We start from the raw sequence: 72,089 nt of genomic DNA, 5'->3' as shown, positions 1-72,089 counted from the left end.
ATTTTGGGGTGAGGCTTTGAATACTGTTGTACATGTTCTCAATATTACACCATGTGTTCCTTTAGAATTTGATGTTCTGGATAGAATTTGGTCAGATAATGAAATCTCTTATGATCACTTGCGTGTCTTTGGATGCAAGGCTTTTGTGCACATTTTGAAAGATGAGAGGTTTAAGCTTGATGCTAAGACAAGACCTTGTGTATTCATTGGCTATGGTCAAGATTAGCTTGGTTATAGGTTTTATGATCTAGTGCAGAAAAAGCTTGTAAGAAGCTGAGATGCTATGTTTATGGAAGATCATACCATGCAGGACATTGAGAAGACTGATGCAATAGAGTTTTAGTATAGTGATAATCTGATTGACTTAGATCCAGTTCCTTTGACACACCTTCCTACACAGGTTGAAGATGAAGCACATGATGACCAACATGACATTGGTGATGTTGAAACTCCCACACAGGTTGAGATGGATGATGATGTTCATGAGCAGTCACTAGTAGCAAAGGCTCCACCAGATATTCCACTCAGGAGGTCTACCAAAGACCGACATCCTTCCACACTTTGTTGATGATTATGTATTACTAACTGATGGGGGAGAACCTGAAAGTTAATGAGGAAGTCATGGGAGATGAAAATAAGATGAAGTGGGTTGATGTTATGCAAGATGAGATGAAGTCATTGCATGAGAATCATTCTTTTGAGCTTGTCAAGTTGCCAAAGGGAAAAAGAGCATTGAAGAACAGGTGGGTTTATAGAGTGAAGCAAGAAGAACACACTTCACAGCCACGTTACAAAGATAGATTGGTTGTCAAAGGGTTCAGTCAAAAGAAAGGTATTGATTTTGATGAGATTTTTTCTCTTGCTGTTAAGATGTCGTCTATTTGTGTAGTTTTGTGCTTGACAGCTAGTCTTGATTTGGAGATTGAGCAAATGGATGTTAAGACTGCATTTCTCCATGGTTATTTAGACAAAGAAATTTATTTGGAACAGCTAGAGGGTTTCACAATAAAAAGAAAAAAGAATTATGTGTGTAAGTTGAAGAAAAGTCTTTATGGCTTGAAGCAGACACCGAGTCAGTGGGAGAAGAAGTTTGAATCAGTTATGGGGGAGCAAGGCTACCAAAAAACTACTTCTGACCATTGTGTATTTGTGCAGAAATTTTCTGATGATGATTTTGTTATATTTTTGCTCTATGTTGATGATATCTTGATTGTTGGCAGAAATGTTTCAAGAATTGATAAGCTGAAGAAGCAGTTAAGCAAATCCTTTTCCATTAAGGATTTGGGGTTAGCAAAGAAAATTCTTGGTATTAGAATTAAGCGAGATAAAGCATCTAAGAAGCTGTATATGTCATAAGAGCAATATATTAAAAAGGTTCTTGAAAGATTTAACATAAGTAAAGCTAAAATGGTCAGTTCTCCTCTAGCTAGTCACTTTACGCTAAGCAGCAAACATAGCCCTTCTATAGATAAGGAGAAGGAAGACATGAGAAGAGCTTAGTATGCCTCGTCAATAGGAAGTTTGATGTATGCCATGGTATGTACTAGACCAGACATAGCTTATGCAGTTGGTGTTGTTAGTCGCTTTCTATCTAATCCAGGAAGACTACATTGGGAGGCAATCAAGTGGATTATGAAATATTTACGAGGTACTTCCAAGTTGAAACTCACTTTTGGAAGTGAGAAACTAGTACTTGTTAGCTACACTGATTTAGACATGGCAGGGGATGTAAATAATAAAAGGTCTATTTCGGGCTATTTGATGACATTCTCAGAAGGTGTCGTGTCTTGGCAATCAAGACTACAGAAATGTGTTGCACTTTCTATAACAGAGACAGAGTACATTGCAGCAACAGAAGCATGTAAAGAGTTTTTGTGGATGAAGCATTTCATACATGAGCTCGGGTTTAAGTAGCAACGCTATGTGGTATACTGTGATAACCAGAGTACCATTCACCTTAGTAAGAATTCTACCTTTCATGCAATATCGAAACACATTTATGTGAGGTATCATTGGATGAGAGACGCTCTCAATAACAGCTTGTTTGAACTTAAGAAGGTACATACCGATTGTTAATGAAATCCTTACCAAGGGAGAAGCTTGAAGTTTGTTGTTCAATCGTCGGGATGGTGAGTCCCTCCACATAATCGGAAAATGGAAGATTTGTTGGGTTTTTCCTCATGTGACAAACCCAAATTAAGAGCCTAAAATTTAAGGCCTCTTAGGCCTTTATATAAAAGGGTTAGAAGAAGACTCCCTCTTCTTCTTCTTCTTCTTCCAATTTTTGCAGCCATCGAAGATAGAATAAAAAAGATAGTAGAAAGAGAAAAGAGAGAGAAGAGAAGAACTACCATTTTTGAAGTTAGAGAGAAAAACTTAGTTTTTCTTCACTGTCCAGATTTCATCAAAGGCCCGATTCCACTTCGTCTATGAGCCGATAAACCTGAAATTTGGAAGAGAAGTTCGTGACTCATTGATCTTCAATCTAAACGATGAAGATTGGATTTGGAGTTTCGGACGGTTGTCTTTCAATATGAGAATAGAGCCTCTATTTTGGTGAGCTTTCTATCCGGACAGTTTTGATTATGAGCTCCGATCAATGTTAATCTATGGTTCGATTAAGCTGATTTTTGGTGAGCACGTTCAGAACTCATTGATCTTCATTCTAACAGTGCAGATTGGATTTGGAGTTCGGAATAGTTATATTTCAGTCCAAGAACAATGGATGTGTTTGGTGATATTTCTCCATTGTCTTTATGCAAAGTTGTTGAAATTGCCAAGATTAATTTGTCTTGAGATATGGTTGATGTATGCCTCTAGTTTTATCTAGAGAGAATTGTGTAACCCATTGATTATATTAGTGGAGTTTTTAGGAGGCCTAAGGGTCCTGTGGTTTTTATTTCTCACATTGGAGAAGGTTTTTCATGCTAAAAATTATTGGTGTTCATATACTTGTTGATTGGGTGAATTCTTGTTGCTCTATTTGATTGATTTTTATTAGGTTTTCACAAAAGGGGATAAAATCTGGTTGTGCATTGTTTGTGTTTATCCCATCAAGTGCAACTATCAATTTGAACCATAAATCAATAACTTTTCCTATTTAATGACTTGTTTGATTTTGAAACGTTGGTTATAAGGGGTTATTAAAAGAAGAAAAAAATGGTAATTTAATTAAGGCCATTTTTTTTCAATATCTCTAAATATATTCAAGATAAAAAGAAATGGTTTTACTATTATTATTATTATTATTATTATTATTATTATTATTATTATTATTTAAATAAGAGTGTTTGGGATGTTTTTGTAAAAATAATTTTTAAACAAGGAAATAAAATAATTTTCATTGTTTTTAAAAGTTAATTTTCTACTTTAATTTTGTAAAAAGTTTGTAATATTAAATTAAATTTAATACAAATCTTATGAAAAAATAAAAAATATTTTTTTGCAATTATAAATGAATTAGAGATCATTTTTTTTTATAATATTTAAACACTAATATTATAATAAAGAAAAAATTGTTGTAAAATTATAAAGTGGAAGGAGAAGAAAATAAGAAAGAGAAATTAGAATGTAGGAATAGAATAGAATGCACGGGAAAACTCTATTGAAATTCATAAGGGGTCTCTCCCTTTTATAGGGAGTTACCCAAGATATTTATGAATGATCATCCACAAGTTACCATAGTGGTACAAAATTTCATATTTTATAACACTCCCCCTTGGATGATCATAAGAATATGCCTCATTAAAACCTTACTAGGAACAACCCTATGGGAAAAACCCTAGTTAAGAAAAAATAGTACAATATTCTTTTGGATTACTATAACTGCCTCGTTAAAAACCTTGCCAATAAAACCCAATGGGACAAAACCTGGACGAAGGAAAAAAGAGTGCAGTATATCCATATTATCATTCTCCCTCTCATGTAAACATGATTATGATTTCTTCAACATTTCAAATGGTAGATCTCTCAATCTTCACATTCCAAAGTCATACCTTAACTTTTTCAATGCGGTCAAAGGTAATGCCTTTGTGAATAGATCTGCTAGATTATTGCATGACCGAATCTGTTGAACATCGATCTCACCTTTCTTTTGGAGCTCATGAGTATAAAAGAATTTAGGGGAGATATGCTTAGTTCTATTACCTTTTATGAATCCTCCTTTAATTTGTGCAATACAAGCAGCATTATCTTCATGTAACACGGTTGCATTGCCTCTGATGAAAGGTAGTCCACATGTTTCTTGAATATGTTGGATCATTGACCTTAGTCATACACATTCACGACTTGCTTCATGAATTGCAAGAATTTGTAAATGATTTGATGATGTGACCACCATTGTTTGTTTGATAGATCTCCATGAGATAGCAGTACCATTGTAATTCTACACATACCATGTTTGTGACTTACCTCTATATGGATATGAAAGATATTCTGCATCTGCATATCCAAGCAATTGTTGTTTTGATTCCCTTAAGTATTTTAAACCCATATCAGTAGTTCCGCGAAGATAACGCAATATATGTTTGATACCATTCCAATGTCTTCGAGTTGGAGCGGAACTATATGTTGCTAATAAATTGACAGAAAAATCAATGTTTGGACGTATACAATTGGCAAGATATATAAGTGCACCAATAGCACTAGGATATGGTACTTTAGGACCAAGTAATTCTTCATCATTTTTCACAATGACAAAATAAGTCATTTTTCACATTAAGTGATCGGACAACCATTAGAGAACTTAAAGGATGCGCTTTATCCATATAAAAACGCTTCAAAACTTTCTTAATATATGTTGATTGATGTACTAAAACTTCATTTGGAAAATGCTTGATCTGCAAGCCGAGACAAAACTTTGTTTTTCTAGGATCTTTCATCTCAAATTCCTTCTTAAAGTAATTTGTTGTTCTTGTGAGCTCTTTAGGAGTTCCAACAAGATTTAAGTCATCAACATATACTGCAATAATTGCAAATTCGGTTTCTGATTTCTTAATGAAGATGCATGGGCATATAATATTATTCATATACCCTTCTTTTAGCAAGTATTCGCTAAGACGATTATACCACATGTGTCCAGATTGCTTTAATCCATATAAGGGTTGTTGTAACTTGATTGAGTACATGCTACAAGGCTTTGTACAATTTGCTTCAGGCAATTTAAATTCTTCAGGGATTTTCATGTATATATCATTATCCATGGATCCATATAAATATGTTGCAATAACATTCATGAGACGCATATCTAGTCTTTTTGGGACTGCCAAACTAATTAAGAAATTGTATGTGATTACGTCCATGATGGGAGAGAATGTTTCCTCGTAATCAATACTAGGTTTCTATGAGAAACCTTGTGCTACTAATCGCACTTTATATCTTATGATCTCATTATTCTCATTGCGTTTTTTGTACAAATACCCATTTGTATCCAACAGGCTTTTCATCTTTAGGTGTTTGGACTATAGGTCCAAAAACTTCTCATTTTGTTAATGAGTTTAACTTTGCCTATATAACTTCTTTCCATTTTGGCAAATCATTTCTATGTTGGCATTCTCCCACATTTCGTGGTTCAGGATCTTCATCATTTCTTATGGAGGCCACTTGGAAAGTGAAAATAATATTATTTTGATCCCATTTTTCTCCTGCGTATACATAACTTACTGAGATCTCACAATTTTCAGGTACCTGTACCTCTGCAGTGGCTTCTTGTTCAATATGTGCCTCTTTAGTGGCTTTTTGTTCAATATGTGCCTCTTCAGGGGCTTCTTGTTCAACATGTGCCTCTTCAGGGGCTTCTTGTTTAATATTTGCCTCTTCAAGGGCTTTCTAAATTATTTGTGTCTTTTTTGGGGCTATAGATTTATCAATTTTGAATTGATCAGTCATTTTGATGGTCTCTTCTAGAGTGCCAAGTTTTTCTTGGGTTCTCATTTTTCGGGGAGTTACATCCTTTAAGCCGACAAGTCTACCACGCTTCAGGCGTATCTTAGATTAATTTGTTAACTATCCTACAGGGACATCAATCCGTGCTGGAGTATTTGCAGTCGGGATATATGACTTTGTCACTTTCTTTATATCAATGAATGCATCTTGTAATTGCAAATGAGTGATTCTGTAAACTTCTAGTTCACATTGATTTGTATGGGGATCAAGATGAGTCAAAGTCAATGCATTCCAAATAATTTCAAGCTGTTCTTCTAGAATTGGCTCTTTTCCCCCTAACGGTGGGAAAATTGTCTCATTAAAATGATAATCTGCACAACATGTCATTCTACCTTTTAAGTATATAGGTAGACTAGTCACTAAATAAAAACTTCTGGTTTTATAATGTACATCCATATGACCTTTTACCCCGGGGGACCAAGTTGGTCTTACAAGATTCTTCTAGATCTATCATCTAAAGTGTCATTCACATGGAATCAAATACTACAAGTGACATAGTATAAGCTTTTCTGGAGCCTTTAATTAGGTTTCTATCACCTTATATAGTATTAACATTGTTTGTCATCAATGTTGTGTAATTAATGAGACAAGAGTTTCATCAAAGTAACAAGTCATAAGACATTGTCATAAAGACTTCATCTTTATAGAGTTGAATAAATATTATCATAGGGAAAAAGTTAAGATCAATGGAAAAATATTAGTCATCAATGATAACTTAACTTAATAAGTTGTGTAAAAGCAATTAGAGCATATTAACACAATAAAACAAATATGAAAAGATAATTTAAAGTTACGTATTTTGTAAGTATCTCTCACATTTGATTTTGTAAGTGTGGAGCAATTTATACATGAAATAACTAGGAAGTATTTCAATAATCAGACTAATTGTAGTGATGGATCAAGGTATGAGAGAGATACATGTATCTTCAAGTATAAATAAAGAAAAGAATTTAAATGATAAATAATAAAATGTGAAATAAACTATAAAAGATGAACAATAAACATTGTGTTCAAATATGATAAAAAAATAAACCTATTTGCAAAGAATTAAATAAAAACATAATGTTTAATCATAACAAACATTTCCATCACCAATTAAATGGTCAATTTTTCCATTAAGATTCTCAAAGAAATTTGAAACATCTAATTGGGTTAGAACCGCTTGACCATCACTATCGATGAAGTTTATTTCAACTTCCTTTCCTTTTATTGATGTTTGGTAAAGGTCGACCAAATGTTTGGGCGTACAACAGGTACGCGACCAATACCCCTTCATACCATATATATAACAATTATTCTCATGGTTCTTAGGAGGTTTATCTTGCAAACACTTCCCATTTTCTTGTTTTACTTCAGTATTATTCCACTTCTGGTGGTACAATGAGGCTTTCCTTTTTTTGAGAATTTGGTGAATTATTACTATAAGAACCATGGTATAGGGGATTTCTTCCACGACCACGTCCTTGTCATCGTCCACGAGTTAGGGACAATATTGCATCCACTTCAGGGAATGATTCAAATCTAGTTTGATGAGACTAGTGATTTCTCATCAAAAGCTCATTTTTGTTAAACCTTCATGGAGATGATGACGAAGGAAAATTAGTATTTTTACGCGATCCTACAAGGATGCTTGATTTCCTTCTTTGATCATAGCTCCAAGATTCATTGACAATTTTATTTTGGATAACTTCTGGTTATACAAGAGAATTAGAAATTGTATGCATAACTTCTGGCTATGAAACAATCGTTAATAAAATTGTTTTCCATAATTCCTGCTGTGAAAAATAAATGAGTACAAAATAAAAATTAAATCCAATATTTTTCATAACTTTGAGTTATGATTATTTTGTCAAAACAAGAAAATATTCAAATTTGTACATAGCTTCAGGCTATGAACTATTTATGTATAACTTCTAATTACACAATATAATTAAAATAAATTAAAGAAATTAAAAATTAATATCTTTCATAACTTCAAGCCATAATTATTTTGTCAGAACAAGAAAATATATAAATTTGTACATAGCTTCAGGCAATGAACTATTTTTTATATAAATTTGTATATAGCTTCAGGTTATGAACTATTCATTGGGTAGATTTGTGCATAGCTTCGGACTATGAACTTTCATTATGTAGATTTGTACATAACTTCAGGTTATGAACATTTATTTATTTTATAGCTTTTAGCCATAATATTGTTTGGTATCACTTCTAGTTATACCGTAAAATTAAAAATAAATAATTGAGGATCATATACATAACTTCTGGTCATGTATTTGTAATTCTATAATTTTCCATATAACTTTTGGTTATAGGGATTGCACATATTTTTCATAACTTCTGATTATGAATTTACCCTATAATTTATAATTTATGATTATAGGGATTGTACATATTTTTCATAACTTCTAGTTATGAATGTACCCTATAATTTATAATTTACCCCATAACTTTTGGTTATAGGGATTATACATATTTATGTATTCAAATAAAATATATGAAAATAGATATCAAAAGGTAATAAAATAGAAAATCATGATATAAGTTTATCACATACCTTTTTGTGAGAAAGAAGAGATAAATTCTTTCCATTTCTTTGAAGAGAAAAACATCTTTCTATTTCTCTAAAGAGAAGAACGTCTTTCTTATTTCTTTTGTAGAGACTATTCGTGCTGATAACGTGTTGTAAAATTATAAAGTGGAAGGAGAAAAAAATAAGAAAGAGAAATTAGAATGTAGGAAGAGAATAGAATGCATGAGAAAACTTTATTGAAATTCATTAGGAGTCTCCCTTTTATAGGGAGTTACATAAGATATTTATGGATGATCATCCACAAGTTACCATAATGGTACAAAATCTCATATTTTATAACACAAATTATATTATTTTTTGTTAGAAAAAATGATAATATTTTAATAGATATAAAGAAAAATTAGGGTATTGAATTAGTACCTATGGAACACATAATCTAGATCAATGAAAGTGTATAGTAAAATCTAAACCATTGAATAAATGTACAAATAGTTAGATCCAAGTATAAAAGAATAGAACTATGTACGGAATAATGACATCAATGTATAAAATAATAAATCAATCAAAATAATGGGACCTATGCATATGTAGTGCAATTTGATTCATATTTTTTGATTTGTAGCAATTCAACATTGTAGTGAGACTCAAATATGAAATATGGATGTTAATATTTTAATAAAATAAATAAATTATATTTTTTTATTAAAAATAAATAATAAGTTTTTGTAAAAAATATGGACTAATAATATTTTATTTAGAATGAATAGTAAAAAGAAGTATATTAATTTTTTTAATAAATAAATAATCTTGGTTTTTAACTAAGGTACATGTTTACTATATTTAATTATCTTGAGTATTTTATACTGAATTTGGTCTTGGAATTTTTGGCATTAGATGAGTTGCAAATACAATTCTCTATGATGGGCTTAGGTCACATTCTTGTACTCTTTGTCCATCAAGACATTTTTGAAATGGTGCATGCACATCCTAATGTTTTGAAGCAAAATAAATGTTTTTGTCCTATTAAACAAAGCTAAAAAAATTCTTGACTATAATTCTCATTATCTATCCATATGAGACTAATAAGCAAGGATATAATTATAGGCTTCCCAAATCTCAGCATGCGTATAATTAGAGATAGTTTATGAAAACAAGGTGATGAAACTTACAACAATAAGATGAGGAGCAGCTTTGAAACTTTTTTTTTCTATTATAAAAATTAAAAAGTGAACAAAAAATTATGTAAAACTTCAAAAATTGAATTATATTTAAGAAACATTGAATGTTGTTTCATATATTTAAAACACAATATCTTAATAATTAAAAATAATATAAAAATACAATATCTAAGAAATTCAATATTTTTTCTGAATTTTTGGTCAAAATGGCCCCTTTTAAAACTTATATTCAATATTGATCTCTTTTCAATCACATGAGTCTCACATCGTTCTCCCACAAATGAAGTTGCAATTGGCGATTGAGACTTTGATTAAAAAATGAAGTTGCAATTACCAATTAAGGATTTTGATAAAAAATGAAATCTCAATTAGCAATTGAGATTGCATTTTTTTTATTGAAGTCTTAATTGGTAATTAAGGTTTCAGGTTAAAAAATGAAATCATAATTAACAAACATAGCATAACTTCTGATGAAAAGTTAGATGTCGTTGTCAAAATCTAACATCAAAACATTAAGAGCCGCCTTATTGGAATCAAACTCGGCCACTCCATATGTGCCTCTCCCATCCAAAATCTTATCCACATTTCAAAATCAACGTACAATGATTCTGCCTCCCTAATACCATCCTACGGTAATAATTAAGTGGTAAAAGAAAATAAATTTTGTCTTGTAAGTTAGTATTACTAATAGTAGAATATCACAAGATTTTTGGTAATATTATTTGTGTAAAATGTTTGAAAATGAAATTACCCCTTTGGATCAAAGAAAATATTAAAAAGATTAAAATTAATGTAAAAAAAATAATATTAATTATTTGATTTAATTTAAAATTGCAAAGAAAAATAACAATTCAAATTATTAAAATATTCATATTTTTTCAAAATTTTCGTTCTTTTAAAGATAAAAGAGAAGAAAAATAAATTTTCAAAAATATGTGAACAAACTTATTGATCATAAATTTATTTATTTATTTTATTTAAGATCATAATATTCTTAACACAAACACCCACCATAAATAAAATCGTGTGGGGACCTTCTTTTCTATGAATCATAAATTCATAGAAACTTCTCTTCTTTCATTTTTCAACCATTAGCCTTTTGACCTTTTTTTCTATGAATCATGAACGCATAGAAACTTCCCTTATTTCGTTTTTCAATTTGATCTTCTTTTCTTCTCTTTGATTATTTGAAACTTCTTAAACAAACAAAATAAATCACTCGATGACACATGTTTCTTGATTTTGACTTCTATGAACCAGTAGAATGACAACACTATCTAGAGTTTGTATCACATTTCTTGACTTTGAATTCTATGAATCAATATAATGACAATACTATCTAAGAGTTTGCAACACGATAAAGATATATTTTTTTTCTAAATAAATAAATCATCCTCCAAAATTATTAATTGAGTCTTCTAAATAATTAATTTAAAGAAAAGATTTATATCTATTAACTTAAAGATAGTGATTGGCTATTAATTACATTAATAGTAAACTTATGAAACCTTGACCAATCAAATCCCTCTTAAGACCATAAAAAATTAGATTAAAGATTTTAGTTATTCCAAAATATCCTAATTAATGATATTGTTAGTTTACACTATTGTACTTGTGGTTAAAATGTGACGAGTAAATCTAGAAACAGTTATATAGATTGTTGCCACCTTAGTGATTAAATGATATAATTAAAAAGTAATATGCATAAATTAATTATTTTCTTTGAAAAGTGATATATTAGTAAAGAAAGTACAATAAATAAAAAAAGAATTAAAAAAATTGTCATTTGAAAGAAGTGGAGTATTTTTTCAGATTTTCCATGTCTTCTTCTTCATCATCTTTCCACAAAATCGTGTGGAAGCATCAACCATTGACTTGGTGTCAATAATGAAAAATGATTTCTTAAACTGGGCCACAACAAGGCTCTGGTAATGAGGCACAATTTTGTGGAATTAGACAAAGATAAGGAAATATCTTGAGAAAATAGAGCAAAGGAGCACAGTTGGAATTTCCTACATATAAATTACTATGACCCAAAGAAATTGACTTCTATGACTAACTAGAGTCAAGGCTGAATTTAAAAGCTTAGAGTAGAATAATAATCTCCTATGCATTAGAGAAATGAAAGGAGGCGACTCAAATCAAAGCCCTTGGTTTTCTATCCACTTTGTACTTCAAATTGATGAATGGTGGTTTTTCATTCCTACTTTTCATTCGTTCATGTACAGAATATATAGAAGGTATACATGACTCGATATCCTATAATCAAGCCATACAACTATACAATCATATATGTTAATTATGTTGACCACCTATAATCAAGCGTAATCACCTAAGAATGGGAAAGAATGATTACAAGGATTTGTACAGCTAATATCCTAATATCTCAACACTCCCTCTCAAGTTGGTGCATAGATGTCACACATGCCCAACTTGTCTAAAAATTTTCAGAACACTCGACTTAAGACTATAGCTTTGGTGAGGATATCGGCCAATTGATCTTCTGATCGAATCTTAGGCAATTTCACAATCTTATCATCCAACTTTTTCTTAATAAAGAATCTGTCCACCTCGACATGCTTTGTACGATCATGTTGTAATGGATTATGAGCAATGTCACATGCGACTTTATTGTCACAAAACAATCGGATTGGTTGCCTAGATAGGTAACCTAAATCCTGTAAGGGGAGTCTTAGCCATAATGCCTCACAAAGTCCTAGAGCCATACCCCTAAATTCCGCTTCTGCACTTGAACAAGCGACAACATTCTGCTTCTTACTTTTCCATGTCACAAGATTACCACCTACAAAGGTAAAGTAACCAGATGTAGATCACCTATCATCCACTGCACCGGCCCAATCAACATCAGTCTATACTTCTATACTATGATGATCAACATTTTTAGCGAACAAAATTCCCTTCCTAGGAGAATTCTTCAAATACCTCAAAATACTCATGACTGCATTCAAAAGTTGCTCTCTAGGATTATGCATGTATTGACTCACTACACTCAATGCATAAGCAAGATCTGGTCTTGTATGAGCTAAGTACATTAATCTCCCCACAAGTCTCTGGTATCTTCCCTTATCGGTTGATACTTGATTAGGCTCAACACACAATTTCAGACCTTCTTCTATTGGTGTATCAATAGGTTGACATCCCGACATTCTAGTCTCTTGTAAAAGATCTAAGACATACTTTCTTTGAGATAGAAAAATTCATTCACTTGATTGAGAAACTTCAATCCCAAGAAAGTATTTCAGAGGACCTAGATATTTCATTTCGAATTCTCTAGACAGATAATTCTGTAGAGCTTTTCTTTCTTCAGGATCATTTCCTGTAACTACCATATCGTCCACATATACGATGAGTGTCGTAATCTTACCATGTTGCTTTTTCAAGAACAAAGTGTGATCTGAATTACTTTGACGATAGCCAAAATCTCTCATTGACTTTGTGAACCTTCCAAACCATGCTCTTGGGGATTGCTTCAACACATACAATGACTTCTTCAATTTGCACACCTTCTGACATTGCTTTTTTGACACCATGCACCCTGGTGGAAGATCCATATATACTTCTTTAGATAACTCGCTATGCAGAAAGGAGTTTTTCATATCGAACAGTTGTAATGGCCAATCGAGGTTTGCAGCTAAAGACAATAATACTCGAATTGTGTTGATCTTAGCTACAGGTGCAAATGTCTCTGTGTAGTCAATTCCATAAGTTTGAGTGTACCCTTTTGCTACCAGTCTTGCTTTAAATCGTTCAATACTAGCATATACCTTGTACTTCATAGTATAGATCCAACGACACCTAACTGGCTTCTTTCCTGGTGGACATTCTACGAGTTCCCATGTTTCATTCTTCTGCAATGATTTCATCTCTTCATTCATGGCTGCTTTCCACCTTGGATCAGTTAAGGCTTCCTGCACACCGTTAGGAATAGCTACAGTATATAATTGATTTACAAATGACTTATTTGATTCAGACAAACAATGATTAGACACATAGTTACTCATGGGATATTTGACTTTGGTAGACAATTCAAGTTCATATGTGGGTTTAGGAATACCTCTATTATGATGGTGTGGTAACCGTTTCATGAATGGATCAGGTTTCAATTTAAGAACACCCTCAGCAGACGATGATTGGTTTGGTATTTTAGTGAAGGTATCTTCGGACCCAAATTGTTCAGATGGTGGTGATGGTTAAATTGTACTGTCTCTTCCCTCTTCTATCACTTCTTTAGCTTCTGGGTGGTGATTACTACTTGGTTCCAAAGTTGTACCACTCATATCCAATTCACCCGCTTCTTGGTTCACTAGTTCAGATTGTCCAGATTCATCCTCCTCGGAGATATGATAATCATAATCGAGAGTCTGAATTTCCTTATGGTACTGCCCCTAAAGTTCAGACTCAAGTGAAAAATACTTTGAATCTTCATGAAACACCACATCCATTGTAATAAACATTCGTCGAGTTGGAGGATGGTAACATCGATATCCTTTTTGGTGCAATGCATATCCAACAAACACACATTGCAATGCACGGGAAGTTAACTTGGTGTGTTGGTGTTTGTGTAGATGTACAAATGCCACGCAACCAAAAATAGAAGGAGGTAGATTTGGGATGGTTGGGGCAACTACGACATTAGTAAGAGCTTGGAGGGGTATTTGGGAGTCAATTGGGCTAGAAGGTACCCGATTGATCAAGTAGGCGGCAAATGTGATTGCTCCTCCCCAATAAGATATTGATATTTTTGCTGCTATCAAGGAAGCACGAACAACCTCTAACAAGTGCCGATTTTTCCGTTCAGCGACTCCATTTTGCTGGGGTGTATTGGAACAAGTAGTCTGATGAATGATGCCATATCCTTCCAAATATTTCTAAAGATCAGAACTCTGATATTCTCCACCATTATCACTACGTAGAACCTGAACATTTGCATTGTACTGAGTTCCAATCATTTTATGAAAATTTTGAAACAACAAATTCACTTCATCTTTGGTTTTCATCAAATATAACCAGGTCATTCTGGTATAATCATCAATAAAAGTAATAAACCAATGCGACCCACTCAAAGTTGGGACTTTGTATGGGCCCCAAACATAAGAATGTATAACCATAAAAGGAAGCGGACTTTTATTCAAAATTAGCAGAAACGAAGCACGATGGCTTTTAGCCAATTCACAAATATCACAACTAAAAACAGAAACACTACTCCTTGCAAACAAACTAGGAAATAATTTTTTTTAAATAACCAAAGGAAGCATGTCCCAAACGTCAATGCCACAACCAAATTTCAGACTTTTTTTTCTCCCTCAGATCCATCTGCCATCTAGGCTTGTCACAACTTATTAGAATCCTTTGACTACAAGTCCAAGTAATAGAGTTTTCCCCTCTTAATATCACAACCAATTGTCTATCTTGTTTGGATGTCCTTAAAAACATAAAATTTAGGCCAAAAAATGACAATACAAGATAAGGCGGCAATGATTTGAGAAACTGACAAAAAATTGTAATCTAAAGATGGAACAACTAAAACAGAATCCAAATTCAAAGTATCAGTAAGAGTTAAGGATCCTTCCCCACCGACTGGGGTTGTGTTGCTATTGGCTGTGGAAACAATTTTTTTTGTGAGGAAGGTCTAAGGGGTGAGACTTGTGTAAAATCAAAAGTCATATGATCTGTAGCACCAGAATCAATTATCCATGTACTATTAATAATAGGTGTAGAAGTATTTAAAACCTTACCACCATAATCTGTAGCGGCTACCAATGTAGAGGCTTTCTCAACAACATTAGCCTCTGTTTTTATTTCTGCAACAGTTGCAGTCGAGGTTTTCTTGAAATTCTTCTTCCGTTGATCACGATTATGATCCCACTAGTCTGGATATCCCACAAGTTCAAAGCAACAACTCTTGGTATGACCAGTCTTATTGCAGTGAGTGCATTTGAAGGTTGACTTATCAATATTAGGGGCTATCTTAGGATGGTTGGTCTTGGATTGGTCCTGCCAATTTTGGGTTGATCGTTGTTGGACTACCATAGCTGAGGTGTCAGGATTTTCAGATTCTGCTTTCATACTAGCATGACGCACTGCCTCTCGTCGAATCAGTGCATAACATTCTTCCAAATTGGGAAGATGATTTTTGCGTAGAATCTTTCCTCGAACTTGCTCAAAGTCACCATTCAATCCAACAAGAAAGATGTGCACCCGTTGTCGTTTAATGGATTTTTGATATGCTGTAATGTCATTAGGGTCTTTCATGACTACCTTATCTTGATGATCCAATTCATAAAAAATCTCAGTTAACTTTCCATAATATTCAGAAAGAGACTTGTCGCTTTGTTTGGCAGTGAAGGCTTTTTGATTCAAAGTGAAAACTTGTAATTCGTCGCTTCCATCATAGAAGGCCTTTGATAATGCACTCCAAATTTCTTAAGCGGTGGGTAAGCGTAAGTAACGCTTCATAATTTCTTGACTCATGGACATTAACAACCATCTCTTCACCTTTTGATTCTCAACATACCATTTTTCATATCCATCTTCTGACTCTTTTGGTGGCTTTGTCTTACCTCGAATGTAAGAAAGTTTTTCCCGTTTGGCAATATGCATCTCCACGAGTTGTGACCAAACATCATAGTTTGATTCAGTCAAAATAATTCCTGGATTAAAAGTACCTTTAGATTGAAAAACAACAGTATTTACACTTCGATATTCCGATGACTATGGCCTCGCAGGCCGAGCTTCACCATCCGAAGACCTTGCCAGACCTGCTCTCATGTGGGAGTGTCTCTGGACTGTCGCCAGAGGGAGATGGCGAGGTCATTGGCAGAGGGCGACGTGGCATAGTTCCCGGTCAGGCACTAGACCACTGATAGGAAGTCGTTGACGATGGTGTGGATGACCTTGGGTGAGACGGTGTAGATGATCATCGGTTCGCAGTTTTGATTCTCTAGCTGTGGTGGAGCAGTTTGTCGATGCGCTGGAAGAGGAGCAGTCGGCAGCTTCTTGATCTTGTGGGATTTCTTACTGACTTTGAGCGTCGCTGAAGGGAGGGCCACAGTTGACCAAGTTGTGATGTTGCCATATTCAATAGTCGGAGATCTGATAGCAACGACACTGCGATAGTACGCGAAGGAGGGGCGATGGTTGGATTCAACAGTCAGAGATTTGATCGTGGTGGCACTGTGGCAGTACACGAAGGAGGGGTAGCGGCTAGCCTTACCGACCACAGATCCCGCCAATTTTGATCTTCATTATTCGCAGTTTAGTTAAGAAAGTCTGGACAAAAACGAAAAGCTGATGACATTAGGATCGCGAAACTTCTTCCTGTGGTGCAAAAAAAAAAAAAATCTGAAACAAGCGGTGGTGAGAGCGCCGCCGACGCTAGCGAAACAACATTGTCTTCAACCTATTCTACAGAAGCAGACAAAATATCCATGATTTTCAATTCCATGGCTCTGATACCAACTTCAAATTGATGAATGGTGGTTTTTCATTCATACTTTTCATTCGTTCACATACAGAATATATAGAAGATATACATGACTTGATATCCTATAATCAAGCCATACAACTATACAATCATATTTGTTAATTATGTTGACCACCTATAATCAAGCGTAATCACCTAAGAATGAGAAAGAATGATTACAAGGATTTGTACAGCTAATATCCTAATATCTCAATATTTGTTTCTCATAAAAGAGAAATAATAACATACTTTGTTTTTTGATTTAAATAATAAAAAAAAAACAAGATTTAAAAAAAAAAAAAACAAGTTTTAGGGTGTTTGGTTTCTAAAAAGTATTAAAGAAAATATCAAGGAAAGAAAATGAAAAAAGATAAAAAAAAAATGATAGAAAATTTTTAAATTAGATTAAAATGTGATAAATTATTTTTATATTCTTTTTTAAACTCATTTCATTTTTTTTCTTCTATATAAAGATTAAATTATTTAAAAATAAATAAATCTATAATTAATTTTAATTATATTTATTTTCTCTTATATTTTTTTTTATAATAAATGAGAAAATAATTTTTCTTAACATTTTTTTCTTTTCTTAATACTTCCTTGAAAACAAACATAACATTGAATTTCAAAAATAAAAATAAAAAACCAAAGCATTTTTATTTGATTTATTAAATTATTTTCCTCTTGTTAGCTTGTATTCTATCTCAATATAGACTTCGAAAGAATTTGATCCCTTTAGTAGTGGGTACGTTTTATGTTACTCTTTTTATTTTCTCCATTTTAAAAAAATATATTAAGTACTCTTGGATAATATTTTTGTTGAATGGTAATTCACTAATGAAAGTGAAAAAAAGACTAAATTTTAATAGCAACGACTTAATTTTTAAGATGAAAAAATTGAATTAATATTTCATTGTGACCCTTTGGTGATAATTTAAATTTTTTTAACCACCTTCATGTTGTCTTCTAACTAACAACATATTATTAAAATAATATGAGGAGAATAATTTTACGCACTCAAGAATCCAACTTTAGAAACAATAGAAAGTGAAAGTGATATTTAGCTTAGATGGAAGACAACTGTTTTTCTAATTAATATTTAGATAATTGTAAAGATATAATTTCAAAGAGGAAGGTTGTTATTTATAGTAAGACATTTATTTATTTAATTATTAAAAAACTATTTTGAAAATTTTCTCTATCAAAAATCAAAGGATTCTAATCATATCTAATTTTTTCTAGATCATGTAGAGAAAATAATACATCATAATTTGAAATAATTTTAAAACATCGTTCATCCCTGAATTAAATTAGCAATGAGCAGCCTTTTTCCTCCATAATTTAGTGGTTATTGTGGATTGACCAAAGATTGTTGCAAAATAGTAAACATATTGTAGTAAAATAGGTGTTATGCAGTTTTTATGAAAAAAAAAATTAATATACAAAAATAGTGTAATAGTAGAGGAAAAAGTATAATAAAGGTTTTATTCAAGATTATTTTGAAAAAAAAAAAATAATTCTATGATTTTAGAATGTATAAAAATGGGATCAAATTAATTTTTGGTTAAAGGAGGCATGATTATAATATATGTATATTAATTTATAAACTTTTGGCTACCTAAAAAGGAGAAGTAGGATAAGCGTAGAGACCTTCTTGACAAAACTATGTGAAATCTTTTTATTATTTTTGCCCGAAATACAAGTTTGTTTGACTTGGAATGAAAGAAATATTTAATTTGAATTAGTCTCCATTGATATAACAATCCTTGAGCTTTTATCTTTTTTATAAAGTGTAATAGCCACTCACTTACTTGGGTACACATAAAGTCGTGATCCATAGGTCACACTGGCTTATTATGAGATCAATCTTCTCAATTTTCTCTCAATTGGGTTATCCTTGTTGATATTTTTTTTTTCTTTTGTCTCATTTTCCACAAGACACTAGTGGTCTTCTTTAGAATTCTTTTTTTTTTTTTTTTTCATTTTCTTTTCTCTCTTATGGGAGAAGCTTCCTTGAATATATAGTTGTATCATGAAGACATTATCTCAAACCAAAAAAGAAAATAAAAAAACAATGATGTTTCTAATATTTGACCTATAGTAAAATATTTTAGATGATCAGTTAAAGTCTCATAAAAAAACTTGAACTATTCTTTTCATATAATTCAATTGTAATCATCTTAGTTCTCCATTGTTGAAGTGAAAAATATTTATTATAAAAAATATGAAAAATAAAGAAAATGATACACCTATGTCAATAAGTGTTTGATCGAGCTTTCAAAGTAGTATAAATTATTTAGTTAAGAATTTTTATTATATTATGTCAAAATATTGCCTTCAAACCAATGATGATGAACACACCGACCATTTAGCTCTTCCCATTTCATGCATATGATGATGAACACACCATGTAAGCCAAAAAAAATTCTAATATAAAACAATAGGAGTGACTTGTAAACCCATTTACAACCAAGATAGTATTGTTTGTGGAACAAGTTATACCCTAAGTTGACAAAGGATAGACCTAAAAACTATTTACATGATAAGGAATGACTCTAGCTGATTATGGGAGAAGTTTGTACGGTTCTCTACCAAAGCAAAGATAGATCTTGAGAATCCACAATTAGAGAGATTCAAAGTCTTTAAAGACTTTAGATTTCCAATTGAAATAAGGATGAATCCTAAGAATCTATAACTAGAAAGACGCAAAGTCTTTAAAGATTTGTTTATGAAAAATCTAAATACAAGGCAATGAAAACAAACAAAATAGAGTCGTATAAACTATGAAACAATCTACCTAGAAAAGGAGAAATCCATCAAAGAAAATTGTTTCTAACAAAATATGTACATATTGGTGAGTTTTTTTCCCCCTTTTTGGTATGTATCTTACTAATTTAAATATGATATGACATAGTTAAATCATGACATGAATTTAGTTATTTACAAGTATTTACTATAATAATCGATAATATAAATTACAATGTAAGTTTTCACGTGAAAATTGCCCAATTTAACTAGAGAATGGAATTAGTTTAAGGCTAATAATATTTTATTATAAATTAAACCTAGTTTAATGCCAATTACAACTATGAAAAGTTTGCTAGTGAATTGGGATTGAGAAAACTCCAAAACGGAGTGAATACTAAAATAAGACCAGCAACTGTATACTAGTGATGATGATACCATATTGCCTCCCATTGAATTTAATCGGGTTGGCCCAGGTCAACTCAATAAGCCCAAATTGAGACCCAATACGATATGATCTATTTGGGCTGGACTGAGCTTGGAGTCATGTTCTATGCCCAAATCTAAATTTAAGACGGCCCAAATCCACCTATCCCCTCAAAGGCCCAAATGAGTTTGTGTTTGTCCAGTAAATTAAGAGAGATAAGGGGATCACTTGACCTTTTATATAATAAAAATAAGGGTCTTGCTACGGTACCGAAAAGCACTTTTCGGTACCATACCCACTTTTTTGGGCTAATAGGGTAGAGACACATGGCATGCTAAATAAAAAAATAAAAAAATAAAACCTCTTCTTCAAGTCACCCAACCGGTTGCCATGTGAAATAATCCCATGCAACACACATTGTTACATTTATTACATTAACCAATTATAAATTTGTTTAATGTAATTATTTTGTTTAGGAAATTTTTTTTATGAAACAGAAAAATAAAGAAAATTTTGAAAAAATAAATTACAGTTTATTTATTTTTGTACTCTAAAGCGATTGAACCCCACATAAAAATTAAATTTAAAATAAATAAAAAAAATTATAAAGAATTTGGTGATATAATTTATAAATTAAGGAAAAGTAAATTTAATTTATTTTAACATCAAATAATTTGTTGACAAAAATTTGACGAATATTTGAAGTGTGGAAAGCAATATAATTGGTTTATGAAGTTAAAAAAATGGGAAAACTAGAACTAAATTTTATAAAATATATATTAAATTAAAATTAAATTAGTTGTGTACTAATTATTAATTGAGAATATATGATTAAATTATTTCTTAGATTTTCAAAAAAATTGGTTGAAATATTGAGAATACGAAAAAGGTATAATTACTAATAATATGGAAATCCAAACCCCTCACATATTTTTTCGGTAAATTTTCATTTTGAATTTTTCGATCCATTTCACACCTTCAAAATGTACTGAATTTTTGAGTATTTTTGGATTTGGATTTTTCCAGAAATCATTTGACCACCTCCTAAGTGTAATGAACTTATTTAAACAATATCTAAGTCATATGAATTTCCAAAAAAGTTTAAAAACTTCAAACAAGTGGAGAATCCGGAGGGTACGAAGCATATGAGAATTCCTCACATTCTTCGTACCCTTGTGAATTTTTTAGTATTTTTGGATTTGGATTTTTCCGAATATCATTTGATCACCTACTAAGTGTAACAAACTAATTTAAACAACATCCAAGCCATATGATGTCCCAAAAAATTTTAAAAAGTCCAAAAAAGTGGAGAATTGGGAGGGTACGAAGAATGTGAGGATTCCTCACATTCTTCGTACCCTCGTGAATTTTTGAGTATTTTTGGATTTGGATTTTTCCGGAAATCATTTCACCACCTCCTAAGTGTAATGAACCTATTTAAACAATATCCAAGCCATATGAAGTCCCAAAAAATTTTAAAAACTTCAAACAAGTGGAGAATTGGGAGGGTACGAAGAATGTGAGGATTCCTCACATTCTTCGTACCCTTTTGAAATTTTTAGTATTTTTGGATTTGGATTTTTCCGGATATCATTTGACCACCTTCTATGTGTAACGAACCTATTTAAACAACATCCAAACCATATGATGTCCCAAAAAATTTTCAAAACTCCAAAGAAGTGGAGATTTGGCAGGGTACGAACAATGTGAGGATTCCTCACATTCTTCGTACCCTTGTGAATTTTTTAGTATTTTTTTATATGGATTTTTCCGGAAATCATTTCACCACCTTCTAAGTGTAACGAACCTATTTAAACAACATCTAAGCCATATGATGTCCCAAAAAATTTTAAGAACTCCAAAGAAGTGGAGAATTGGGAGGGTACGAACAATGTGAGGATTTCTCACATTCTACGTACCCCTGTGAATTTTTTAATATTTTTGGATTTGAATTTTTCCGGAAATCATTTCACCACCTCTTAAGCGTAATGAACCTATTTAAACAATATCCAAGCCATATGATGTCCCAAAAAATTTTAAAAACTCCAAACAAGTGGAGAATTGGGAGGGTACGAACAATGTGAGCATTTCTCACATTCTTCGTACCCTTGTGCATTTTCTAGTATTTTTGGATATGGATTTTTCCGAATATCATTTGACTACCTTCTAAGTGTAACGAACCTATTTAAATAACATGCAAACCATTTGATGTCCCTAAAAATTTTTAAAACTCCAAAGAAGTAGAGAATTGGGAGGGTTCGAACAATGTGAGGATTCCTCATATTCTTCGCGCTCTTGTGAATTTTTTAGTATTTTTGGATTTCGATTTTTCCGGAAATCATTTCACCACCTCCTAAGTGTAATGAACCTATTTAAACAATATCCAAGCCATATGATGTCCCAAAAAATTTTACAAACTCCAAACAAGTGGAGAATTAGGAGGGTACGAACAATGTGAGCATTCCTCACATTCTTCGTACCCTTGTGCATTTTCTAGTAATTTTGAATTTGGATTTTTTCGAATATCATTTTACCACCTTCTAAGTGTAACGAACCTATTTAAATAACATGCAAACCATTTGATGTCCCTAAAAATTTTTAAAACTCCAAAGAAGTAGAGAATTGGGAGGGTACGAACAATGTGAGGATTCCTCATATTCTTCGTGCTCTTGTGAATATTTTAGTATTTTTGGATTTCGATTTTTCCGAAAATCATTTCACCACCTCCTAAGTGTAATGAACCTATTTAAAAAATATCCAAGCCATATGATGTCCCAAAAAATTTTAAAAACTCCAAACAAGTGGAGAATTGGGAGGGTACGAACAATGTGAGCATTCCTCACATTCTTCGTACCCTTGTGCATTTCCTAGTATTTTTGGATTTGGATTTTTCCGAATATCATTTGACCACCTTCTAAGTGTAACGAACCTATTTAAATAACATGCAAACCATTTTATGTCCCTAAAAATTTTTAAAACTCCAAATAAGTAGAGAATTGGGAGGGTACAAACAATGTGAGGATTCCTCATATTCTTCGTACGCTTGTAAATTTTTTACTATTTATGGATTTGGATTTTTCCGGAAATCATTTCACCACCTTCCAAGTGTAATGAACTTATTTAAACAATATCCAAGCCATATGATGTTTCAAAAAATTTTAAAAACTCCAAAGAAGTGGAGAATTGGGAGGGTACGAAGAATGTGAGGATTCCTCACATTCTTTGTACCCTTGTGAATTTTTGAGTATTTTTGGATTTGGATTTTTCCGGAAATCATTTCACCACCTCCTAAGTGTAATGAACCTATTTAAACAATATCCAAGCCATATGAAGTCCCAAAAAATTTTAAAAACTTCAAACAAGTGGAGAATTAGGAGGGTACAAAGAATGTGAGAATTCCTCACATTCTTCGTACCCTTTTGAAATTTTTAGTATTTTTGGATTTGGATTTTTCCGGATATCATTTGACCACCTTCTATGTGTAACGAACCTATTTAAACAACATCCAAACCATATGATGTCCCAAAAAATTTTCAAAACTCCAAAGAAGTGGAGATTTGGGAGGGTACGAACAATGTGAGGATTCCTCACATTCTTCGTTCCCTTGTGAATTTTTTAGTATTTTTTGATATGGAGTTTTCCGGAAATCATTTCACCACCTTCTAAGTGTAACGAACGTATTTAAACAACATCCAAGCCATATGATGTTCCAAAAAATTTTAAAAACTCCAAAGAAGTGGAGAATTGGGAGGATACGAACAATGTGAGGATTCCCCACATTCTACGTACCCCTGTGAATTTTTTAATATTTTTGGATTTGAATTTTTCCGGAAATCATTTCACCACCTCCTAAGTGTAATGAACCTATTTAAACAATATCCAAGCCATATGATGTCCCAAAAAATTTTAAAAACTCCAAACAAGTGGAGAATTGGGAGGGTACGAACAATGTGAGCATTCCTCACATTCTTCGTACCCTTGTGAATTTTTTAGTATTTTTGGATTTGGATTTTTCCGGAAATCATTTCACCACCTCCTATGTGTAATGAACCTATTTAAACAATATCCAAGCGATATGATGTCCCAAAAAATTTTAAAAACTCCAAAGAAGTGGTGAATTGGGAGGGTACGAACAATGTGAGGATTCCTCACATTCTTCGTACCCTTGTGAATTTTTTAGTATTTTTGGATTTCGATTTTTCCGGAAATCATTTCACCACTTTCCAAGTGTAACGAACCTATTTAAAAAACATCCAAGCCATATGATGTCCCAAAAAATTTTAAAAACTCCAAAGAAGTGGAGAATTGGGAGGGTACGAACAATGTGAGGATTCCTCACATTCTTCGTACCCTTGTGAATTTTTTAGTATTTTTGGATTTCGATTTTTCTGGAAATCATTTCACCACCTTCCAAGTGTAACGAACCTATTTAAAAAACATCCAAGCCATATGATGTCCCAAAAAATTTTAAAAACTCCAAACAAGTGGAGAATTGGGAGGGTACGAACAATGTGAGATTCCTCACATTCTTCGTACCCTTGTGAATTTTTTAGTATTTTTTAGTATTTTTGGATTTGGATTTTTCCGGAAATCATTTCACCACCTTCCAAGTGTAACGAACCTATTTAAAAGACATCCAAGCCATATGATGTCTCAAAAAATTTTAAAAACTCCAAAGAAGTGGAGATTTGGGAGGGTACAAACAATGTGAGGATTCCTCACATTCTTCGTACCCTTGTGAATTTTTTAGTATTTTTTTATTTGGATTTTTCCAGAAATCATTTCACCACCTTCCAAGTGTAACGAACCTATTTGAAAAACATCCAAGTCATATGATGTCTCAAAAAATTTTAAAAACTCCAAAGAAGTGGAGAATTGGGAGGGTATGAACAATGTGAGGATTCCTCACATTCTTCGTACCCTTGTGAATTTTTTATAATTTTTGGATTTGGATTTTTCCGGAAATCATTTCACCACCTTCCAAGTGTAACGAACGTATTTAAACAACATCCAAGCCATATGATGTCCCAAAAAATTTTAAAAACTCCAAAGAAGTAGAGAATTGGGAGGGTACGAACAATGTGAGGATTCCTCACATTCTTCGTACCCTTGTGAATTTTTTAGTATTTTTGGATTTGGATTTTTCCGGAAATCATTTCACCACCTTCCAAGTGTAACGAACCTATTTAAACAACATCCAAGCCATATAATGTTTCAAAAAATTTTAAAAACTCCTAAGAAGTGGAGAATTGGGAGGGTACGAACAATGTGAGGATTCCTCACATTCTTCGTACCCTTGTGAATTTTTTAGTATTTTTGGATTTTGATTTTTCCGGAAATCATTTCACCATCTTCAAAGTGTAACGAACCTATTTAAAAAACATCTAAGCCATATGATGTCCCAAAAAATTTCAAAAACTCTAAAGAAGTGGAGAATATGGAAGGTACGAAGAATGTGAGGATTCCTCACATTCTACGTACCCTTGTGAATTTTTTAGTATTTTTGGATTTGGATTTTTCCGGAAATCATTTCACCACCTTCCAAGTGTAACGAACCTATTTAAAAAACATCCAAGCCATATGATGTCCCAAAAAATTTCAAAAACTCCAAAGAAGTGGAGAATATGGAAGGTACGAACAATGTGAGGATTCCTCACATTCTACGTACCCTTGTGAATTTTTTAGTATTTTTGGATTTGGATTTTTCCGGAAATCATTTCACCACCTCCTAAGTGTAACGAACCTACTTAAACAACATCCAAGCCATATGATGTTCCAAAATTTTTTTAATTCGTCGAGAACACTCTATGCATGAATCCAACATTTTACCACCATACTTCATTAACTAATAAGCGTTCGACCGGTACAATGGTACCGATTTCCTATAGTCTCATCTGGGTTCCACAGCCAATTTTTATGTTGAAGCACCAAAAGGGGCAATGTGTACCAGTCGTAAAAATAATTTCAACCGCTTCATATGGTGGTCGACCGGTATGCGAATATCTTTCACATGTCATTTATGTTATTGAATTGGTCATTCATACACTCAAATTGTATTACCCAATAATGACATAGATTGGCCAATTATTCGTAGGGAATGAAGCTGCGAGTTTTGAATATAATACGAAACAAAAGTAAAGAAAAAAAATACATTTTTCTTACCACCAATGCGTTAGCTTTTCCTATGTCCTAGCATAACCTTATTCATCAGTCATGAGATGATATCACCCCACCTCATAATGTATAACACACTATTACTTTTTCATCATAATGTACAAGGATGTCGTAATTACTAAATACATAAATGTTCGTGCATTACAAGATCAAAATTTGAAGACTTGAAGTTGGATTAAGAGGTTTTAAATACTTATAATCATTGTGACTCATTTATTTAGTTTGTATGGATAATCTATGAGGATTGAAACCCAAATTGTATAGACCTTGACTTCTTATTCATCACAATGTACGAGGATGTCATGATTACTCAATAAATGATTGTTCGAGCATTACAAGATCACAATTTGAAGACTTGAAATATGGATGAGTAAACATTCAGCTATACTCATCCCTATACATACATTTTCAATTATAAAATTCATCTCACTTACACCAAACAAATTTTATTCCCTATGCATATACTACCCGATAGAGTTGACCACCATGTTAGCCGAGTGTCATTTCATTGACCATCGTCTTTAACGTTATTCCCATTGGATTATCCCTACCTTGTGTGCTACTGTTTTTGAACTTCCGTGTTAGGAGGACACAAATTCCACCTTAAGGCCTTCAATTTGACCTTTATTATTAACGCACCTTCTCATACAAATATATAACCGCTTGCACGCAACTAAAGGTTGGTTTATATGGATGTTCGTTTACCACAATGATGTCCTTTCAAAGAAAGAGCAATTACATGTAGCAAAATACCAAATGGCCTATCCATACACGAATCTATGGAGGAAACCAAACATATTACAACTTATACAAGGAAATATGAACCGGTCGACCGGTTATATTCTACCGGTTGCCTACTTATCTCAACCGGTAGCCACTGCCCCTTTGACAATGCAGCAACCAAAAGGGGCAGTGGCTACCGGTTGAGCTAAGTATGCAACCAGTAGAAGATAATCGGTTGACCGGTTCATATACTTCATTTAGTTTTCATTTAGGTATGTGATATGGCGATGAGATCAAGACAAATGACTTCTATTTGTTACTATTCCCAACATAGATCAAGACATAGGCTTACCCACAGACAAGCTCACATCAAACACCAAACAATAGTAATGTCATCCTTAAAAAACCCAACCTTATCATGTATAGATCTCAAAAGAGTTGCATAATCAAGAACCAAGCCCTTACCAACCAAGGTCTCCACGTTAACTTTTGCTTATGCCTCGCACCCTAATATGACTCTTCATAATAAACTAGGTTCGGCAAGCTTAACATCTATAGAAAACTACATCACTATAGATAATTCATAAAAAACAAACAACTTAACCTTTGAAGTTTGGTCCTTCAAACAGAGGAGCAAGACAAGAAACAAGCACTCAAATAATCATCATTTCTAGTTACCCTTCTCCTTAAAAATAACATCCACTCTTCAAACTCTTTATCTAATAAGAAGCGAAGGTTAAAGGGCATTCCCGCGATTGTAAGACTTCCATCAAATGTTCATATAGTAGTTTATGGAGTTTTAGGGTTCCATAAAAAACTTTTGAGACTGAAAGGAGTAAATATGATTTCAATTTTCACCAGAGTTGGCTTTGAAAGAAAGCATTGTAGGGTTCATTTGGAATGTTGGAATAGGAAATAGGAATTTGGAAATTCATTCCATTTCTCATTCATTAATCTGCTTAGCATATAACTAGAAATAGGAATAGGAATAAAAAATTCATTATCAAGAAAATTAAAACCCGGTCTTGTAAGAATTTTAATTCTTCTCTTGCACATACGGTATAATGATTCACCTACATGTTCATTCTCATTCTATTCCTATTCCTGCATGCCAAATGCACCCACTCCAGTGTCGTGCTTTAACATAATGTCACGACAACCCTATAATTCTAAGGCTCGATCAAACGGTCAGTTAAACAGTAACAACTATAATGCCTGCACCACCATTGGACCAGCTGCTAGAAGCAGCCGCTGCACGGTTGTCATGGATGCTAAGCTGCTTTGTGAGCTTCGCAAGAAGAGAGGATTGTTTCTGGTTACGCTCCCTCCTTCGTTTCACATTCTGATCCTCCTGAAGTAGTTCTTCAATCCTTGCGGTGCTTTGGGCACTGAGAACCAATGTATAAACAATTACAGTTTTTTTAATGAAAAAAAATTTAGACGGGAAAAGAGAAGATATTGAATAATTAAGGTAGTGTTTAAGTGTCAGCTTCATGATGTGTTAAATGCAAAGACACCATTCATCATGCAACCAATTCATGTAAAAAATCTTTAAGATACCAGTTCACCCCCCTCTCACAACCTGTCAAGAGGATAGAATAGATATTTTTCCTTTTTATTCTTTAGATGTTCTTCATGCATGCTGATGGAGAATGGTGTAATTTTTTTTCCCATAAAACTCATTCTCTGCTAGAAATGGATCCAAAATAAATTCCATAACATATATAATTTCTATGTAACAGCTAAAGATACTTCAATATCTTTGTATTGTGCTCATATTCCATCACTAGGGATGCAGAGGCATCAACAGAATTGAAGTGAGTGGTATGTGGAACCCAGGTAGTGAGTTAGTTCCAGGTTAGGGAATTAGAGGTGGCGGGAGATTTCTTGGAATTGATTTTATGAGGTGCAATATAACTAAGATGGAAAAGATGAGAGCATGATGAATCCTTGAAGGATTCTAAATGTGGCTAGTCCTTACTCCTTACTCCCATCTTTATTGCCTAGCAGATGTGCTGCATCCCAGCATAAATGCTGGCCTCCTTGGAGACAATATTTCTAGAGCTGATTAGTTGTTTGGGTAGCAAGAGGGTCTAGGGAGTTCTGAATTGCCTTCTCTCTTATATGTTCTGTTTTAGTTTCCCTAATCTGAGTATTCACTCTCTTTTACATGATTTGTACCCTCTTGGCCACTTCCTCTGAGAGTTTCTGCTATCTATAAAAAAATTTACCAACACAAACAACCAAAAGTATTCCGATAGTAAAGCATTCATATTTCCTCTTTTTGATAACATATATATTAAGGTATTTAGAGAATTGTGTGTTTCCATATGGCAAAGAGTACCAACCTGACAGAACTGTATAACTGATTAAGCATATCTTCCTTGGATTTTTCTACTTGGCAAAGAACAACTGCCTGCTCAACCACAACAGGTAATAAAGAATACTAAGAGAACTACAAAAGCAACAAAATACATGAATCATAATGGATTTAAGAAAACAAACCGAATTTTGGGACATTGGCAGCAAGGCTATTCAGAACAGCTTGAACATAACCACGCACTGCTTGAGACATCCATCGGAGCTGTTCTTCTGGATCTGTAGGTCTTCTGGCCATTGTATCCTATAAAATTTTTAATGCAACCAAACAGTAACCACAAAAGACCTAATAACAAATGAAAAAATGTGAACTATAGAATTTATGTTCTCGGACCAGTACAGAAGTCAAAGATGGCAGAAGTACCAAAGTTCTAAATTAACCACAATTATATCAAGAAACACAGAAGACCAAATGCAGGTAAGCTCCAAAGCAACTAGTTGTGCTATAGAATTGTGCCAAAAAGAAAAGGAAAAAACATTTCAAAAGGACTCACAAGAGAACCATCAGAAAGACTTTGCCGCATGGTAAGACCAGATTCACCCTTCACTTGACCTGAAGGCTGAATAACATTTCTCAATTTGTTTAACCACTCAGCCTTATCCGCTGCGCTCTCAGCCTTTAACACAACAGCACTGTGAGCTGCATGATAAATGGAAAATTTAAGTGTAAAATCACTTGTAATTAAATAGGAGAGGGGAAAATGACAACAGTACACAAGCAGGACTAGAAGTACAGTCAAAAGAATAATAACGTACCTTTCAGAACTGTCTTATATGGAACTTTGCTAGTTATTTTGAAGACAAGATTGGGTGATTTCTCTGGTCCATTTTCCTTTTTACTTTTGGAACTTTTTGGTGGGGGTTCATCTTCATTAGCAATTTCTTCAATGTTGTATTCCTGCACAGTTTATCCAACAGATTTGGAGACAAATCCACTAGCAATGCATCTTCCATTATTTTTTAAAAATGAGCCCTAATGTAGATTTGGATCACACACAACCGTAACCATTCATCTTCATTAAAGTTTCTAAAACCCCATGCAACAGTCAAAACTCAAAAATATATATTATATATCCACAAGATGGCACATACAATATGGACTTGCCATGTCATAGCATTTCAATAGAACCAAATGAGAGAAGCATAGATTCACCATTTTTCACATCCTATAAAAACCTAAGCTAGAGAAAAATGAAAACTCAGCCAAGAAAGACTAAGTTCAACCATAGTCCCTAGCTAGCTGGCTGGCTGGCTGGCTTAGGGTCAATTTCCAAAACCTCTCACATAATGGCCAAGCATCAACACCTTGATTAAGTTGATGTGGTGTCACGACCTCATGTGATGCCAGTTTACACCCATGACTACCTATCACATGCAGGTTGACATGCCATATTCAAAATAAGATGGCAAGTAGGGATGCCTATGATGTTAAGCAGCTTGTCAATGCAAGGGGTGTCAGGTAGTGGCTCAATTGTGACATAAGGGTGGTAGCACATGGGTATGCACACACAAGGCACCATGTAGGTGGCTCTGCTCAACTAGAATTGAAGTGTAGAATTTTATTGGGTTGAGATTTTTCCCTTGAAGGGAATGCCCTGAGGAGTTTCGAAGTTTAAGAATACGTGTTCAAATTTTTTTTTTAATTACAAAAAAATTGTTATGTTTAGTCATAAATGAAGTGGATCTCTCAATTTATAGGTTTCTAAGCTCGGGAGTCAAAAACAGCAAAAGGCAACCTCGTCCGGTCGATGTAGGGGTCGACCGGTTCACTAGCCGTTGGAGCATTTAATGCATGACAGGTTACTGTTGCCTCGATCGGATATCGATCGGACCTCGACCGGACATCGATCGGGAAGGGTGTGAACCTCAACCGGGAAGAGAAGGCTACTGGATGAGAGAGTGTGTTTTTGTCACTCCGCGACCGGTTCTCGACCAGACAGGGTCAACCGGTCGACCGGTTTCCTAACCGGTTGAGCCGACTGGACATAGCCTCGGCCGGTTGAGCTTTTTGGCCCCGAAAACCTTCCTTTTGAAATTCCTTTCTTTTCTACTACTTAGGAAAGGTCTTTAGGTGAATTAATATGCCACTTTTGAATCAATTTGCCTAAGGTATGTTTGATCAAACTCGGGTTTTAAAGAAAATCAAGTTTTAAAGAATAAACCGAGTTTTCTAAGATGCATGAAAAGGTATGAACATCCTAAGTGCACTCATGCTATCATCTTACATTCATTTCCTATGATCTCAAGTCTTCCAAGTGTCTCGATCATGTATCCATTTGGTCCTTTGATGAATTTTCGAGTTTATACCTGAGATTCTTAAACATTTAAAACAATTAGTCACTTAACCATGGTTTGTTATCATCAAAACCCGATTAGGGGCACCCTTGGGCTAACAATCTCCCCCTTTTTGATGATGACAAACCTTGGTTATCTAGGAGAGAAGAAATCTCCCCCTCAATCCAAACATGGATCAATTAAAGCGAAAATTTTAAATTACATGCAAAATTTCAATCGGATACAATGTGAATTCTGAAAATATCATATCATATATAATAATATCGCATATACACAACACAAGACTAATGATATGGAAATGTAATGCATGTGTGTGCCCCATAGATCCTAAAATTTCTCCCCCTTTGGCAACATCATAAAGAAACGAAGGGGGGGAGGGGGGAGGGGGGAGGGGGAGGGGGGGGGGGGGGGGGTCTCGAAGATATCAAGGTGGAGGTGGAGGAAACACTGAGCGAAGGTAGGCCATCATCTCCTCATGCTGCTGATCCATACGCTCCTCAAGACGCCCAAGTCTCTAATCGAGATGCTCAAACTGAGAGGTGAAGCCGGTCTGATACTCATCTATGCGATCCTCCATAGAGTGGAAACGAGTATCATTCACGACTGCAAGCTCCTCCATACGAGTCCTGAGAGAACTGATCTGAGCGGATAAATCCATCCAAGGCGCATGATCAGGTGCGTGAGGTGCCTGAAATGGTATCTCTGCATGAGAAGGCTCAGTGAAGAATGACTCAGATGGTCCAACTGTGTATGCCGGCTCATATATCATCGGCTCAGGAAAGAATGCCTCAAACTGAACACTTTCCGTCTGAACTAGAGGAGGAATGTCACACTCAGGCATGCTCTACTCAAAGTCCCTATGAGGGTCTAGCCCACCCTCCATCTCTCGAATCTCGGCCTCCTCGTCATCTCCAGGATGCATCTGTCCCTGCCCCTGGTCCTGTGCAGGTGGTCGCTCAACTCTCCTGATCCAAGAGCCATCAGGGGCCTTCTCAAACTTCATCCGCGCTAGAGACTGCTCGTCATATGTGTCATATGTGGTTGGGGCCTCGAAATCTGTCTCGCTGCTCAAATCAACCCCGGCATCCTTGAATACTCTCGTGAGGAAGCGACCATAGGGGAGCACGCGGGTCTTGCTCTCACAGCAAGATATCATATGCATCATCATCAGGTACCCAACATGAATCCGTCTCCCTGTCAAAATGGAATCCACTATGAAAGCCTCGAGGTAGGATACCTCGTCTCGATGTCCGCCGCGTGGCAACAGAATGGAGCAGACCATGTGATGCAGAATACGGCTGATCACTGTCAGGCTATGTGCAGAGGGTTTGCCCATCCCCTGGGCATCGGCAAGTCCACACAGCCTCTGAATAGCCTATCTGGGCTCAAATCCCAGCACCGTGGGCCACACCTTAGACTCATACACCTTGAGTCCAACTGATGGTATATCGAAAATCCGGCAAATGCTCTCCGGACTCAAGGTGATCTCAACTCCTCTGACAGTGGAAGTGATCGGTCCTCCAACCCCGTAGGTCACCCGTGAGTAGAAAGTGCGAATCAGAGTCGGGAAGATAGGCTCCGAAATAGTCACCACTGGTAGCCATCTCATCCGTCCAAATATCTTCTCAAATCCAAAGTACTTAAGCTGGGAGAAATTGATGCTTCTTCCTGGAACAACTTTTCTCTGGGTGAATTTTTGTTTATATCTCTGGTAGTCTTCGACAGAGCTGAAAAGAGCGGTGTCGTACCTCGCCTTTCAGCGAGCCTCAGACTGATCTGGCTGAGATGGCTCAGCAGGGCGCTTGCCTTGAGCCCTGGAAGCGGCTGACTCTCTCCTAGGTGCCATCCGAAATGCTGAGATGAAGGAGACGAGGCTGAAGAGAAGGATGCACACACACCTGAAAGCCCTCAAGCGCGGGAAGACACTCACGCAGGCTCTAACGCGCCAACTGAGGAGGAAATCGCCCAAATGCGAAGCCCTGGGTCCCAAAATCCAAAACCCTAGCCTCCAAAATCCAATTCGTACCTCTCAAAAGGCTGTAATGGTGTCAAAAATCCCTTTAGGGCAACTGGAATGGCACAAGGGTTGAAGAACCAGAAGAAAGGGGTGAGAAAATGAGGCGCGGGAGGCTCTTTAAATTCTCAGCCCCGACGAACCGGTCAACGGTCAACGCGGTCAACGCTTTGATTTTTGTCCATTTCCTTGTCTCGTGCTCCTCCTCCTGCCCTTTTCAGTTGAAATCCCCAATTTTTGTCTTCACTCTCTTGTAGTTACTTTGTCAAACTGATTTCATAAGTCATTAATGACCCTAAGAGTTCTATTCCATAGGTAGTTTGGTCAAATCTTTAGCTTCTTGAATAGCAGTGACCTTTGTATGCCACTTTGAGGGGAGAGACCTCAATATCTTCATCACCTTTTCGGATTCATTTATGACCCTTCACACTGCTTCAAGGCCATTGACAATTTCAGTGAACCTAGTGATCATCTCAACAATAGATTCGGTTTCTTTCATGGCACCAGCTAACCTATCCTTCTGTTATATGTATGTTTGACCTCCAATATTCTAGCAATGGCAACTTTGGTTAGAGACCGGCTAGCCTTGCATCAAGCAGGCATCCTTAATCTTGTAATTGATTTAGGGCCTTCTGTGACTACTGTGGACCCTCACATGCATCCAATCTTCCATATAAGACCCATGAAGCCACATTCTAAGGGATAGGGTCCTGGGGTTTTGATGTAGAATGCAATTCACTCTTTGAAGCCCAAATCCACATCCCATAGCATGGCCTCCTCATCCTACTGCCATAGGGCCACACTGAGTCCTCCCTTATCTTTCCTCTCAAATAGCCCCATTCTCTCCTCAAGCCTAGACACTGAGGCGATTTTTCCATATTTTTAAGATAGCCTCCCCGAACTAAGAAGCCTTTATCAATAAGCAGTGGCTACTAACGATAGATTAGTTGCCGATTGCATATTCCAAGCTATTCAAGAACTACATCATCACAAATAATTATGATACACAATTTTCATAATCTCTAGCTATTTGAGATAGAGGTTTGGCCAAAACAAACTTCCATTTTTCTTTTACTTCTGAAAATCCATTCATCTGTCCTTTCAACCACTTGCTGCAGTCATATACATGGAATGTTGAGCTAAAATACACATAATACCCTCAAACCATGTTCAAACTTACAAAAAGAGGAGAAAAAAAAAAGAAAAGGAAAAGAAAAACAACAAATCATCCTTAATTACTAACTCTAACAGGTTATAAATAAGATTATATGATTTTAATTTATTATAACTGTGATTCTCAACATGAAACAAAGTGTAAAATCTTCAACAAAAGAAATTATTGTTAAGTGCCAATCATATGTACGGTTTGCCACTCTTTAAACCCACATGTGCAAATAAACATAACAAGAATTCCAATAAATAAATACACACATGGATGAATGCAACAAATTACCTAGAAACATGTTCAAGCAATGCATGGGCAAATTGCAATTTGAAGAAAGTCCAATTAACTTCTACTTAACCATGAAAAGAATTAACAATTGATCAAAGTAAGAAATTCTTCATATGATAAAACAACAAAAAGATCCTATCCATAATACCCTTTTGATCAATAGAGAAAGAGACCTTTTTTGGTTGAAAACACTTCTTAACAAACAATGCGGTCCCTGCATATTTGGAATCTGCAAGAGACCACCAAACACGATAATTTCCAAATGAAGGTCTGGAAAGGGCACGCATTAATATCTGCATGGTTCAAAAGAAATATATAATTGCTATTACTAGATATCCGATATTGGAGCAGCATGGGTTAATTTTCTTAGCTTTGAATTACCAAATTTCCACAACTCAACTCACAGAGCCCAAATCCCAACTATTTGGAGTTAACCACATAAATGTCTTTTGGCCATTCAACTTTAAAGTTGTATCATCATTTAGGTCTTTAGCAATCATGCTATTTATTACAAGTTAAAATTACTTGTTTTTCTTTACATAAAATTGTATATAGTCAATTCTAGAGAATGGTTGAAATTGAGAGACAAAACATGTTGGTGGTGTATGATTAAGCAAAAAGTATGGCTTAAAGAGCAGAATAGAAAACCAAGATTCATGTAGCCAACCCCAATACTTGGGATTAAATCTTCATGCTGTTGAATTATATTCAATTTGGAGATCCATCAGAGAGTTTTTTTCTTTTCTTCATAAAATTAGTGCAGATCAATCCTACCTTAAGTGATATAAAACATAATGGTGCCATAAAAAAAGCCTCAAGCATATCTTGATAATTGGAGCATCTTCTTGAATACTCACAAAAATTATCACATCAAATCCTCGAAACTTGGTAATTCTTCAGGACACCAACAATTAAAATGCCAAGCAAGGTCATCATAACAATTGAGAACACCATCCACGCTCCTCACCCCCCACCCCCCACAAATAAATAAATATAAAAGAAAAAAGAAAAAAATTGCACTTCCTTGATTAAAATACTTAGGCAGAAAATGTTATGGAGTCAACTATTTTCCTTTCAAAGGGATGATTCCATTATCAATGTGACCATTCTGAATTTTGAGTTGAAACACAGACCTAAGTCCTCTTGAATCCCCATTGGGGCTTGAACTTGGAACCTCCCACAAACCTTCCCCAACCCTTTACCACTTGAACAAGGCCTCAAGGGCATTAGGTCATCTTGAACCTTGAAATAAGTTCTAAAATTTTGGGTCAGCTATACATTATCCTTTTCACATTTTTTTAATCCCATCTAGAATCATCTTCTGTCACACCAAATGGCCATGCACTAACTTGAAAATTTTGTAGACAAATGTTCTTGAGGATTTAAGACTTCTACTGAGGATTTAATTTTCATTGTCAACCCAATATGACCCTCCTCATTTCTCCTAGGCTGAGATCAGCTTTAAAAAAAATTGACGTTCGAGACATGACACTTGTGGGAATGGAAGTGATGGGAAATGCTTAACTACTATACCTAGTGCTGGACATAACAATAGGCAAGTATGTAGTATATAATGCACATGACAAACAATAAGTTTCCATTGCTAGTAGAATTCCATCTGACCATTAACATGTGTTGAGCATGAAAATTGTTGGTCAGAAGTAAACACTACAGCTGCAGTTGGATGTGTAATGGAAATTTAAAGGCTCACAACAATGGAAATCAATGGCTCACAAGTGAGGATTAAAAATTAAAAGTTAAAATAGTGGCCCTACTGGGGAAGTCAAAATTGCTCCCATGCCATCGGCCTATTACCAGGAATCTCATTTTCATTGATAGCACCATTCTAGAATTGAGATTTGAACTTCAAATCTATGCAAAACACAATGGAGATATTTGTTTTCATAAGACATCCAAATGGACCTCAAATAAAATCTATTTAAAGTAGTAAATCAAGAATGGTTTTAATAAGGAAAAAAGAGGGCTAAAACTTAGTACGATAATTTATGCAAGCAGGCAAGCATATCTCAACCTATTATAGTAATGATGAACCGGTCGACTGGTTATATGCAACCGGTTGACCTGTGCACTCGATCGGTAGACACTGGTCATTTCTTGATGCGCGTCCCAAAATGGCCAGTGGCTACCGGTTGCAATCCAACATGCGACCGGTTGATGCTGTTTCTCGACCGGTTGACACTGCCATTTTTTTTTTTTTTTGCAAAACCAAAATGGGCACTTGCTACCGGTTGATGCATTGCCTCAACCAGTTGAAACTGCTCAAGTTTTATGAAAAAAATATATAGTAGGGTGACCATATTCGTAGACATTATAGTAGATTAGACCAAGGGAGGAGAATACATACGTTTTACGAGGAACCAATACTCAATATAACCTTCCTAACGCATGATTCTTCTATGCTTTTGATGGAAATAGTCATAACCTTCCTTTTGCCATCCGAAACTAGGGATTACAGACTCAATATTTAAAACACAAAAATATTCATGGCACCCAAATGGGAACCTAAATTATGTGATGTCCACCAACAATTTTAAATATATAGAAGAAGGTTTAAAGAGATGAAAATAACCTATATATCAAGAGCTATAAACAAAATAAGCTAGATATAATATATACATGTAGAGGAAAATACATCATCCATATACCATCATCAGCATTGAGCGAATACATTTACGCCATTTATGTGAATGGCCGATCACTACATCCATAAGTAATACGAGAAGTCATAATTACAAAAGGTCATTTACATTAGCCAAATGTCCAAAAACAGAATTAAAGTTTAATAACTATAAAACTAGTACAAAATGTAGAAGGGGTCATATATGGTCTGGTCCATGAAGCGGGAAGTGGGATCGCAAGAAGACCATCATCTCATCATGCTGGCCTCGTATAACTTGCATACCCTCTTTCACTTCCTCGTGTAAACCATCAATGCGATTCTCCAGAGATGTCAAACGTCGGTCATTGGCTAATACAATCTCCTCCAAGCGGGTACCAAGGGAGTTAATCTAGGCATTGAGGTTATCTGATGCCTCAGAGTCGTCTGGTCCAATTAGTGAAGGATGATTTGTTAACGCCCTAGCTCTTACACCACCTCTTGACGGTATTCGTGTGACATTTGATTTTGCATAAGTTCTTCCCTGCACATCTTGATCTTCATATTCTTCATCCTCGGAGGACCCATTGTCTGAAGACACATCAACCTCTGAGGGGGGAACAAAAGACTTCCTTGCCCATGAACCATCTTTCATCCGAACAAAATGCATGCGCCGAAGTGAAGCCCGATCATATGTATCAAATGATTTGAGTTTTTTCCCGTCTGTCTCATTGCGCAAATTGACATTGAAGTATTTGACAATCTTTGTGATAAACATGCCATAGGGGAGAACTGAATCTTCGCTGATTGAACATGCTTTCATATGTTGGAAAATTATGTAACCAATATTAACCTTTCTTTCTGTGAGAATGTTGTCAACCAAAAAAGCCTCCAAGAAAGATACATCATCTTGGTGCCCTTCTTTAGGGATGAAAATGTACGATATCATGTGATGTAGGATACGACTCAACACAGTCAACAAATGGGAAGTTGGTCTACTAGATCTCGGGTAACCATATAGCCTCTGTATAGCTTCTGCAGGTTTGAAACCTTCCACCCTTGGCCACTTCTTAGCTTCATACAAACAAAACCCTTCATTTGGAATCTCTAAAATCCGACAAAGTTCAGCAACATCAAAAACGATCTGTACACCGTTAATCGTGGTAGTAATGGGTCCTTCATCTTCGAATGTCATATTGGAGTAGAAACATTTGACAACCTTGGGATAAAGGAACTCTTTGACGGAGACAATAGGAAGTCAACCCATTCTCGCGAAAAGCACATCAAAATGGAAATAACTGAGCTTTGCAAAATCAATGTTCCTACCCAGGATTATGGTCCGATTCGCAAAGTGAAAATGAAATCGTTGGGCTAGGTTAGGGGTTGCGAACGTAGATCGATCAAAGGTGGCCTTCTTACAAACCTCCGGACTTGCTTCGACGACCGGTCATTTTCCTTTGTTGGTGGTGCATTGTGCTCCATCCGAGGTGTTCTGCTTGCTGTCGCTGGGTTGTTGTCGGTCGGAGGTCTTTTTGTTGGTCCTGCGCATCCTTGATACTGCCGTTCTCTTCCATTTCCTACCGGTGGAGGATGCTTCGACCGGTGCTCGTTTTGGAGCCATGAATATTCCGAGTGGCCTTCAGGTATTGCGTGAGGATGAAGAAGACTGGAGTGGAAGACGGATGGGTTCAGGTCTTGCACGAGGATGAAGAATAATGGAGTAGAAGACAAAGGGGCTAAGGGTTATAAGTGGTTTGAACGTCGGTCGACCTTCCTAGTATATGGAAAGACATCCAGTTTATGAACTAATAAATTTAATTAACTTAATGTCTTACATTATATTTGCTACACTTTTAATTTAATAGTTTCCATATGAACTCATTTAACCTATAATGGATTAAATGATTAAATATCTTGATGTACCTTAAATAAATTAATTGAAGTTAATTTCACAAAATTTATATTAAGGAAAATAAAATATGACAACCTTTCTGATATGTACGATATAGTATAATAAACTCACTAAGATATAGTCACACCTACTAGATTAAAATTGTAATTAACTAACATATACTACCATAGGGGCATTAAAATTCATTATGGTTGTATGACAAATTGTTCGAATAAGTACGATATACCATGGTGAGTGACATAAATTAATGAATCTGAATTTATTTAAAATTTTCATAAGTAGAATATCATAACATACCTCATTTTACGTAATTAAGTCTAATTAACTAACCTTTCTCATATCTAGGATATATTATGAAGCATTAATTAAAAATAAATTACGTTAATTCATGAAAAAATATAGTATAATGAACTCACTAAGATATAGTCACACCTATTAGATTAAAATTGTAATTAACTAACATATACTACCATAGGGGCATTAAAATTAATTATGGTTGTATGACAAATTGTTTGAATAAGTATGATATACCATGGTGAGTGAAATAAATTAATGAATATGAATTTATTTAAAATTTCCATTAGTAGAATATCATAACATATCTCATTTTAATTCATTTAAAATTTCCATTAGTAGAATATCATAACATATCTCATTTTACGTAATTAAGTCTAATTAACTAACCTTTCTCATATCTAGGATATATTATGAAGCATTAATTAAAAATAAATTACGTTAATTCATGAAAAAATATAGTATAATGAACTCACTAAGATATAGTCACACCTATTAGATTAAAATTGTAATTAACTAACATATACTACCATAGGGGCATTAAAATTAATTATGGTTGTATGACAAATTGTTCGAATAAGTACGATATACCATGGTGAGTGAAATAAATTAATGAATCTGAATTTATTTAAAATTTCCATTAGTAGAATATCATAACATATCTCATTTTACGTAACTAAGTCTAATTAACTAACCTTTCTCATATCTAGGATATATTAGGAAGCATTAATTAAAAATAAATCACGTTAATTGATGAAAAAATATAGTAAGTAGGAAACGGTATGAAAACATAGTTACAATAAATAGGCTAAACAACAGTAAGAAATGTCAATATTATCAATTAAGTCCATATCTCCCCTTTATATTTTGTTAAGTTATACATATATCCATTTCAAATGGGTGTAAAAAATATCCACATTAGGCTGACTTTCCCACCTGCTATAAATGTTATATTTAATGGCACCTAAAAAACTGATGCAAATATCCAAACTATCAACCACTAAGTGTACCATTGTGGTGGTAGGTTTTCAACATGTGGCAGCCTATTAAAAAATGTAATAACTCCATCAACCAACCACATACATATGTTAGTATATATTTGGAAGGGAACATATTGTAAGGAGCTTGGAGACTGAATGAGGTCTGCTATATGTTAGAGAACAGGTTACAAAAAACATCCAGAAGACAAATCTTCAGGTCAAGCTGCATCACACTTGGACTTTCCATTTTAACGGTATGATCTTTAACTCAATAAAGAATAGGTAAACAAATCCATAATACATTTTTTAAGCTGAATGCCCTCATCTTTCAAATGGATGGGGAAATATTCCCAAAACCTAATAGTGATTTTTAAATGGTATGTAATGATGTTAAAGAGTTTGGATTTTGATTGTCTATAGCACATTGTTAGTAATATGCATCAGTGATCTGTTGAACAGTTGACATTAATTTATATAATATAAGTGATTCATGTTGGCTGTAAAAATCACACTATCATCAAAATTATAGGGTAATACATATTCAACTGACTTAAAAGAAGAGAATCAACCTTAAGAAATGTGTATTATTGACTCCCAATATGGGGTAAGTTTGGAATAAGTTTGGCGGCGTACCCAAAAGCTTCCATGCTTTTAGATAGAATTATATAAAAGTGATTTTCCATGTTTTTAAAGAATGTGCATGAGAGGTATTAATTATTGTGACTGGCAAACTCCTTGAAGATGACAACTAAGATTAATGATGGAATTTTTGTTAACATAGTATGCCTAAATAGGGCAACATTCTAACGTTCTGATAAGGAATGAAGGCCTTAATGAAATGAACAACGAAAAGAAATAATTAGCTACTCTGTTAAGATATTATAACAGTGAACATGTACCGGTCGACCGGTTAAATAAGACCGGTTGATACATTTTCTCAACCGGTAGACACTGCCAAATTTTGTAAGCAGCACCAAAATGCATCCAGTGAATTTGTAGGTCAACCACTTTCTTCCACATTATAATAGCTTAGAGCAAGGGAAGAGAATAGATTCGGTTTATGAGGAACCAAACAATTGTAGCGATTGTTTTTTTATGCTCATCAAGACCAACAACACCATCCCCTACCACAAAAAAGTTGGACAATCTGAAATATTGTTCTTGCACAAGGACCTCCAAAAGCACTACAACCTTAGCCTCAACAGCAGAACCATGTCTAGGAAGTTGAATTTAACTATTACTTCACTTGGTTGTCTAAGGTCAATTTAAATTATGGTGCGTTTCTGTATAGATGTCAGACGTCGATCATTGTCTAACGCCATCTTTTTAGGGTATTGGTGTCGCATTTGCATTTTCACAAGTTATTTCCTCACCATAATGATTTTTAAGTGATATTTAATGATTTTAAAAAGTTTTGCTTATGATTGTGTATAGCAGACAAGTATCAATTTTGCAACATATGACCTTTTAAATTGAAAATCATGGGGAAATTATCACGTGTGCAGTCTACACCAGTTCTATAATTTCTCAAATTCTCAATTTTTAACCAAAAATGAGAATAGATGACGTTGTCGAATTCGGTTTATCTTCAAGTATGCAATCAATTGATACAAAAGTGATACGATAATTTGTTAAAGTATTATTGGGGCACTTTTTTACGTTATTTATGTAATGTAGATGATGCAATCGGTGAAGGAGAAAACAATCAAGCGGGAGTTTGAAATGAAGGAGGAGGACGTCGTCAATGACGATGCATTTATCGGTGGCACTTACCACCTGGGTAGAAACGGTTTGAAAGAGAAGGTGTTGAAGGGTATTTCAGATGAAGAAGTCTACAAATTGCAATTCGATTGCATAGATGAGGCTAAAACATTTTACAACATGTTAGCAAAAGTAGCCGGATTTAGTATTCGAAAAGATGATTTGAAGCGAGACAAGAATGGAGATATAATATCTCGAAAGTGGGTGTGTTCTAGAGAAGGACAGTGAGCGACAAAGTTTATTGAAAATGACAAGCGACAGCGTGAGCCACGATCATTGAGTGGAGTTGGATGTGAAGCTGCATTTCATGTAGGCTTGAATAGGAAAGATCGAAAGTGGATTGTAAAGGAATTTATAGGAGATCATAGTCATAATTTGGTCGATGCTATCAACACACAATTCCTTCGGTCTCATCGAACAATAAGTAGTCCAGATAAGGCACAAGTTGATGTTTTGCGTAAAGTAGGTGTTACAACCACACAAATTATGGACTATATGGTCAAACAATCAGGGGGACATGAGCACGTCGGTTTCACACAAAAAGATATATACAATCACGTTGATGCAATGCGTAGAAGTGAAATTAAAGACGGTGATGCAGAAGCGGCATTGGCTTATTTGTGTGGAAAGGCAGAAATGGATTCTTCATTTTTTTATAAATTCAACATTGATGAAGAAAGTCAACTAGCAAATTTGTTTTAGGCTGATTCAACTGCTCGAATGGATTATGTGTGTTTTAGAGATGTCCTAGCATTTGACACAACTTATAGGACAAATGCCTATAAAAAGCCTCTAGTAGTGTTGGTCGGTGTTAATCATCACCACCAAACTGTTGTATTTTGTTGTGCGTTATTGATAGATGAAAGTGTTTGGACATATGAATGGGTGTTGGAGACATTTCTTGATGCAATGATGAATAAGAAACCCATATCTGTTGTAACCGATGGGGATAAAGCTATGCGTAAGGCAATTAAAAAAGTATTACCCGATACGTGTCATCGATTGTGTTCATGGCATTTGCAACTAAATGCATTCACGAATGTGCATATTAAGGACTTCTCAAGCATATTTGCAAGGTGCATGTTCATGCGTGGAAATGAAGAAGAATTTGAAAAGGTTTGGCATGAAATGGTTGCAAATTTGGGACTTAATGAGAATCGTTGGGTGACCGAGATATATGGGAAACGTAAAAGATGGGCAGAGGCGTATTTACATGGAAATTTCTTTGGAGGGATGAGAACCACACAAAGGTGTGAGAGTATGAATGCATATCTAAATAGATTCTTAAAAATTCGCTTGCGATTGTATGAGTTTGTACAACAATTTGATAGAGCCATACTGAGAATACGGCAAAACGAGGCAAAGGCAAAGTTCGAGTCGAACAATTCTTCACCCGTGCTTTCAACCAAACTATCCATACTTGAAAATCATGTTGCGACAGTATACATGAAAGAATCTTTCCTTAAATTTTGTGAGGAGATGAAAAATGCAGAGTTATTCTTTGTGTTAGGTCTTGTAAGTGATCATTCAATGCAGGCATACACATTATCTAAGTTTAGACACCCGAACTTAAATTGGGAAGTACAATTTTGCCCGGATATTGTAACATTAAAATGCTCATGCATGATGTTTGAGTCAATTGGCATCCCATGTTGCCACATGGTGGTTGTTATGAAGGTGGAGCATTTGGAAGAGATTCCTCAGTCATGTATTATGAAGAGGTGGACAAAGTTAGCAAAGGTGTATACAAGATCAGTACCAGTGAATGAGACGGATAACGACATGGATCGGTTTGTACGATATGGTTCATTGAGTTCGATGTGCAACAAGCTCTCCTACTTTACGTCAGATACGTCATCTTCATTTATAGAGGCCAAAAATGAAATACAAAATTTGACGGCGAGAATGGAGGAACTCTATAACTATAATTTGAAAGGGAAGAAAATAGCAGCAGATGGAGCGACAGGTACTAACCAAGTTCGTGATCCAAATATTGTGAAGACTAAAGGAAATCCAGGCAAAGTGGCAATGAATGTTCAAAAGGGAAGACGATGTAGTCGTTGTAAAAGAGTGGGTCACACAATTTGAAAGTGTCCAGAAGCTACAATCCCTCAAAATGCTCAGCTGGGTTATATGGTATGTCATATTCAATAAAAAATTACCCCTAAGATTAATTTTTGTAGTTGTACTTACATAAATAACTAACATAATTGTTTTGATGGCATTATGAGTACGTAGGAGGAAACTAATTTGTCTTCCCAATGTGACATTCAAATGGAAATGATGCCTTCAACAAATTCATCAGTTGACATTTTTGCAACCGTACATGTATGTACAATAGGCTTGTTATATAATTTCCAAACATTGATAACATCTAATTCAATAATAATTGACAACACTTAATTATTGAAAAATGCAGGGAATGTTAGGGGAGCATTTGTCGAATGACCGATCTGACATGTACATAGATTGTGGTGAACTTAATAATGTAAGTTTAGGAATAAAGAAACACTTTTGACATGAATTTGAGCTATGCATTATTTAATGATTAGGTTTAATTAATTGGAATGGAATTGGACAGCTGAAAAAAACAATGGAATGTGCATGTGTAGATAGCAGGATTTCAGCAACATGAACAAAATATGACAACACCATGTCAAGGTGGGGATCCAAACAAATATCCAAATGAAAAGGATATGCAACCTTTTTTTTATTCCTTAATAGAGTAAGGGATGGTAGGTATTAAATCAGTATTTATATTAGTTGACGTTGTCACTTCCACTAATGTGTACTTTTAACTTAACTATTTAATGAAAAGTTTGAATTTTGATCAAGAGTCAAGTTGATTAATAGAATGCAATATCCTCTACATTTATAATTTAATTGATAACAAGCGATAAAATGATTGGTAAATGGAGAAACCGATTCATTTATATCATGTCGAAAAAAACGGTTAATTATGCAGATTTAATTAAATTCAATTGTGGTTAAAGTTTGACAATTAGGTGGTTATGAGTTAACTATAGGAAAGTAATCAATATGATGTAATTCATATGAAATAGGTAAAGTTAGTGATTTTACTCAAAATGGGTAAATCGTAGTTAGGTAATTTGTAATGGCAGTTTCCATCAATTTCAAACCTTTTAATTGAACTTAATGGTACTTTGTCGAATGTTTACGTAGTGAAAAGTTATTGATACAACTCATACCCTTTTTGTGGACGGTAGTCGTACTCGTAAATTGCACAATAGCATTGCAGGAGGCAATCGACTGAGATTTGGCCTCAACCGGTTGAGGAATTTTTCACTAGTGGCTACCGGTTGAGGATTTTTTCACTAGTGGCTACCGGTTGAGGAATTTTCTCAACCGGTTGAGAAAATTCCTCAACTGGTAGACACTGGTTAAAAAAATCCTCAACCGGTTGAGAAAATTCCTCAACCGGTAGCCACTGGTGAAAAAATCCTCAACCGGTTGATACAGGTGGTCGACCGGTTTCCACTGGTTAAAAATACCCTCAACCGGTTGAGCAAATTCCTTAACTAATTGATACCCATCTTCACCCGGTTGCCACTAGTTAAAAAACCATCAACCGGTTGAGGAATTTTCTCAACCGGTTTGCTATATCTGTCAACCGGTTCCCACTGGTCAAATCATTCGTCACCCGATTGACACAATTTCTTCATTGATCAACCGCTTTCCACAACTCAAAAAAGTGCTCACTCCCTTTAGAAAAATCTTCAATCACTCAATTGAATGCCGACACCAGGTGATTCTGCATCCAAAATTGTTTGAGGTGGTTGAGACAAATCCTCAACGAGTTCACACTGCATCCATAGGGTCATTATCCATATGAGGAATGTTCTCAACCGGTTGGCATAATGCGTATGCCTATGAAAAGTGGACTTAGCTAAATCGTTGGACTGGTTCTTACCGGCTGAACGCCATTCGTCAACCGGTCTACTAATGTACTAACTATATATTTTTAGCATAGATAAATAAATATTTACAAATCTGATTAGGTTAAAGATCGTACAAAATCACACATGTCGAACATGAATGATACCAATATATTACAATTTCATTTTGCCTACCATATTGAAAGAAGAGTATTTGGATATTCAAATAAAATGGACTTAATCATTAATAATGTATGGTCATCGAATCTCACAATTTCCCAATAAACATGACGATATGTGGAGATGGAAATAATAAATATTAGAAAAATAACAAATATCATAATAATAATTTTTTCATTGCTCGTGTCGACATCTTTGTACAAACAATAGCCACAATGGTTTGTTTTTCTCTATTTCCCTCGTGTAAAACTAAATCACATGCTATTTCTCGACGTATTTTAACAGAATTACAAAAGTCGGAGCTCGTCATCGAATCACCATTTTTGAATCTCTGCATATGTCTAATGACATGCACTCCACAATCCCACCTAAGAAAGAGAAAAGAAAAGCAAAACAACTTATTGAATGGTTGTCTAATTATACCTCAGAAAAAGAATATTAATGTGAGTTATGTATTCATACTAACCCATTATCTTGGGTCGGAATTGAAGGAGCCCAATCAATGGAGAATTGGAAGACATCTTTCCCTATGTCATACAGTTTGAAGAACGTTTGACAAAATTCAACCTAATTTATTTTGAAAGTGGTTAATAAATATAGAAGAGAAAAAAAAAACCAAATAAAAAGGAAAACAAAAAGCAGAAAGCATACCACTATTTTGACACTCTTAAACCGGAACTCATCTCGACTCTTCGATCGTAATGAATCCAAAATTTGGATATCAAAGTGTTTGAAGTCAATGACGCATAAATACCAATGACCAGGGCAATCGTCATGCATTGGAATAAATAGCTGTAAAGGTAGGAAAACAATATATATGAGTTGGCCCACAAAAAATATAGTATATTATAGGTGAAAACGATATCTACTCTAAATTTCATATATGCAATTAAACATTACAAATAATTACTAACCTTCTCGCAATCATCCAATTCGCTAATGTACTTACTCACGATGGATGTTTTTCTATCGAAAAAAGGATGAGGACTCCCGCACAAAATCATTTGCTAATAAGAAAACATAATACGAACATTAGTATATTGTACTTAATATGTAAGTAAACAACAAGAGAAATATGAGCTTACTAAAAATGTCGTGGGAAGATAGAATCTTATACTTCGTATGCATATGAATTGTCTTTCAAAATAATTTAGCTTTGAGGCTTCTAGATTTATTACCTGTTGTTGAACAATAACTTCAATAAATTTATTTAACTAATATAGCACGCATTTGATATAAATGAAGTAGGTACTGACAACATCCATCAAATTTTGTCTAGGACGTAAGCACTCAAAATCTCCACGAACTCCATGTTCATGACCAAAGTCAACAAGAAGCTCACTAAAATAATAATATGTTAAAACAAACTTGACTAAATTGGAAGCATATGAAGGCTAAAATTGTAACAACACATCTATGAATGTTCTAGACACGACAAACCTTTTTGACAATGCTTTATTGAAAACATAATCAGCGACAAGAGATTGAAGTACATTGAATGATTGAGTATCCAGCACGTCTTCACGAATGGACATGGGGATTGACTAAATCGAAAACAAGACATAATTATTAACTATATATGTTAAGTATCAAAAATAAGAACAATGATATTAAACTATTTGTATTATACCTCTGATGCTTCACATTTTACCATCTTCCTTAAATTGTGTACAAATGGGGAGACCTTGAATTTACTTGGTTTCCTCTCCCTTGATGTACGTGTTTTCATGACATGATTAGGATAACCACATAGTGCTTGTAATGGTTCCTAATATGGAAAATGCCATTAATATACATCTATTTACTATGTAATGGTTAAGTAGTTGTAAAGAAAATAATTTTTTCTTTTATATGATACATACCTTTCCATAATCTCTTCTACTCCTTTTGATTGGAAGTGGTAAAATATTTTGATTTTCGTCTGGAATGATATGCACTTCAATTGATGTAGCACATGCATCTTCATTCTTTTCATTCAAGTCCTCGGTGCATAACTTCTCATTTGACAAAGTGTGAAGATAATGTTCATTCACATTCATATTGTTCGTATCTTCCAAACTTCTCTCGCATGAGAGAATGTCATTCTTCGTTCCTTCCTCGTGCATTCTCAAAGGTTTTCCGCTTGACCTAAGGAAGAGACCTTTCACTGTAGTATAATTCTCCTCAAATTTAGCCAAAATTTGATCACAACTACTACTACTTGCACCATAAGCCATATCAATTAGATGTGTCTTTAATTGTTGAAAGGTTTTATCCATCTCCATTAAGTTCCCACCATCAACCTAGTGATATATACGAACGTGATTAATAACATCATAATACAAAGGTTCAATGCTAATATAGATAGTCACGATGAATATTGTAAAACTTACTCATTTAATAACATCTTTGTTTAGATTGATTACAAATTTCTCATCGTCCTCATTCTCACTCGCCATTATCGTTGCATTTCCATCAACGCAATCCCTTATCTCATTTTCTATCACCCATATTTTGAGCTACAATATATTCATCAAAATATAATACATATCAGATTTTAAATCACTAAAAACTTAAATCAATAGTAAACGACTTTCGAAACTATAACTTACATTCTCATTTGCATATCCACCAAGTTTTTTCAATCTTCGTTTCCTGTCCAATACTTCATCATCTCCCCAAGCAGTAATCCGAGGAGAAGGTCGAGTATATAGCGGTAGAAATTTCTCTTCAAACGATATATGCTCGTGGTAGAATAACTACGAGTATATTTGACATAGATATATAGTTAGTTCATAAATTATATTAAAACAAAATCGTATTTCACTATGATGTAAATTAATTACAAGGACATTACCATTAAAAACAATAAGCAACCGCAAACCCCACTTTGTTGTTTCTTCTTAACCTCTTCAATCCCGTGCACAAGATAGGACAACACAAATTCTGCCCAATTCATCTTCTTTATTGAATCGATGTCTTCCATAAGATGTAAGAAAGAACGATTCACAAAAAGCTTCATTGTTGGGCACAATAATGCACCCAACACAAATAATACAAAACGAACTTTAAAATCGTTTCCACCCTTTTTATCCTCCCTAATTTGATTTTCTAACATCACTAATGGCAATCGCCCTTTTTTATCACAATATTTTTTACATAAATCATTCTTATGGCTAACATCTTTGTTCATGCCAATCTTGAACCCTCTTGCCCTCAATCCCTCAATAAATTCAACATCAATGGGGGATAATTTGATACAAGTATTATACAACTTTAAGATATAAGTGTTCGGATTAAAACTATTTATCAACCAAAGACATAACCCATGATCAATTTTCCTACATCGAAGTTGCAAGAGACTACCAAATCCTATTTCTTCTATGGCTGCCTTTTGCTTTGGTTCTAATTTTTCAATCACTCTAATCACTCGCTCGGGGGAGCATCGAATTTGAAGATATAACTGAAAAGATACACAAACATCAAACATGTTTACATTAATATAATTTCCAAAAAATACATAAGTAAAGAAATTAAATATTCATTACAAAAAAAAATTACCTTTCGAACCACACCCTTTTGAAGTGAATATTGTTTTGAACTTTCTTTGGACTTTGCCATGAAATTTTCTTTTTCTACTTTTGAAAGTGCATTCCACTTCTTGCCCAATTTTTTCCTCAACTACATTAATTGGTCACATAATTTAAATTCTAATTTTAAAATGTAATTATATTAGACATAGCAATATTACTCCTTACATCATCATTTATCTTCACTCCTTTATCCTTCTCTTTCATCATGGCTAATTGATCGTTACTACAAAACAATTTCAAACAAATTTAACTATAACAACCACAAAAATTACATTTAAAAACATATTATTTTACATATTTCTATTTTCCCTTACTAGTAATGTATCCAAGCACCGATAGGCCTCTTTGGATTTCTAACAACTTCAAGACCATCGCGTTCGCTCCTAAAAATTAAATCAAATCATCTAAGTCAATTTTTATAATATGATTTCGGATATAATAAATCAAACATACTTTCACCACCACATTATCTCAACATAAGTTTTTTTTCACATTTCAATAAATTTTATATTTATATCTTCCTACAATCAATAATATGCCAATTAAAATACAAATACCATTACAACTACCACATCCTCCCTAAATCTCTTTACATTTAAAATGATAACAAAATTAACATATAAATTTTTTTCAATGGTCAATAATGGATCTAACCACACTCTTTTTCTATAATGTAATCAATCCATAAATCTAACAAAAAACATGAAATATAATGGATACAATATTGTAAAACACATAATTACTACTCACATTTTTTTCCCTTTATATAGAACTCGCCAAATAATTAGGATACAAGCGCCTTTTGAGTAACAAACAATTGTGTCCTTCTCAGCTTTCTTTTCCTTAGTACTACACGTCATCTTCTTCTTCTTCCAGCTACGTCTTCAATTCGGGTTTTTAAACCATTAAATTTAGAACCTGAAAACACCCCCTTACACCTCTTAAACAAAATATAAAATATGAAGAAAATACAAGGGTTATGAAGATTCCACTAAAATTCTCCGTGTGAAAGAACCGAAATTCTCCGTGTGACAAAATGCAGGGGTAGAAGGGAGAGAAAGCAAAAATTCAGAAAATTTACATAAAATCTTCAAGAAGAAGAATCTAGCAGAAAAAATAGCTGACCTGGACATCAGGAGAAATGAAGTCTAAGACTCGGATCTTGGCACCGACTTCGCCCACAATCCTGAGCTCGCGGTCCTTGAGGGAGACTTCTTTGATGAGGTCAAAGACGTCGGCTTGGAGGAGGTTGGCCCAGTTGACGGCGATGGTGGTCTCCACCCACCTGTGAAGACGTCTTTGATCCCGGTTGACGGCGAAGGTGGTCTCCACCTAGCTGTGGAGACGTCTTTGATAAGGTCTGGGACGTCGGCCTCGAAGAGGTTGGCCTGGTTGAAGCCGACCGTGGTCTTCACCCAACTATGGAGAATCAGTGGAGAGAAAAACGGGAAAAGGGAGAGAAAACAAAGATGAGAGCCGACCGTGGTCTTCACTCAGCTGTGGAGAATCAGTGGAGAGAAAAACGGGAAAAGGGAGAGAAAACAAAGATGAGAGCCAGTGGTCTTCACCCAGCTGTGGAGAATGAGTGGAGAGAAAAACGGGAAAACGGAGAGAAAACAAAGATGAGAGCCACACAGCCAGCTATGGACGGGAAGAGAGCAAATTAGGGGGGGAAAAGGGGAAAAGGAAGAGAGATGGGGGAGAGAACGGGAGGGGGAGGTACCCGGTTTGAAATTATTTTTTTTTCCTTTTCATTTGGATGGCTGAGATTTAATCATTTTCATCCAATGGCTGAAAAAAAATGGAGGCATTGTACCGAAGGAGGTATTGTAGAATTTTCCTAAAAATAAATAATGAGAATTAATTTTATTAAATTGAATTTTTACATGTATTAAAATAAAAATCTAAATGAAAATGGAGTCAATTTTTTATTTTATTTACATAATAAAATTTGTTATCAATTTCTTAATAGTACATATAATTAATTTAAAATAATATTTTTAAATCGGTATAATATTTCAATACATGCATCCTATTACCACCAAGTTATTGCATCTATCTTGCGCCATCTCACTTGGATGGCCTACGTGGCAACGATTTTAGTTTCAGATTTTTTTAAATAATTATTTAAATAGAAAATAAAAGTAAAAATAGAAAAAAAAACTTTATTATAAGGCCACAACACATCATTGGGTATTTTTTCAAAATGAATATTAAAATTTTATTTCTTCGAATTAAAAATAGATAATAAATTTTTAAAAAGTTGTGATAAATGACAATATTTTTATTAAATAATCAAACATTATATTTTAAAAAGGACATTATTCATAATAAATTAATAAGATTTATTTATTTATTTTGAGAAAAAGACATAAGTTTAAATTCATGAATATTTGAAACAAATTTCTCAAATCACCAACTTTTAAAAATGATTATTACAATTTATATATATATTTTATTAAAATAAATAGTACTACTTTAAAAAATATAATGTATACTAATATTTTTAAAATGAATATTAATATTTAAAATGGTAAGGGACAAAGAGTGTAGTTTGTTTAAATGAATAATTAAAAAAAAAAAACTATACTTTTTGTTTATTGATTTAATGGATGGAGTGTATCAATCACTTTGATTGAAAAAAAATGTTAAATCATATAATTTATTTATGTTTTTTTTCTTCAAATATTTATAACAATTATAGAATTGATTTAAATATTTAACATACAACACTAACAATGATATCCTTTCAAAATTAAAAGATATCAAGTGGTCATTTCACAATTTTTTTTCCCTGATGTGACAACTGAGATTTCTCAATAACATATATTTGAAAAATGATTTCCAATGAAATGCTAATTAAGTTTTGATTGCAATGATTTTGCCATGTCGTGGCCTGAGCTTGGCTTAGTCGTGGCTCCTATACATGTTTTAATCAAATAAAATACAAGTAAAAAATAATATACCTCTACATGTTTAATATAAACAAATTACTGGTCTTTCCCTATGTAATAATAAAATAGGAATTATTGGAAAAAAAAAGTGGTGTTTGGAAGCACTTTTTATTGTTTTTTATTTGTTATTTGTTTTATTTTTAAACTTTTCTATAAAATCTACTCATTTTTATAGTAAGAGAGAAGATTTAAATATAAAAAATTGTTTAAAACTTTAAAAACTTTGTGTTCTTAATTTTTTTATAAAACAAACTAAAAAGTAGTTTTGAAAACATAATGTGAGTCCTTACTTATATAAAAATTTATATAAAAGTTTTGTTATTTTTTTAAAAGAATAAAAATTAGAAGTATATTTGAATTCCTACTATGTCTTTAATATTTCATCCATTAGTGTTTGGTTAATTTCTAAGATATAGAAATTGCCCTTTGAATTTTAAGTTATCCAATTGATTGGAAAAATATTGAATCCTATGACTATTGCATTGTCACAAAATAAATAAATTTACAAACAATATTATACTTTTATAATAACAATTAGATTGTTGACAAATGTAAAATCCATTTGTAATATGTATCACATAATACAAAGCGAGTGAAACAAGCTACTTCTTGTTGCTCCTTTCCTACAAGTACTTCTTTTAGACCTTGTGATCTTCCTGTGAATGTTCTCTTCAACCATCATTGTCAACCATTTAGGTTTCCCTGTTAAGAAAACGAGACACTCAAGAGAATACCCAATTACCAATCCATATCCATATCCCATCAATGTGATTTTCCAATCAAACCCACTTTCAAACTCTGCATCTGCTTCTTTTGAAAGCTCTAGTGTTTCACCAACTATGCATTTCTTCGATAATGGAAATCCATATAGCCCTGAGTTCCCATTGTATGAATCATTTCCAGATGTCTCAAACCGATTGCCTCGAGGTATAGTTCTAGTGAGATTGTTTTGGAAAAGATTTGAAACTTCAAGAAATATTAAACTTGTTAATTCTTGTAGAATTCTCCCAATAAGCTTGTTCGAAGAGAAGTCCAATGATTCAAGCAACTTCAAATTCCCGAAAGATTAGGATATGTCCTACAATGTTGTTATGAGACAAAATGAGCCCTTGGAGTGAATTAAGATTTCCAATGGACTTTGGAATCTCTCCTTGGAATTTGTTGCTTGATAAGTAAATTGTTGTGAAAGTATTCAAGATTTTCACAAATTCAATCTCCAACCCCTTGATTGTCACCATTACAAAATCTTGATAATAATAATCCCCTATATATTTTCTTGTCATGTTGCCTTCATCTACATTCATTATTTCTTTCAAACTTTTTAAATACATTTTAGGCAAGTCACCTTCGAAATCATTATGGGCAAAATCAATGATTCTTAGGCTCATGAATGGGGATTTGATTTTGGAAAACCCTATTTGACCATGGAAACTATTAGAGTGTAAAACAAGAACTTGTAACTTTGGAAGAGTTTCCAACCAATGGGGAAATGTATTACTTATCTTATTATTCCCAAGGTCTAGAACTTCAAGTTTTCTACAAATGATCAAAGATCAAGGTACTAGGCCTTCTAATTGATTATCGTTGAAGTCAATATTCCTAATAGCATTACTCTTTAAAAATGTTTGAGGAATGGTGCCATAAAATTGATTCCTTCGTAAATTCAAAACAAAGAAATCTTTGTTAAAATTCCCCAAACAATGAGGAAGCATGCCACTCAAGTTGTTATTAGACAAATCAAGAATTCCCATGGAACTCGCTTTGCAAATCAATGATGAGATTTCTCCACTTAATTTGTTATGGGAGGCTGAAAAGAAAAATGTAGAATTTGGAGGAGTTGGAAGTGGTTCTTGCCACAAGTTGGAATGAAGATCTAGAATTTGTATATTTTTCCATGGAAGCATCTCAAACCCACTTATCGAGTTTTAAGAAAGATTCAAGTAATATAGTATATCCTTTCCCATATTCCATGTCCATATTCCACTAATCTTATTATTTTAAAGGTCTAGGTTGTGGATGTTGCGTAAAATGGAGTTGGAATTGCTAGAGGTGGTCAATGAGAGCATGTAGTTTGAAAAATCAAGCCAAGTGAGGTTTCTAAGTTTTCCAAAGTTGCTTGTCTCCAAAACACCACTTAAGTTATTTGAAGAAAGATAAAAGTATCCAAGGTTTACAAGCTTATATATTGAATTTGGAATTGACCCATGTAACTCATTCATACTTCAATGAATCAAATTGGAACTCACCAATATGACCTGTGAGTTTGTTATGACTGAGATCTAATACTACCAATGATGGTAGAGTATACAACCAAGATGGTATTGTCTCATTGAACTAATTAAAGTTATGAGAGAAGCCTAACTCCCGAAGGTTTGTTAGATTTCCAATTGATGGTGGAAGCTACCCACTAAAATTTTTTCTAGAAAGAGATAATGAAATTAAATTTCTAAGGTTATTAAAAACACTTGGAATTTTACCACCAAAACGATTCCCATTGAAGTGCAATAAAGTGATTTGTGAAAGTTTCTCTAGCGAAGTACCTACCCTTGAGAATTTGGAAAAATTGAGATTCAAAGTCTGTAAAGACTTTAGATTGCCAATTGAAGTAGGGATGGACCTTGAGAATTTGCAATCGAAGAGATTAAAAGTCTGTAAAGTCTTTAGATTGCCAATTGAAGTAGGGATGAAGCTGAGAATTCGCAATAGGAGAGGTCCAAAGTCTTTAAAGACTTTAGATTGCCAATTGAAGTAGGAAGCTCTCCACTGAAATTTGTGTGTGATAAAAACAACACCGTAAGGGAATTGCTCTCACTAAATCGTGGGAAGTTTCCACTGAGATTAACGTTTCCCTCTAAACTAAGAACCTCGAGTTTTGGAAGGTGAATGTCATGGTCAGGGAATCTCCCATGTAATCCACAGTCAGAGAGATGTAATGATATCAAAGAAGACCAATTTAGCAAAGAACTAGGAAAAATTGAAGAGATGGATATACCTCCAAGGTGAAGCTTCTGCAGCTTGGTTAAATTTTGAACCAGAGAATTGAAGTCATGCGGGGCAAATTCTGCTCTATAATTCCCAAATAGATAAAGTGAAACAAGTTGGAGAGGTGGAAGATTTCAGGTGCAATTTTTCCAGAAAATACATAGTAGGAGAGGTTGAGACGCGTCAAAGTTGAGAAGCGGCCAAACCCAGTTGAAATAGAAAACCCATTGAAGTCATTGGAAGCAAGGTTGAGCCTTCGCAGGTGGGGAAAGAGGAAAAGGGTACTATTGGAATGGATGATGCCAAAGAGCCAGCTGCAACCGAGGTCCAACCCAATTACATGGCCTGTCACCTTATCATAGGCGACCCCATCCCATGAGCAGCAATCACTACCCTTCTTCCAAGACTCTGTTTTGGGATAAGACATGACACCATTATAATGGCAATCCGAAGAACTAGAATTGTTGATAGAGAATGATTGCTTAAGGTGGAGCAAAGCAAGGGTTTGGTGATACGGGCACAGTTTGGTTGAATTAGAGAAAGAGAAAGAGGAGGAAAGAAGCGGAAAACAGGAGATGAAGAAAAGAGAAGAGAAGAGGAGGAGCGATTTAGACATCATTCTTCCTAAAGCAATTGAGAGTGGAGAGATGAGAGAAATGGTGATGAGTACACACCAATTTATATGCAAATGATTCACTCTGGAAAACTTCTTGGAAACCCAAAGAAGACTTTTCTTGTTCCAAATTCCATCACATTAATTGTGGTGTCCTTTCAAAGGGAACTTGCATGCTACAACTTTTCTTGCTAAAATTTATCATAACGAAGGATGAAAATATCAGTAATCATGGATATATCGATACTTCAATTTTAAGGATATATCAGAGATATATCGACGGATATTTTGAAAAAAATATATTGATAAACCTAAAATTGATTAAAATTCATGAAAATCTAAAAAAATCTCATTGAAATATAATTAGAAGTATAATAAATATTTTAAAGTTACTTTATTAAAGAATTTAATATATGTATATATGATTATTATATTTGATAATAATATTATGTGCATCGATAAAAAATATGTATTTTATAAGTTTACATTTATTATTAAATTATATCACATATTATTTCATAATAATATTATAATATTTAATTATAATATATGTAATTTTAAAATATATTTAATATTAAATTTATGATCCATTTAATTTAATTATATTAAATGATATAAAATAAATGATAATATGTGTATAATTTTTAATATTTAATTAATCTATTAATGATATTAAAAATACTATGAAAAAAATTATGATGATAATTTTTATATTTTTGTAATAATTATAATTAATTTGTTTTTAAAATTATTCTTTTGTGTCGACTTTTAATATATATATACACACGTTTGGTACAAATTAACAAAGGGCATAATTGCCCTAGTGGACATAGGTTGTAGGAGGTCTTATATATGGGCAAAGCAAGGAATGGAGCCCGAGCAGGTGATTGGGGATTTGACTGTGGAAGGGGGAGCCTGGGCAAAGGGATAGGTTATTGGGGCAAGTAGTCTGGGGCAGAGGGAGGGCGTTTTATTTTTTTTTTCCCCAAAATTATCACCAAAAAATCAGCAATAAATTAGAGAAATATTGACGATTTTTTGTCGTGACAACAAATTAATGAAAAAAATCGATGATTTATCGCCTCCAATCGATATATCGACGATTTTTTGGTAATATTTACCGAAATTTCTTCTCTCTGATATATTACCAGGATATATCGTGTCAAAACCTTCCGATACACAATATATCGACGATATATCGTGATATTTTCGTCCCTACTCATATTAAACCAAAAAGTTACGTTTGCCTTTTGGTTTAGATAAAAGCAATTTTTTTTTAATTTTAATAATCAAATCTTTAAAGTGAAAGGGGAAGTTCATTGTAGTCAAGCACTCTATTTCCTAGTCAAGTCCTTGATTTCTTAGGTGGAAGTTCTAAAAATAAGGGTAAAAATAGAATTCCAAAAGTTGATAGCATTTCCACTAAAATCAATTTAAGAAATTTTCATTAACCACTAATACACCATGCACAAGTGTGCAATAATATGATTAGTCACTCCTTTCTATCATGGGAGAATTGTGCTTTAGGATAGCTAAAGAAGATAATAGGCCTCAAGTCCATAAAAGGTGTGAAATTCAATCCAAAAGGTGGGCAAAAATATATAATTGAGTTTAAGGATATGATTTTATTGTAATTCCAAAAATATCCTTGTAGGATTGAGGTACAAGGAGATGAAATTGGATAAAAGAAATTTATGCTATGTGATTAAGTTGCATGTGCCACCTACTTGATATATATATATATATGTTGCATCCAAAGTTCTAAAATTATGTTTTAATTATAATATAAAAGGATTGGTCATAAATTCTAAAATTTGAAATGTGAATCAATGGATAATGATGTAATGCTTATAAAATGGTATGTTAGTTTATCTTTCATATTATTTTTAATATTTAGGCACTCAAAATTTGTTGTACTCGAAATAACCATATGATTTTTTTTAATATTTAATTTTTTATAATTGCATATTATTTTATAAATTATGATAATGTTTTATGAGAATTAACCTTATTGTATTGGGTCAACCCGGCTAAGTTGCACTCTACTTTTAAGCTAGACATATTTTGACAATGATGATTAGTATTATATATATATATATATAGCCTTATTTTTCTTTGGCCAAACATTCCATGTTGTATGGAGTAGTTAATTGCAGCATTTAGAGTACTAGCTCTGTGGATGATACCTAATGTTCGAGGATCAATCTGTGACTGTCATGCATGACCAAAGCTTTTCGTAATATTTCATCAGAAATTACCCCCACCATATACTGAGAATGTAGAGGTCTTAATGAAATTAAAATCTTCTATACATTTTTGAAGGCCTATCAGATAATTGATTTGTAAATAAGAAATAAGAATCAGAAAAGATTTATTTGGCTTAGAGAAATCCTGTATATGTTCAGGATGATCCCCTCTTTCACAGAATTCTGAGGAAATTCCCAAACAGGCTTCCACTGTCTTGAATTTTTTTTGGCTACTTGCCAAGCAAGTCTGAGACACTTCTATGTGAAAATCTGAGACTTGCTCGTGTATGAAATGGGAAGACCTAAATGATTAGTGTTCTAAGTCTTATATATTGTGTAGATATCATTTAAGTCCTGCTTGGATGGTAGAACTTTCTATTAAAATGAAAATAAGCATGGAGGAATCCAAAATCTCATGTTATATTTATCTTGGAAGATACATAAAAATAAATAAAAAATACAATATTAGTTAAAATTTTATTTATTTTCATATTCTTTTTCTTTTGTATGTATATAAAAAATGTGTAAATTTGGCATGATACATGAATGAATTTTCATATTCTTTTTCTTTTTTCTTTTTTCTTTTTCTTTTTGATATTATTTTTCATCAATTGAATTTTACTGTTTTGGTCTTAATGATACATGAATGAGAGTCTTTTTGCTTCTTTAAAATTTGCTATGATTATCTTTTTCATATTTGTAGTTGAAACGATTAGATGTTAATTTGTATGAAAAGAATTTGGTGAGGCTTCTTTCAAATAAGGATTTGGAGACCATTTCAGGCCATCTAAATAATAATCATTTTCTATATTTATAGTCATGATTAAATTAATAATTACTATTTAACATTAATTATATGAAAAAAATAATGGACTGAATAATATTTTTTTTTCCATCCGAAGTCTTTGATCAGATTTTTCTTTTGGAGTCTATGTATACTTCATTATTTATCAATGACCCCAAAAGTAGTGCAAGTGAGGATACTTTCTTTAATACAAAATCATTGTTAGTGCCTTCACTTTAGAATCAAAAGATAGTTTATTAATATATTAAACATAAGTTCACTTTTTTTGTTATTTTTTTAATTAGCATAAAACAACGAAAATTTAATTTGACCAAAAATAGTTTAACTTACATGTGAAGTCCTAACACATTAATCCTACTCAATTAGAAAGTAAAGATTGAAGTCTAACCAAGTGGACACATAAAGAAAACAAACACAACTAGTCCCCACATAGTTTTATGGAAAAGAGGTTAACATTTTGGTTCTTACAGTATATAATTATACCTTTGATTATATCTTTTCTTTTAACACAATTTGATGAAGACTTGAGATTTCTTTATTCCAAATCATGACAAAATCCAAATATTATTATTTTATTGAATTTATATATTTTGAATTATATTACATTTCATATCAAAATGCTTACCTATGTGGTTCAAAGGTATGAAATACCATCTTAATCCAAACAATATTTATAATATTTCTATTGAAAGATATGAGAAATCTCATAATGGCCCTAGTAAATGTTTATTTATATATTTATAATAAAATATCAAAAAATAAAGATTGTAACAAAAGAATACTAAATCCGAAACTATCTTGAGCTCAAACCCGTTATAAAATAAAGTACAATAGGTTAAACTAAAAAAAAAAAAAAAATAGAATGCATATCAAAGCAAGTGGGCATTTGAATTGGTCTAAATTTGAAAATTCATGGGTTTATACAAAATACAAGATAAGGTTGATTACTAAATGATACAAATAAAAGAAAAATATAGATTATTTCGAGACTTTTGCCTACCAAACAAGGATTTATTTTATTAGAGTGATGATAGTTTTAGCTTTGGATTATAATTTTATTAGAGTGATGATACTTTAAAGGCTCATCATTAATTTAATTGATCACATTTAATTAGGCTAAAATAAGATAGCTTAACATACAAAGTTAATATGCAAGCCCACAATTACCAAAATACCCAACAATCTCCCACTTGGGCCACATATGTCTTTAAACAATTGTACATTACAAAAACAGTGAGCTCAAGATTTGTTATCTTAACTGTAGGCATCTCAAAATAAATTGGTCCATCAATTATACCAATATAGAATCAATCCGATCTTCGTTACATATTTTGTAACTAGACCCATCAATGATCACTACATTAATACAATCAATGACATAAATCAAGTATGGATGTGTAGTATAGAAATTTCATGTAGTGTGATCCCATATCATGTCTATTTCCAACCGGTTCAACTTTATAACTCAAAAGAGTTCAACACACTTTCAAACGTCATGCAAAACTGCAATTGAAAGAATATAACTTTATTTCAGAGTTTTCACTAAACAAAACAAAAATAATACTTAAGTTTGATAAAAAAAAATGTCATTAACAAATAAACATCAATTAACAAACTCCCACTATACATATGTATCACCAAGATGAACCACACACATATGAGCCACATGCTCATGAAACACTTTAGGTGGTACACCTTTGGTAAGTGGATCCGCAATCATGAAGTTTATACTAGTATGTTCAATAGACACCTGAAAACTTTGAACTCTCTGCTTAACAACCAGAAACTTCAAGTCAATATGCTTTGATTTTGACAAGCTTTTGTTGTTCTTAGAATATAATTCTATAGCTTTGTTATCACAATTTATCCTTAATGGTCTCTCAATGCCATCAACAATGCACAATTCAATGATAAAATTTCGCAACCACATTGCTTGGTTCGATGCCTCATAACAAGCAGTAAACTCCACTTCCATGGTGGAAGTAGCTATGAGTGATTGCTTAACATTCTTCCATGAGACAACTTCTTTAGCCAACATAAAAACATAGCCAGAACTAGATATCTGCTATCATGGAAACTAGCAAAATTAGAGTCGAAATACCCTATGATCTCTAAATGATTCAGATCTCTGATATGTGAGCATGAAATATTTTGTTCTTTGTGAATACCGCATAACCCATTTTGTTGCCTTCCAATGAACCATTCCTAGGTTACTTAAATATCTGCAAAGCATACCAACTATGTACGCAACATTCGAACGCTTACAAAATTGAGCATACATAAGACTCCCTATTGCTAATGCATAAGGGATGTTTTCCATATCTTTGTTCTTAATTTCGTTCCTTGGACATTGAAGCAAATAGAATTTATCACCCTTAGCAATGGGCATATCTCTTGGTGCACAATCCTTCATGTCAAATCTACTAAGCACTTTATAAATATATGCCTTTTGTGATAAGCTAAGAATACCATGAAAACGATTTCGATAAATTTGTATGCCCAACATAAAGGATGCATTACCAAGATCTTTCATTTCAAAATTGTTTGAAAGAAATCTCTTAGTTTCATGCAACAAGCATATATCACTACTTAGTAGTAGAATATCATTGACATATAACACCAAAAGAATAAATTTACTCCCACTGATTTTATGATAAATACATTTATCTACAGTGTTTTCCTTAAAACCAAAAGAGATAATCACTTGATCAAACTTCCGATACCATTAATGAGATGCTTGCTTTAAACCATAAATGAATTTCTTTAATTTGCATACTAAATGTGTTAATTCTTTGGTTTCAAAATTCTCTGGTTGCACCATGTATATGGTTTCTTCAATTTCACCTTTGAGAAACATGGTCTTCATATCAATTTGATGTAACTCCAAATCATAATGGGCTACAAGTGCCATAATGATTCTAAAAGAGTCTTTAAATGAAATTAGAGAGAAAGTTTCTTTATAATCAATGTCTTCCTTTTGAGTGAAACCTTTGGTGACTAGACATGACGCATTTATTTCAACATTGCCTTTTGAATCCTGCTTAGTTTTATAAATCCATTTACAACCAATTGATTTTTCTATTTCAAGCAATTCGACAAGATCCCAAACATCATTGTGTTCCATTGATTTTATTTCATCTTTCATGGCTTCAATCCATTTATGAGAGTTTACACTTTGTTTGGCTTGATTAAAAGATATTGGATCATCTTCTAGTCACATATCAAACTCATGTTCTTGGAGATACGCGATATAATCATCTAGAATCGTTGTTCTCCTCTCTTTAGTGGATTCCTTAATGGCATTTCCAATTGAGGTTGTTAGTGTTCCTCCTCATGAACAGTAGTGGATTCTTCAGTTTGAGTAGGAGGTAAGTCAGGAGTATCTAGATTTTCTAGATTTGCATCCCGAATAATGTTAAACATAGCTACCTAATCATTTTCAGTTGCAACTATAGGAATAATAACATATTCCTCTTCAAAGAGAAAGCTCCTAAGTCCAATACTCCCACCATATTCAACATCCTCAATGAATTTAGCATTACCCGTCTTTCAAAAGGACTTGTTTGAGGGATTATAAAACTTGAAACCCCTTGACCTTTCTGAGTACCCAACAAAGTAGCAACATATTGTTCTTGAGTCTAATTTTCTTTCATTAAGCCTATATGGCCTAACCCTAGCTAGACAACCCCAAACATGAAAATGCCTAATACTAAGCTTCTTTTCAGTCCATAACTCATATGGGGTTTTAGCTACTACTTTGCTTGAAACTCTATTAAATATGTAAATTTTAGTCTTTAAGGCTTCTCCCTAAGTCATTTTGGTAATGAATAATGATTTGTCATACTTTTTACCATATTCTTCAGGGTTCAATTTCGTCTCTTAGCTACACCATTTTGCCTTGGAGTTCTTGGCATGGTGTACTAAGGAACGATGTCAAATTCCTGCGAGTATCTCGCAAAAGGTCTTGGACCTTATTCCCCTTATCTATCATATCTACCATAGTACTCATTACCATGATCAAATTTAATGGCTTTAATTTTCTTTCCAAGTTGATTTTCAACTTTAGCTTTATAGGATTTGAAAACGTCCAACAATTGAGACTTCTCATGAATCAAGTATAGGTACCCATAATGAGAATAATCGTCTATGAAAGTAATAAAATACTTTTGACCATTCCAAGAAGCTATAGGGAGTGAACCACAAATATTAGTATGTATTAATTCCAAGACACTCGAAGTCCTACTGGCACCAACTTTTCTAACATTTGTTTGTTTTCCTTTAATGAATTCAATGCATATTTTCAAATTTGAAAAGTTAAGGGAATAAAAAATTCCTTATGACACAAGCCTTTGAATCCTTTGTTTAGAAATATGTCCTAAACGTTTATGCCACAACATGGAAGAATTCTCATGAGTTAATTTAAGCTTTATACCACAATTACTTGTATGTAAGGATTCATTAATATGTGAGACATAAATATCTAATTTATATAGATTACCAACCAAAGGACTTATACTAATCATATTTGAATATTGAAAAAGACTAATTTCTCCATTTCCAAATGAACAAGAGTAACCAAATTTGTCCAAATCTCATCCAAATCTAAATAACAACTAGATTCTAATTGCAATCTAAATAAACCAATCGCCTCAACAGGAGCTTTGTTGTTATTTCCCATATAGATGAATCTTTCAACATTAGTTGGTACTTGGCCCCTTAGACAATCCTGCATTGTCACACTTATGTGAGTAGTTGCACCTGTATCTATCCACCTAGTGTGATTTGGTATTAAAGCTAAGTTAACTTTAGAACAAACAAGGTTGAGAAGTTTACCCTTTTTTTATGAACCATTTTGCATACTTAAGACAATTTTTCTTCACATGTCCACCTTTCTTGCAAAAGAAACAAGTAATGACCTTATCTTGTTTCTGTTACATCTTAGGTTGTGAGGTCTCATTGTCGGAAGCTTCTTTTTCTTTACTATTATTATTTATTTTTCTTTTCCTATTGGCAACATTGTCATGAGAGGTGGTAGCTAGGTGAGCACTTTCTATTTTTTCTTATTTTAATCTTTTTTCCTCTTACACACACTGAGCAATGAGCTCATTAAGAGTCCATTTTTCCTTCTAAGTATCATAACTTATCTTACAAGTAGGGAGAGAGATCAAGACCAGATGCATAAGAATGTCATTAGACAACTCCAACTTTAGTGCCCTCAGTTGAGTAACAAGATTAGACATTTCCATAATGTACTTCCTTATGTTCCCTTTGCCTTTATATTGCATTGAAACGAGCTTAGACAAAGTGGTGCTCATTTCAACCTTTTTTTATCCAACAAATCGGTCTGCTATTTAGCTTAGGAAACTCTTAACATTTTCCTCCTCAAGCATTGCACCCCTAATGATATCTAGAATAAAGTGCTTGATGATCATAAGACTCATGCGGTTAGAGTGCTCTCATTTTTCAAAGTTAATCCTTTGCTCCACAATACTATCATTAGTAAAGAGTGGGAGGTCGTTCAATCCAAATCACATAGTCTAGATCCATACACCCAAGTAAAATGGCAATATGTTCTTTCCATTTTCCAAAGTTAGTGCCATTAAGCACTGGAATGTTGTTTATGTTGGCAGATATAACAGAAGCATTGATTGTATGCAAAATAAATAATAAGCTCACAATAAACAACAATGCCATTTTCTTTAAGCATGTATGGTGTAAATAAAATTAACTACATGTATACACATGGCATAAAAGTAATAAAATGGGCTCTTTTGATATACCTAACACAACATTGATATTTAGACTTTGGATAAAAATAAAAATTCATAAAAGGTACTATTATAAAAATGTAGTTAATAAATATTAATAACAAATTTTGCCAACAATATGTCTATCTTTGGATCGACTTATTGCATGCATGGTGTGGACCCGCATTTTTCACGTGTGCCCCCACTCGATCGGCGAGACTTGCTTTTATTTGTGAAAAAATAATTTTTGGAAAAGTCAAAGTTGCCACTTATTTTATTTTTATTTTAAAGGAAAAATAAAACAAGAAAGAAAACCTTAAAAAGTGACTCCATAATTTTTGGAAAAAACGTATCTTTGAAAAAACCCGAGTCTAGGTCCGAGTATCAGGTTACCTATGGGGAAGGTACCTCTAAAAGGTAGCACCCCTCTAAACCTTATAAAGGTCTCTACTAACTAAGTTGAGGGAAATGTGGTAATTAATTGGTTAATTATAGGTACCTAAGTAGGCTAGGTGATTCCAAAAAGTAACATGCCAAACAAGATCAAATCACAATAAAGGAGAGTTAGGGTACGTACCTGGACTACCTCTCAAGCACTATCATGAGACATCAAAGTTAGTATAGAGATATAGCACACAACATGCGTTTTATCCAAGCAAGTCAAACATACATCTAAGCACCCAATGATTAAATCAAAACATGGATATAGCTCATGATAACATGCATTTTCATAGAATTTTGGAATTAGAGGATAAAGAACGTACCTGAATAGCAAGTATATTTTATAAAATTCCTCAAAAAATACTAGAGTGGTTAGGGCAAGAATAAATTATATAAAATATCCATTATGTCTAATATACAGTGTCAAAGCCAAAATTGAGCTAAGATAAATCAAATGACTTCAAAAATAATAACAATTTCGAGTAAAGTATAAAACCATCAGCATGTAGTTAGAAAAGGAAGCATCATAAAACAATTTCTAAAAAAATGTCTTAGAGTGGAATTTAATTATGAAAAAATTTCAAGAGACAATTCCTACACATCTAGATCAACATACTAAAAGCCAAACACTCATTCAAAGGACAGATTACAAACAAAGACACCTAAAGATTCTACAAAGTCCAGATTAGATAAGGAAAAGTGACATGCATGAATAAATTTTTTAAAAATAATACATGATCACATAAAATCATAAAAAAAATGACACATATATTTCAAAGTGTCTATATCACATAAAAAATAAATTTAGAGTCGTATAATACTCAAAAATATTTTTAAAACACTAAATCTAATCAGATGTACAGACTCCAGCATGCACAGTAGTGACGAATTTAAAAAATCATTTCTCCCTAAAAAAGGAATATTTTTTAATATTTTATATCCCTGAGATCAATTTCAAGAAGCCTATAATTGAGGAAAAATATTGAATCAAATTTAAAAAATCGTCTGGTATTTTATTTTTTCAAAAAGAACTCGGGTGTCCAGAACTGGGTGAAAATGGAGCCCCCCTAAAGACTTGTTTATATCTTCTATTCCAGAATGGTTTTCTAACTCAAAAGAAACTTTAAATTCAAGTTCAAGAAGTGAAGAAAGTCATACAAGTTTTGGAAATTTTTTACAGATATCCTAAAGTTGTCGAAATGAATTTTGAAATTAAAGGGTCAGTGGTTGAGTGAAAACTGGCAGCAAGGATCAAAAAGGAATATGTGCATATTTTCAAGTTCTCCATATGGACGAGTTTCTGCATGTGACTGTCAACCATTTCCTTTTCTGAGTATGAGAAGTATATGGGCATGCCTGCTTCTGGAGATATGATATTAAACTTGGGATAAAAAAATCAATGCCATGAACAACTCAGTGCAGCCCTGGAAGAGTGAAGGCTGTGTGGCTCTCATACTGTCCAACATGATTCTTGCTTCCGGCAATCTCTTGGTATGTACTGGTGATTATAGAATCTGCATTGTTCATTGCAATTAGATCAGCAGTAAATTGGCTTGAGAAATGGTACTTATCCTCAAATTTTCTCCAATATATATCAGACTCTGGATATTTTGTTTTCTCCAATGCATGAGCAATATTGCACTGCGTAATTCCCAGCTTATAAGATAATAAAGATGCAACAAGATTCCCATCACTATAGTTGCCAATGATCAGATCTGGAACTCCCTGTAGCTCGGCAGCAATTTCATTTGATACATCCTCTACAAGGGTTTCCAGATATGGCCATACAACAAGATTCCGCAGAATGCTATTTTCTGTTCTAAAAGGCACTCAAAAAATATGTGTATGTTCTGTACCACTGATTCTTTCAAGTCTCTGATTGCGTGTGGTCCCCTTTGCATCAGGTATAAGACGGGTAACTATGAGAATTTTAGGAATGACATCAAGTCCTTGCTTTTGTATCTTAAGAAGCATCTCATTTTCCAAGGCACACACTTGATCCAGCATATAAACAATCTGTCCACCTGTGTCAGGCAAACCTAGCAGTGCTAGAGGTCTGCCCCATACTCCAACCTATTAAGCTTCAAACCCAGCACATCATGAATGAGCGGCCGATAACTAAAGTCATGCTGGATTCCAACTGATAGCTCAAAGTCTGATCAAATACACACAAAATTGGCCGCTGAAATGAATTCACAAAATTCCCACCTTCAAAAAGTAGTTCGCACGTGGTCAACATTATGAACGTCGTCCCAGTCGAGGAGTATATATGCTTGGAATTCACATGGTCATGCAGAGAAGTATTGGTTCAAATATTTCTTCCTTGTGACACAACATACTGGTTGTCACATCAGATCTGATGGTAGGACCCGTGTTTATATCCAAGAACCTCAATGTTTCCTTCATCAAGCGCGTGTCCGACACCACTCTCCAACTTGGCTTGGATCTATCTGCATACCCATTCTTTCACCTGTTGCTAATAAGGACACTTGTCTATCTTATAGATAACTGAGACAGACGACCATATAAATATGGCTGAAATCCTCAACAATTATTGAGGTAATTGTTTCTCATTATATAGAGTGTATATATAGTTGGAAGATCCTACAAGATCAAGGAAAAGATAAATATACATAATAACAAATAATCTAAGATCAAGAAAAGAATCAATTAGGAGAAGATTCTGCCTTATCACCACCCTGCAAGTTGAGTGTGGTAGAAGGAATAACATGAAGCTTGTTACGAAAAAGTAGGAACTGAGGCTTGGAGACGCCATTGGTAAAAGAATCGGCAAGTTGAAGATGGGAGGAAGTAAATGCGACTTTTAAAGAACCATTTGCTATCAATTCACGAACAAAATGATAATTAATCGCAATGTGCTTAGATCGAGACCGAGTGATTGGATTGACCGCCATAAAAAGAGCACTTCTGTTGTCTCATAATATCTTCGGAGGGGAAGGCAAGAGAAGACATAGATCATCAAGGAGCTGAACAATCTAAGCAACTTCAGCAGTAGTAATGGCTAAGGATCTATACTCAGCTTCAGCACTAGAGCGAGAAATAGTAGATTGTTTCTTAGAGCACCAAGAGACAAGATTAGGGCCAAAGAATATAAGATAGCCACTGGTAGATTGTTGTGTATCAGGACAACCAGCCCAATCAGTGTCAGAATAAGCAAGCAACTCATGAGAGGAGGTGCAGTGAAGTTGAAGACCATGATGGACTGTGCCTTTAACATAACGCAATATGCGTTTGAGTGCTCGAAAATGATCTTCAATTGGAGCATGCATGTACTAGCAAATAGAATTGACATTGAAAGAGAGATCAGGTCGAGTGATGGTCAAATATTGCAAGGCTCCTGCAAGAGACCGAAAATAGCTTCCCTGTAGTGGAGAGATGTTAACCAACAACAAAAGGAGTAGAAATGGGTTTGGCCTCAATCATGTCAACACGTTGTAGTAAATCAAGAGCATACTTGGTTTGGCTAAGAAATAAGCCTTGAGAGTTATGTTGGACTTCAACACCAAGAAAATAGTGTAGAGAACCCAAATCTTTCATTGCAAATTCTTTGGATAACCGAGTGATAAGAGTCTTGATCAAAGCAGGACTGGTGCCAGTAAGCACCATATTGTCAAATAGAACAAAAGATAAGTTGTGCCTGCTGTGGTATGATGGACAAAGAGAGATGAATCAGCCTGACTGAGAATAAAACCAAGTTTCATAAAAAAAAAAAAGAGCTGAATCGTTGGAACCAAGCATGAGGGCCTTGTTTGAGTCCATAGAGAGCACGTTTCAAACGGCACACATGTTGTGGAAATTGTGGATCAGTGTAGCCAGGTGGTTGTTCCATGTATACTTCTTCAGAAAGATGACCATGAAGAAAGGCATTCTTAACATCTAATAGATGTAAGGGCCATCCAGAAGTGACTGCAATGGATAGAATAATCCGAATAGTAGCAGGACGCACCACAGGATTGAATGTATCTCTAAAATCAAGACCATGAATTTAAGAGAAGCCCTTGGCCACGAGACGAGCCTTATGACGCTCAATGGAACCATTAGCATGGAGCTTGGTCTTAAAGATCCAACAACAACCAACCACATTATGATTGACAGGGCAAGGTACAAGATCCCAAGTATCATTCTTCTTCAAAGCTTGTATTTCATCATCCATAGCTGAGAGCCATTTAGGGTGTTTGGCTGCAGACTTGAAACCCCGAGGCTCTCGTATGGCAAGAATGACCTGAAAAAACTGAGACAAAGGTGAAAGTGTCAACGCATGATAAGCCTTAGGTTTAAATATACTAGCTTTTCCTCTAGTAACCATTGGGTTAGTGTTGGTAGAAGTCGTCGATATGGAAACAGATGGTGACAGAGGACTAGAAGAAGGAATGGTAGAGATGACCAGAGATGCATGGGAGGAAGCATGAAGGTCATCACTACATGGCAAACAATTAGGATTCGAAATAGGAGAAGATAACAACAAATCAAGAGACATATTATCGTTAGACTCGAAAGAATCAGAGAAAGTAATATAAGGTGTTGAATTATGAATTTGTTGCATATCATCACCCGCATAAGGAAAGATAGTTTCATAAAATTGGACATGTCGAGAGACATAAAGACATTGTGTCTTACGATCAAAACAGCGAAAACCCTTGTGAATAGGGCTATAACCTAAAAAGACACAAGATGAGGATTTGGGAGACAATTTGTTAGGAGAATAATCTCATAAATAAGGAAACCATAAACATCCAAAAGTATGAAGCATAGAGTAGTTTGGTTGTTTACCGAACAGGAGCTCATAGGGAGTTTTGCCATCAAGAGTTTGTGATGGGAGTCGGTTGATGAGATAAACAGTTGTTGAGAAGGCCTCAACCCAAAGAAATAACAGAACACAAGCATGAAACATAATGGTAAGACCTGTTTCAGTGACATGTTGGTGTTTATGTTCAGCAATCCCATTTTGACTCGATGTATAGGGGCAAGCAATGCGTAGCACAATACCACATGACGTAAGGTGAGAGCGAAATTTATTATTTTTAAATTCAATTCCACCATCACATTGGAAGGACTTAATTTTAGAAGAAAATTGAGTCTCAATATAATGTTGAAAATTGATAAAGGAATAAAAAAAACCAGATTTGTGTTTTAATGGGAAAAGTCAACTGAATCTGGTATAATCATCAATGAACACTACATAATAATGAAAACTAGTAAGAGAACAAACAAGTGAAGGGCACCATAAATCATAGTGCAAGCAATCAAACAAAAAATGACAATGATTATTATTAAGTGAAAAGGGTAAACAATGGCTATTGCCAAGGTTACATCCAACACATAAACTTGAATCTAAACCCATCAATTTATTACTAAAAGAAATAAAACCAGACTTAGAAAGAGAGTTAATGGTACAAAAACTAGGGTGGCCTAGTCGAGCATGCCACAAGGGAACAGAGACACACGACTTATTTGAAGAAACGATGGAAGCAAGGGCATGATGATTTTGATGGAGCACATACAAGCCATTCTCACATCTGCCGACCCCTAACACTACTCTTGTGACCCGATCCTGTATGGTAAAACCAGAGGGAGAAAAAATGACACAACAATTTTTATCCTTTGCAAGTTGACTGATGGAAATAAGCTTTTTCTTAATGCTAGGAACAACTAAAACATTGCATAAAAATAAAGAGCTTTGGGGAACAAGAGTGGAAAGGGAAACAGTGTGAGAAATGGAAA

General features: G+C 33.9%; 7 protein-coding genes across 7 annotated transcripts; 2 read left to right on the top strand and 5 right to left on the bottom strand.

Moving 5' to 3' along the window:
- Positions 1–29,697: 29,697 nt before the first annotated feature.
- LOC104878900 (dynamin-2B) lies at positions 29,698–32,370 on the bottom strand. Its single transcript, XM_019218865.1, has 4 exons — positions 32,329–32,370; positions 30,342–30,483; positions 30,080–30,225; positions 29,698–29,829 (listed from the first exon to the last, which is right to left on the bottom strand). Exons 1-4 carry the CDS (start codon positions 32,368–32,370, stop codon positions 29,698–29,700), a joined length of 462 nt encoding a protein of 153 aa, XP_019074410.1.
- A 10,342-nt stretch (positions 32,371–42,712) lies between these two features.
- LOC104878901 (protein FAR1-RELATED SEQUENCE 12-like) lies at positions 42,713–43,139 on the top strand. The gene is made up of 2 exons (XM_010649815.1): positions 42,713–42,742; positions 42,828–43,139. Exons 1-2 carry the CDS (start codon positions 42,713–42,715, stop codon positions 43,137–43,139), a joined length of 342 nt encoding a protein of 113 aa, XP_010648117.1.
- A 492-nt stretch (positions 43,140–43,631) lies between these two features.
- On the top strand, positions 43,632–44,999 carry LOC104878902 (protein FAR1-RELATED SEQUENCE 5-like). The gene is made up of 2 exons (XM_059735610.1): positions 43,632–44,426; positions 44,589–44,999. The coding sequence occupies exons 1-2, from the start codon at positions 43,632–43,634 to the stop codon at positions 44,997–44,999; spliced, it is 1,206 nt and encodes a 401-aa protein (XP_059591593.1).
- A 3,121-nt stretch (positions 45,000–48,120) lies between these two features.
- Positions 48,121–50,467, bottom strand: LOC104878894 (serine/threonine-protein phosphatase 7 long form homolog). The gene is made up of 4 exons (XM_059735738.1): positions 49,824–50,467; positions 49,579–49,725; positions 49,360–49,485; positions 48,121–49,269 (listed from the first exon to the last, which is right to left on the bottom strand). Exons 1-3 carry the CDS (start codon positions 50,454–50,456, stop codon positions 49,360–49,362), a joined length of 906 nt encoding a protein of 301 aa, XP_059591721.1. The 5' UTR covers positions 50,457–50,467; the 3' UTR covers positions 48,121–49,269.
- Positions 50,468–51,707: 1,240 nt separating this feature from the next.
- LOC132253473 (receptor-like protein 9DC1) lies at positions 51,708–56,922 on the bottom strand. Its single transcript, XM_059735607.1, has 2 exons — positions 56,546–56,922; positions 51,708–51,978 (listed from the first exon to the last, which is right to left on the bottom strand). The coding sequence occupies exons 1-2, from the start codon at positions 56,920–56,922 to the stop codon at positions 51,708–51,710; spliced, it is 648 nt and encodes a 215-aa protein (XP_059591590.1).
- A 10,838-nt stretch (positions 56,923–67,760) lies between these two features.
- On the bottom strand, positions 67,761–69,262 carry LOC104878905 (sucrose synthase 2). Its single transcript, XM_010649819.1, has 5 exons — positions 69,043–69,262; positions 68,687–68,797; positions 68,437–68,502; positions 68,204–68,371; positions 67,761–68,107 (listed from the first exon to the last, which is right to left on the bottom strand). The coding sequence occupies exons 1-5, from the start codon at positions 69,260–69,262 to the stop codon at positions 67,761–67,763; spliced, it is 912 nt and encodes a 303-aa protein (XP_010648121.1).
- Positions 69,263–69,343: 81 nt separating this feature from the next.
- Positions 69,344–69,974, bottom strand: LOC109122320 (uncharacterized mitochondrial protein AtMg00810-like). The gene is made up of 2 exons (XM_019218867.1): positions 69,752–69,974; positions 69,344–69,618 (listed from the first exon to the last, which is right to left on the bottom strand). The coding sequence occupies exons 1-2, from the start codon at positions 69,972–69,974 to the stop codon at positions 69,344–69,346; spliced, it is 498 nt and encodes a 165-aa protein (XP_019074412.1).
- Positions 69,975–72,089: the final 2,115 nt, after the last annotated feature.

Source organism: Vitis vinifera, chromosome 3 (genome assembly GCF_030704535.1).
Source record: "Vitis vinifera cultivar Pinot Noir 40024 chromosome 3, ASM3070453v1".
Taxonomy (NCBI): domain Eukaryota; kingdom Viridiplantae; phylum Streptophyta; class Magnoliopsida; order Vitales; family Vitaceae; genus Vitis; species Vitis vinifera.
Note: the sequence above shows the minus strand (reverse complement) of the source record. Positions and strands in the feature narration are given on the sequence as shown.

Excerpts from the sequence above, each read along its gene's own strand:
- LOC132253473 (XM_059735607.1), bottom strand. The coding sequence starts at position 56,922 with ATGTCTTATCCCAAAACAGAGTCTTGGAAGAAGGGTAGTGATTGCTGC. Across the intron at positions 51,979-56,545 it reads CGCATGACTTCAATTCTCTG|TTGGGTGAAGACCACGGTCG; the intron begins GTTCAAAATTTA and ends GATTCTCCATAG.
- LOC104878902 (XM_059735610.1), top strand. The coding sequence starts at position 43,632 with ATGGATTATGTGTGTTTTAGAGATGTCCTAGCATTTGACACAACTTAT. Across the intron at positions 44,427-44,588 it reads TATTCTTTGTGTTAGGTCTT|GTGGAGCATTTGGAAGAGAT; the intron begins GTAAGTGATCAT and ends GTTGTTATGAAG.
- LOC109122320 (XM_019218867.1), bottom strand. The coding sequence starts at position 69,974 with ATGGTGCTTACTGGCACCAGTCCTGCTTTGATCAAGACTCTTATCACT. Across the intron at positions 69,619-69,751 it reads TTCTACTCCTTTTGTTGTTG|ATCATTTTCGAGCACTCAAA; the intron begins GTTAACATCTCT and ends CTCCAATTGAAG.
- LOC104878900 (XM_019218865.1), bottom strand. The coding sequence starts at position 32,370 with ATGGATCAGCAGCATGAGGAGATGATGGCCTACCTTCGCTCA. Across the intron at positions 30,226-30,341 it reads ATATAAGACAGTTCTGAAAG|CTCACAGTGCTGTTGTGTTA; the intron begins GTACGTTATTAT and ends TTTATCATGCAG. Across the intron at positions 29,830-30,079 it reads GTCTTTCTGATGGTTCTCTT|GATACAATGGCCAGAAGACC; the intron begins GTGAGTCCTTTT and ends AAAATTTTATAG.
- LOC104878905 (XM_010649819.1), bottom strand. The coding sequence starts at position 69,262 with ATGGCGGTCAATCCAATCACTCGGTCTCGATCTAAGCACATTGCGATT. Across the intron at positions 68,798-69,042 it reads CACACTCAACTTGCAGGGTG|ATAGATCCAAGCCAAGTTGG; the intron begins GTGATAAGGCAG and ends ATGGGTATGCAG. Across the intron at positions 68,372-68,436 it reads GCTCATTCATGATGTGCTGG|GTGGACAGATTGTTTATATG; the intron begins GTTTGAAGCTTA and ends TGCCTGACACAG.
- LOC104878894 (XM_059735738.1), bottom strand. The coding sequence starts at position 50,456 with ATGTTTGATGTTTGTGTATCTTTTCAGTTATATCTTCAAATTCGATGC. Across the intron at positions 49,726-49,823 it reads GTTGCTTATTGTTTTTAATG|TTATTCTACCACGAGCATAT; the intron begins GTAATGTCCTTG and ends ATATACTCGTAG. Across the intron at positions 49,486-49,578 it reads GTGGATATGCAAATGAGAAT|CTCAAAATATGGGTGATAGA; the intron begins GTAAGTTATAGT and ends AATATATTGTAG.
- LOC104878901 (XM_010649815.1), top strand. The coding sequence starts at position 42,713 with ATGACGTTGTCGAATTCGGTTTATCTTCAA. Across the intron at positions 42,743-42,827 it reads CGAATTCGGTTTATCTTCAA|ATGATGCAATCGGTGAAGGA; the intron begins GTATGCAATCAA and ends TATGTAATGTAG.